At 32.9% G+C, this 72,089-nt stretch overlaps 4 protein-coding genes, 1 long non-coding RNA gene and 4 pseudogenes across 5 annotated transcripts in view; 2 read left to right on the top strand and 7 right to left on the bottom strand.

The window, feature by feature from the left end:
• The first annotated feature begins 328 nt into the window (after positions 1–328).
• Positions 329–2,715, top strand: LOC123224471 (protein HAIKU1-like). Its single transcript, XM_044648145.1, has one exon. The coding sequence runs from the start codon at positions 1,303–1,305 to the stop codon at positions 2,287–2,289; it is 987 nt and encodes a 328-aa protein (XP_044504080.1). The 5' UTR covers positions 329–1,302; the 3' UTR covers positions 2,290–2,715.
• Positions 2,716–20,794: 18,079 nt separating this feature from the next.
• Positions 20,795–21,810, bottom strand: LOC123223080 (abscisic acid receptor PYR1-like). The gene has a single exon (XM_044646146.1). It carries the CDS (start codon positions 21,769–21,771, stop codon positions 21,112–21,114), a length of 660 nt encoding a protein of 219 aa, XP_044502081.1. The 5' UTR covers positions 21,772–21,810; the 3' UTR covers positions 20,795–21,111.
• Positions 21,811–35,542: 13,732 nt separating this feature from the next.
• Positions 35,543–42,760, top strand: LOC123223984 (annotated as a pseudogene).
• Positions 42,761–43,592: 832 nt separating this feature from the next.
• Positions 43,593–45,939, bottom strand: LOC123223072 (probable aldo-keto reductase 2). Its single transcript, XM_044646141.1, has 5 exons — positions 45,625–45,939; positions 45,060–45,260; positions 44,394–44,566; positions 44,211–44,313; positions 43,593–44,105 (listed from the first exon to the last, which is right to left on the bottom strand). The coding sequence occupies exons 1-5, from the start codon at positions 45,835–45,837 to the stop codon at positions 43,767–43,769; spliced, it is 1,029 nt and encodes a 342-aa protein (XP_044502076.1). The 5' UTR covers positions 45,838–45,939; the 3' UTR covers positions 43,593–43,766.
• Positions 45,940–47,689: 1,750 nt separating this feature from the next.
• On the bottom strand, positions 47,690–50,395 carry LOC123223071 (annotated as a pseudogene).
• Positions 50,396–54,365: 3,970 nt separating this feature from the next.
• Positions 54,366–56,862, bottom strand: LOC123223074 (annotated as a pseudogene).
• A 2,226-nt stretch (positions 56,863–59,088) lies between these two features.
• On the bottom strand, positions 59,089–59,699 carry LOC123223985 (annotated as a pseudogene).
• Positions 59,700–67,276: 7,577 nt separating this feature from the next.
• Positions 67,277–69,832, bottom strand: LOC123223073 (probable aldo-keto reductase 2). Its single transcript, XM_044646142.1, has 6 exons — positions 69,573–69,832; positions 68,890–69,090; positions 68,455–68,627; positions 68,268–68,370; positions 67,574–67,630; positions 67,277–67,504 (listed from the first exon to the last, which is right to left on the bottom strand). Exons 1-6 carry the CDS (start codon positions 69,783–69,785, stop codon positions 67,292–67,294), a joined length of 960 nt encoding a protein of 319 aa, XP_044502077.1. The 5' UTR covers positions 69,786–69,832; the 3' UTR covers positions 67,277–67,291.
• Positions 69,833–69,945: 113 nt separating this feature from the next.
• Positions 69,946–72,089, bottom strand: part of LOC123223075 — a 5,051-nt gene continuing 2,907 nt past the window's right edge. Inside the window, exon 2 of the long non-coding RNA XR_006503748.1 lies at positions 69,946–70,225. This is a non-coding gene — a long non-coding RNA (uncharacterized LOC123223075). The remainder of the gene's footprint in view (positions 70,226–72,089) is intronic.

Here is a 72,089-nt window from a genome sequence, read left to right on the forward strand (position 1 = left end):
CAATATTATCTTAATATCAATTTGGTTATATTGATTATGTATTGGTAATTTTAGATTAAGATATATATCTTAGTTTTATTCAATATAACATATTTTTAATAAGATATTAGATGATAAGGAATGGGTTGTTAGAAAGTATATTATTTATTATTTTAGAAAAAAAAAATATTATTATTATTATTATTATTGTCTCCATATTTTACAAAAAAAAATATAAAGTCGAATTGGACTAAAAGTGAATAACACTTGTCAGCAGGTCAGCCCACCTCTCTGGAATCACGCAACTTAACTTCCCCTCTCCTCTGCTCTTGTCTTCTCTGGGGTCCTTTCTACACCAACACAAACACCAAAAGCCACCTACTTCTGCTTTTTATTTCAATTTTGACCTTCTCAACTCAACATCCCACTTTCGCTCACTCAATTAGAGTTTCTCCTTTGTCATTTCAATTTAATTTAACTTTGCCGTTATCTTCAACGTATTAGACTGTGAAGAAGATCTGTAGGGTCTGTTTCTATATTGGCGTTTTCTTTGTATTTTACTCCCTCTAGTCAGACCCTTTCATTTTTTTCTCTTTTAATTTTCTTCTTCTTATGTATGTGAAACCGAAGAATAAAGTTTCTTTTACTGGCGGCGTTCGTTGAATTTTCTCTCGGGAATATTTTAGGATTTGGGCTTTATCGGAGAAATATTTTGAACCGCTAGTTTCATTGCTAGATTCTGAGCTTGAGATTTGAGGTTGATTCAGTTTGGAACTTGGGAATTTGAGAAGACTTGGAAAAAGGGTATGTTCTTTTTGCTGCTTATACATCTTGTCTAGGGCTTGATTTCTGTTGGTTTTGGTGAAAATTTTGTGAAGTTTGATCTGTTCAAGCTTGAATTCTTCTTAACGTTTGGCTTGGGGTTGCTTAAAGCTTCAATTTGGAGGTTGAGTACTTTTATGTTCTAGTTTTGCAGTTTCTTGACTTGTTGGCGTTGAGAGGGAATTTGATATTGGGCTGTGGGAGAGAATTATTCAGTTTTCTCATAGGATTACTGATTCTGTTTGAGACGGAATTTGTAGAGTTGTGGGACTTGTTGTGAAGGTTTTGGGTGGTCTAAGTTGGTGGAAATGAGAAGCAAATCAATACTTGATTTGTTAAAGCTAGTACTTTGGGTTTTTGGTCGTGGGGAGATCGGTTATATTTTGGCTTGAATTTGGAGTTATGGTGTTCTATTTAAAGCTTTTTAGTGGTTTGATTTTGTGATTATTTGATAAATTTGTGTAAAGCTGTTGGAGTACTGTTAGAATTGAGATTCTCAAAATGGATAACTCAAAAAATAGGCATAATAATGATCATTTGGGTGTGAATAAGATGGGTAAGAATATAAGGAAGAGTCCTTTGCACCAACCAAATTTTACTGCCAATAACAATGCTAATAGGCAACAACCCCAGCCTCAGGTTTACAACATAAGCAAGAATGATTTCAGGAACATTGTGCAGCAGCTCACTGGTTCACCTTCACAAGAACCTTTACCTAGACCTTCCCAAAATCCACCTAAAACCCAGAGTATGCGGTTGCAGAAGATACGACCACCCCCATTAACACCCATTAATCGACCTCATATCCCCCCTATGGTCCCTGCTCCTGCTCCTGCTCCTGCTCGGCTTCCACCCCCTGTTCCTTACAATAATAACCTTGGGAGGCCTCCTGCTCCTTATAGACAACCAATGCCACAATATGGACAACTACAACCAGTGGCACCATGGGACAACTCTGCTTGGCCAAATATAGCTGAGTCTCCTATTTCAGCTTTCATGCGTGACCTTCAAAATGTTATCGGAGATTCTGGTCCTGGGGGAAACCAAGCTCCACCTAATCCACATGCACAATTACATCCACCACCTCAAGTTCACCCTCCACTGCCGCCATCTGGTTTGCTTCCAAACCCACCTATGCCTGGTCTTCCCTCACCTAGAGTAAATGGTCCAGGTCCAGTCCCATTGATGCCTAATTTCCCTTCCCCACGAATGAATGGTCCTCCACTCTTACCGTCACCAACCTCTCAGTTCCTGTTGCCATCTCCTACTGGTTACGTGAACTTGTTCTCACCACATTCGCCTTATCCATTGCTGTCTCCAGGGGCTCAGTTTCCTCCACCACTGACACCTAATTTTGCATTTTCTCCAATGGCTCAGTCTGGGATTTTAGGTCCAGGGCCTCAACCGCCACTGTCTCCTGGTGCTTTTTTTCCATTATCACCTTCAGGATTTTTCCCTAGCGCAAGTCCAAGATGGAGAGATCAATAACCAAGGCAGAACTGTTATCAATGGGAAATTCATTTGTGAAAATGTAATGTACAATTGTGTGATAGGTCCTATGAAAAGTTTGTAGTCTTCTTTTCTTCTGTCTATTCTTGTAAGTTTATTGTCCTTTTTTATTGATACCCATGCTGCAGCTTCTTTTAGAATTGAGTTTGCTGCATCTGTAATGCTTTTTTGTTCTTGGGAAGGTTTGCATAAGGTGCAATAGTGAAGATCTTACAACTCAACTGGTTACACGGACAGGACAGCTTTAGCTTGAAAGGAATTAGGAATACAGAAATCAAATTTTATGTGTAGGCAACCTAGTGGAAAAATTCTTGTGTCCCTCTAATATTCAAAGCCCTGATCTTTTGTTTATTGTACCATTTCTTGTTCAATAAATTGTTGAATCATTTCAAAATTTTAGGTTTACTTGAACTGTTGTATGAGCGAATGGACTTGGTGAACCCAGTTTTGAATTGAGTTTTCCCCTGTTCATTTAAGATTGTTTTGTGATTTTATTCTTTTTTATTTTTTATTTTTTTAGTTTCAAATATGAATGAGGATCTAGATGCTTTCCTGTCAAAAACTTAATTTAAAAAGATAGGCTGCCTGCCCCAGTATTTAAGTATCAATATTGAATCTGGTCCTCTGGACCCTCTAAAACTTTTCAATGTAAAACTAAAACCTTTATTTGTTGAACACAAGGAAGTCATATTAAAATGCATTTATAAAGAGTCTGGTGAAATGGGCAGTAGCAGCTATGAAGTAAAATCCTACATGGGTTTTAATGGAATTTAAGTTTGCTTTCTGTGTGCACAAATCAATTCCAGGTCTGTTAACGCTTGCTTCAACTTATTGAACTAGAGATTACTGATCAATCCTCTGCCTATGCGGGTATTTACATACAATTCAATCGGAAGTGTTTTGAAAAGTATTAAATTACGAGTAGAAAAAACGTCAAAATCCAACTTGGTTTGGTTCAACATAGAGAGTTGCGTTGCGTTGCGTTGCGTTGGAGGGAAGTTAAGTCGAAAGGAACAGATATTGTAACCCAGAATGCACGGCTAATTTCAAACTCAGGCTCTGGCCCATATCAACCTGTATTTCACTCGCTTCATTGCATTCAATTCACAAACAGCAGTCTTAGATTGGAAGTCTTTTCTTTGACTTTGGGCACAAACTGAGCCTCTAGTCCAATTTTACAAGGACAATGATGGAGATACATTCGTTGACAATGATATTTTAGTGAAAAATTATAAAATTAATCTTACATTAAATTGGACATAAAGACTAAAAGTTGAAATTATATGCATATGTAAAATTAATTTTAGTTTCCAGATGAACCCTCCGCAAATTTTTATTTATTACAAGGCTTAACCTTACCTACGACTCAAGTATTACCCATATAGACTTGATATAAATAGCATGATTAGATTGATTGAAGTATTTTCAGTTTTATTGATTACAGTTTAGAATGTAATTTCAACAGTTGCATTGCATGTCTATTTATACACTGATATTGTGGCTGTCTATACCATAAATGCCCTGTCTCGATCACTTTATATCAATTTGCAGGGGCTACTTATATGCTTGGACCTCAAATGTGATGTGCGATATTAAGCAGGAAATCAGATAACACCCCATGCTACTTTATTTTTTAATATTTCAGTATAAAAGAAATCAATTTGTTTAAATTATTTTCTCAAGGCTTCAGTTATTTATATCATCACAATGTTTGGAAATACCATGTGATAAATAGTATACATGTGTTTTTCATATTCCAAAAATACTAATATGAATAGAATAATGTTATGTGTATATATTTTATATATATAATTTAGGCACATAGATGATGTGTTATCATATGAGTGAATGTTACTTTATTTTTAATTCAAATCATCCAATCACATAACACATCATCTATATACTCAAATTGCATACTAAAAGTGTGTAAGTATAATTTTTATTGATATGAACATGAAGTGAATAAGATTTTTCCACCTAAGGTTAGCTTAAAAATACTTTTCAACTTCTAGTTGGTATATTAAGCCCAATTTAAAAAAAAAAAAAAAAAAATTAACAATATAAGGGTAAAATGATAATTTTATCATCTATTAGTTTTGAAATCAACCCAAATATTTTCTATATGACAATTTAACCTTTAAAAAGATTTATAAACCAAAAAAATCATTCTTTAAAATCTTTTCAAACCTTTATATATTTTGAAACAACTATTTAGCCCTTATAGTTGTAATATGACATTTACTCTTATTATTTGTTGCTTTATGTTTAATTATTTGAGGGTACAACTATCATTTTAAACTAATGAATAATCTTTAAAGACCCCCCAAACTTTTCCAAATTTTCAATTACACCACGATTTTGAATCAGAAGAGAGATTTCAAGAAATGACAGATCTATTCACTCTATCAATAATCGAACCGGATCTGGTGTATTATAAGGGATTTGTCTTTTCTATTGATTCCTACAGATTGGATTAAAAACAATTATTGAATGAGGTATTCAACTCCAAGGATGAATCCCTAAAAATTTCAAAAAAGACCAAATACTTTCAAAATGATAGTTTACCCCCAATTTATGATTATACAACAATATGTATGGGAACAGAGGAAGAAGAGATGAGGGTGAAAGAAAAGAAAAATAAGAGACTTCTTATATAATTTGGATATATAAAATGTTATTTTTAATTTTTATAAATTTAGGGTTATATGATAATTTTGAAAAATAAAATAATGGGGATAAAATGGTAATCTCACTTCCTTTTTTTTGTTTTTATGAATACAGTTTAATTTTGGGTAAAAATGCTTGATTTTGGATACTAAAAGAATTATTTATGGCAATTAGGGGTGAAAAAATGTTCCAAGGCCAAACTTTGGGGGTGGGAAAGTGTTATTCACTCTACATCGTTGTATGTATGCAGAGACGTCGGTGTGACGGGTCAAGCCTAAGGTCTGTACAGTAATAAGCTAGGCTGGCCCATTACAAATGTAAGGCCCGGGGCAGGGCCATAAATGTGCTATCCTATTTATATTAATTAATAATATTTTTTTTTTTAAGAACTATTTAAAGTAACTAGTAAAAATTTCCTTCCAAATTAATATAAACGGAGATCATAAATTGTAAATCAATCCTCTAAATCACATTTTCAAATGACGTTAAATCATTTTGTACAAATAATTGTCTTATTTAATTAAACGAAACTTTTTATTTTATTGATGGTGTCGTAATAGATTTGTTTTATTTAACTACGTCTTCTTAACTTATCAGACACTTAAGTCAAGACAATTATTTTTCAGACGTTCAACCACTAAGATAAACCAAATAACTCGCGTGAGTGGTCATCCAATAGTATCTCTAGCATTTTTTTCTATACTCACTACTATCATTGTTCCATTAATGTCTATTAACAACTTATTTTCTATTTTGCTTTTACAATTTTGTTAATTATTATTATTTTTTAAATATTTTAATAATTAAAATAGTTAATATATTATAAATGAAAAAGGTGTTTAAATGATTTGAATAACTTCACTTTTATAAAATCAATTGATCAAAAATAGGTACAATGTAAATACTGTAACAAAGAGCTTACTCAATCTATGTTATAATGTTTACATTGCACCCATTCTCAATCAATTGAGTCTACAAAAGTTAATTAAGTCATTTCAATCGTTTACACAGTTTTTTTTCCGTTTAGAACAAATTAAGTTTTTTAATTATAATAAAATTTTACTGAAAAATAATAATTAATAATATTGTAAAAACAAAAAAGAAATTATACTATTAATAAACATTAAAAGAATGGTGGTGGTAATAGGTATAACAAAAATGGCAAGTGACACTGTTTGAAGAGGTTATTCAATTCATCTTGGTAGTTGAATGTATGAAAAATAGTTGTCTCGACTCAAGTATCCTATAAGTCAAAAAGATATAGTTAAAAAAAACAAGTTTATTACAACGCCACCAATAAAATAAAAAATTTTGTTTAATTAGATTGGATAATTAATAATACAAAATAATTTAACATCATTTGAAAATATAAATAAAATGTGATTTAGAGGATCAACTCACAATTTAAGATCTTTGGTTATATTAATTTGGAAGAAGATTTTTATTAAGTAATTAAATATTTATTTAAAAATGTTTTTGAAGCTAAGACAAAAAAAATTTATATAAAAATTGAATAAATAGAATGTAAGGAGAAATTGAAATAGAAATATTAAAATTAAATTAAAAAATTGTTGAATATAAAAGAGATTGAAAAAAGGGAATGTAGAGACAAAGTTGACGACAGAAAATAAAATTAGAGTAATGGAAGACAGAAAGAAATGTGGAAAAGAGAAAGGGTGGGTTTAAGTTTATATAGAAAAATAAAAAAAAAATAAAAAACAGAACCATGGAATGGCTACCTGCTGTGTGGCAGCATTAAAAAGGGCAGAAGCCGTCTTGGCTTTTGCCCTATAAATAATTTTTTATTTTAATTATAAAGGAACAGTATTGAATTGTGTTGGATTAGGTTAAATTGGGCCAGTCCACAGGTTTTCTGTCCCCACTAATGACTCGGCCTGATACAGTAGCAAATAAGCTCATTTATGTCGAGCTTTTTTTGTCATGCTTTGAGCCAGGTAAAAGATCAATCCAGCTCGATTGACTACTCTGTATGTATACATACATGAAAGTGTTATTGTTTGCTATCCATATTTCTTTGTTGGTGATCATCTCCTCTTTACAACCACAATGTTTCTTCGCAGTCCGTAGCATCATGTTTGCATGTCAATGATAAATGTTATTAATATTATTTTTCCTTTCAATTGTAATTATAAATATTTAGGATTATATGAAAATCTATCTAAAATGTTGAAATTATTTCTTAAAAGAGAGAGGGAAAACAAACCTTAACGTTTGGATTTGGAGTAATGGTCTAACTTTATAATTCATAAATTAGCAGTATAGTTAAACCACAAGGGAAAAAAAAAACCTTTAAAGAAGAAATATACATAAATCTGTCTTTAGATACTGCAAATTGAATTTTTTATTTATATTTTACACAACTGGATTGATAAGGGTAATTAATAAAATACCATATCCGAGGAGATGAAGACAAAATTAGTCATAACTTTAGGGGTTAAATAGATATATCCACAATCCTAAATCAAATATCAAAAAATAGTCTCAACCTTTCAATAAAAACCATTATTAAAAAAGAAAACTATCATGCGTGATTAAAGCCCAGTATGTGAAACATGCATTTTGTGTTCCAACAAAAATCTAGTTTGTGTTATGTGGAAGGGCTTTTTGATAGTTTTTCGTATGTAATGTACATGAGCCTTGTTGAAATTGTACCATGCGTGGCAAGCGGGGCCTATTGATATTGTCTATGTGTAATGCATGTGGGTTTATGAATATTTTATGTTTAACAGGCTTATTGATATTGTTCACCATGCAAACTGTACACAATCCGCGTGAAATCCCATGTGAAATTAAAAATTTTAACACAATTTTGTTCTTCAATTATTAAATAATTCATCTATATTTTATATTACCATTATAAGATGGATCAAAATGTCAAATGTTATTATTTTATTTGTATATAGAGGACAATGACTAAGGACACGGAGTAACATGATAGATTACATTGGTGATATATAAAAAATAGTAAAAATTTAGTAAAATATTAAAATATTTATTTTGCATAAAATAAATAAAACTAATCAATCTTAAACCATATGATCTACACACATATCATAAAATACTAAATTAAATTATTTATGATTATTAGAATATTTGAAACATCATATATTTGAATTTAAAGAACATTTGAAAATAACCTAAAAGTTGAAGATATATTATGATTACTCTTCCGTACTATATCCCTCTCTTTATGACAACTTTTAATTGAAAAAATTGTAACAGTTACACTTTAAAGGGAACATACCCAATTTATAAAAAAGATTACTTGGACCATCTCATCAAAGGTTTAATAACCCAAAGACCCATACTAAATCATTTATCCAAATATGTAATTTATGAAGTGTATTAGATCCTTTTTTATTGATCATTTAAACTCATCTGTAAATTAACATTAGGTTATTAAATTATTTGATTTTATTAAATACAAAATATAATTATTGTTAATCTACATAAAAAAATTTTCTAACAAACATGACTTACTAGGAATTAGTTGGATTATTCAATAAACCTAAAAGTGTATAGCTGGTAATTGGTATTGAAGGACATAAATGATGGGGTAAAAATAACTTGCAGACCAAGACAATAAATACACCTAGTGAATCTTTTAATCTATTAATAAAGGAACATTATCGTTTTCCTTAAGGATCAACATTAAGGTTCAACAGCCACAAAATGATGTCAAAGAGAATGATGATTTCCAAGGGGATCAACATGAAGAGAGTAATACCCATCATCATGTAGATAAGGAAAATCTTGCGTATGTGTTCAAGATTGAGTTATTATCTATTATAAAGAATTGGGTACATAGAAATAAAAAAAAGTTTATACCTTTAATAACCGTGATGATAAAAGACAAACTACAAGATGATTCATGAGGCATGCTTTTAAGGAATGAGTTTTACAAGACAAAAATGCATTCGGGTTCACAAAGCCGTGGGTGATATTTCCAATTTTCTATAACTGTAGTTTATGGAACTTCGTGCTAAAAGCAAATACATGTAGTTTCATATTATATGTTTGTTTTTGTTGATTTTAATATATTATCTTAATAAATGATTGTTATTTAATCCATGGAAATTTACAAGTGTTAAATGATATGTTCATAAATGAATATATGAATGATACATAGTATAATACAATAACCCTATGATGCTACATTGACAAAATTATGTAACACAAATATAATCAATCAAGATAGCCAACAATATTATCAATGGATATTTACAAGTAATTTTGGACAATATTTTTAATTTAAAGTTTGATTGGACCTCGATCTAGTAAAATAATGATTTAATCTAATCGATAATCTGATAGATGAATTGTTTAAATAAATGTTAAAATATTTAAAATAATTTTATAAAATTAATTATTAAATATATAATCTAAATTGTTTTAAATTAAAAATAAATTAATTGATGATTGATCACTTACTCTAGTTTAATGGGTGAAGTGTTTTGTTCTTGTCCCAACTATGAAACATTTTTACATATTTCTTTTATAAAATATAAAAGATAGGTTAAATATAAAAAATAATGATAAAACAAACTTTCATGTGGTTTGATAGTTCTTCCCACCTTATGTAAATGTTGATACTCAAGTTTAAGTCTCAACTTTTTTTAAATGAATTTTTCTTATTGACATTAGCAATCGAATTTGACTTAGAATTATATTTTATCAAACTACAAATAGGGGTGATTTGTGATTCAATCGTTAAAACGATTTTTACAATACGTTTTTATTTTACATAGAAGGGAACTGTCTGACCGGTTAAGCCAACCAATTTTATTTGATTTATAAAACCATGATCTTAGATATTTACAAGTAATTATTGATATTATCATGTTTTAACCCATATAATAATCACAATACATAATGCAATACAACAACATTGTCAGTCAACATCCCTAAAATATATGTAATGGATATAAATAACAATACAGTAATAAATACTATCAATCAAGATGGTCAAAAAAACAATTGAATGGTCATTTGCATCCTAATATATTTGGAGTCCTCATTTTGAAAATTGAAGGGTGTCAACCCAATGAAAGACACTCGATAAACTTCAAAGTGAAGACTCCACAATAATCCGATTTGACAATCTATTGTCGCATATCATCCTATTATAATTATAAAACGTTGTCATAGAAATCACACATATTTAAAACTTTCTTTTGATAATCGCTAAGGTTTGCACAAATCTTCTTTATTATGTCTTTGTGGCCATATGGTTATATCTCTCAGATCAAGTTATAAAATATCATACAATTTGATCGATTCTTATAATAATTGCACATAATCCAACTTATATATAAAATAAATAAATAAATAAAAACCTGATCAAGCATACCCATTTATGTGTTAATTCTCATTCAACCAAATAGTTCACACATCATGCATAGGCCACTCATACTCAACAATGTGTGTTATATGTGCATGACAAATTTAAATAAACAATATTACATATACATATTTTTGAGTATATAAATAAATATATATATGATATATTATTATTTGATTAAGTATTATTTTATTTTTAATTTAAAATTATTTAATTACATAATAATACATAATTTTATTTAATTTATAATACCCTTCCATTACCCCTCCTCTTATTAAGTATCCTGCGTATGGATGACAAAATTTTAAATGCCCCTTACTATTCGTGACACGCGTCTTATAACTACTAGGACGTAAAATTTTAATTACCCCCACTTGCGAAAAATTTTAATGGCCTCCAACCATGCATTTCACATTTAACGCATGAGAAGTCTCAATTACCCCTACCGTGTATGAGTACCATACTTATATATATATTTATCTTAGATACATAAATTTATATATATTTATACATATCATCAAATAAGTATTTATTAATTTTTATTTTAATTTAAAATTATTTAATTATATAATAACACGTATAAATATATATATATTTATGTATTTAAAAAATATATATATATATAATTTTATTAATAAATATATATATATTTATTAATAAAATTTTCAAAAACACCCTCAAGTTTTTTTGAAATTTTTATAAACCTTCCTAAAAATTTCTAATCATAGTTTGCTCACAAAATTTTGGAAAAGAAAAATAGAAAAATAATAAGAGAAAAGAAAAATAAGAATATAAAAGGAAAAGAGAATAAAAGAATAAAAATAAAAAAATAGAAAAATTTATATAAAATAACCTTTTTACATTTTCACTAAACCGAATCCACCAATAAAAGTTAAAGAATAAAAATTTACAATTTTAACAAACCTTGGATGGGAAATATAGTCTTTTTACTTTTTTTTGTTCAAACAAAAAAATAAAAAAAGGAAATAAAAGAAAAAAATAATAAAAAATAGTAAATTTGTGCAAAATAACATTTTAACCGTTTTACTTAATAAAATTTATTAATGAAAAAATAAATATTGTTATAGAAGGTGGATTTTTCCACCACAGGAGAAGAAAGTTTGGCCAAAATGTAGTGTGAACACATTAATGGCCTTGGAAAATTTGCTTTGAAAATAGTCTTTATGCTGCTTATATATTGTAAATATAGATATCCCAGTTATGATGTTCTAGTTATCTTTTAATTTTTGTTATTATTCTATTTCATGTTTCATTTATAATTATATCCTATTTACAACCCAAAGTTTACAAATTTGTAAATTTAAACCTGAAGTCCTAAAACTCTTAAATCTAGACCTAAAGTTTGAAATATCATAAATCTAGATCCGAAGTCCTAAATATCATTTATAACCTGAAGTTTACAACATTATGAATCTAAACCTGAAGTTTTGATTATCATGAATCTGAATCTGAAATCTTTTGTAACCCGAAGTTTATAAAATTATGAATTTAGACCTAAAGTCATAAATATTGTTTGTAATTTGAAGTTTACAAAAACCATGAATTTGGGCCAGAAGTCGTGAATATTATTTGAATATTTGTTTTTATTATAGTAATTGTATTCCATTTGTTTGAATATTTATTTATTTGAATATTTTTTTTTTATTATCATAATTATATCTGATTTGCAACTTAAAGTTTGTAAAATCGTGAGAATATATATATGGGTCTGAAGTCTTAAGTTTTATCAAAATCTATATTATATACTAACTATATCATATTTGCAACTTGAAGCTTGCATAAATTGTGAAAAATATGAATTTGAAGTCTAAAATATAATCAGAATGCATATTATAATATTATGAATACTAATTACAAAACCAAAAGTTTTGTAAATATGAGATAATATATGAACCTGAAGCTTCCAAAAATTAATCTTAATATTTCTCTTACAAAATCAGCTATTTTGTAAATATGAAATAATATTTGAACCTGAAGTTTCAAAGATTAACTCATATATTGTCTACAAAACCAGAAATTTTTTTAATATAACAATATTTGGACCTAAAGTTCCTAAAATTGGATGGATAATATGTAATGAGTTTTTTACAACTCTCTACCTTGAATGTATGAGCTTTGAAAAATTGATTAAATAAAATGTCCAAGAAGGATAAATACAAGATTATTATTTTTCGACGTCATATCCCTAAATGATTGCAAACTGAAATATGGATATAATAATAAATCCAGTAAATTTGCGGAGAAATTTGAAAGATAGAATTAAACATCAGATTCAATAATACTCCCAATGACTCTGTAATTTAGTATAACTTTGTGATGTTTAAAATCTTTTCTTGAATGTGGAAAATAAAATATTCTTCATATTTTATTTTTAATATGCTCTTGTTGTAGTAATATCAGGAAAAAAAATTCTGAATTAATATTTTCACCTTAAGGAAAAACCATCAAACTCTCCCTATAAGTATTGTAGCGTTTTTTGAAGTAAACGCAACTACCAGAAGTAGTTATCATAGGTGTGAAAAATAATTTTTTTATTCAAAGATGAGTATAATAAAAAATCTCAGTCATACCATCAGAAGTGAACTAAGATTGAAACGAAATAAATTGTAATGTAGAGTAAACCACAAAATGATAGATGTGGTAAAAAATGTCATTGGTTATGTACTTGTAGTATACACAAACATTAGGCGGATCTTTACTAAACACTCATAAGAATTTACTTTTTAATAAGTTAGATCTTGTCGATCTAATAAATCTTGATGTTTTAAATCATCTTTCAAAGAATAAAAATATGGATCACTTAAATAGTGACAAGGATGCCCAAAATTTTTATAATTAAATCCATCATATATTTTTATTTTGGAGTCGTAAATATTATTTTGTATTTTATTATCATATTATTTTTCTTTCAATATTTTGTATACGTTATGACTAAAGTAATTTTTAAATAAAAGGAAATGAACTCTAAAATTGAAGCGTTGACATCAAACGTTGATGAAGGAGGCATGTATTTGGTGAATAGTACAACAATGCATACAATTCTCAAGGAAAAGAAATTTTTCTTAATTTTAGCATTGATTGAAGCTAAGGTAAATGTTATATCATGATTAATAAATTTGATTGAAGACTCTAGAAGAGCCATAATTATGTTAAAAAATGAGACCAAATTAAGCATCAATGATATATTATATTCAAATAGATCCAAAATAAATCTACTTAGTTTTAAAAATATAAAAAAAAAAGTTATTATCTTGAAACCATAAGTGAAAATGATGTAAAATTCATTTGTATAACTAGTAATGTCTCCGGAAGAAGGTTTATATTAGAAAAATTACATGTTTTATCATCTAGATTGTATTATACAATTATAAAGGCAATTGAAACCTATGAAGTATCGAACCAGAAGTTTTTTTTATTCAAAAGCATTTATGTTTTGATATGATCATTTCGGCCACTTAAGATTTACAATGATGCATAGAATTATTGAAAATTCACATGGACACACATTAAAGAATAATAAAATTTTATTATCCAGTGAAAAATTCTGAATCGCCTATTCTCAAGGAAAATTAGTAATAAGATCATCCCCCTCCAAAATTGGAGTTAAATCCCCATCATTCCTACAAATGATTCAAGGGCACATATGTGGATCCATTTATCTACTAAGTGGGTCATTTTGTTATTTTATGGTCATAATTGATGCATCTGCACGATGATCTCATGTTTGTTTATTACCTACTCAAAATATTGCATTTGCTAAACTGTTAGCATAAATTATAAAATTAAACACACATTTCGCAGATTATTCAATAAAGTCAATACGGCTAAATAATACTAATGAATTTACATCCAAAACATTTGATGATTATTGCATGTTTATGAGGATTAAGGTTGAACATCCAGTCTTACATGTTTACACACAAAATGGATTAGTTGAGTTTCTTATCAAACGACTCTAGGTAATTGCATGTACCTTATTACTAAAAAGTCAATTACTTACTTCTATGTAGGGATATGTTATATTACATGCTATAACGTTATTTCGCTTGCGACCTTCTTTTTATCATCAATATTCTCCCCTACAATTAGTTATTGGTCACCAATCTGGTCTATCTTATTTAAGAATATTTGATTGTGTTGTATATGTCTCTATTGCATCTCTTCAACGCATAAAAATAGGACCCTAACGTCGTTTGAGAATTTATGTTGGATATAATTCACCATCTATTATCAGGTATTTAGAACTATTAACAAGTGATTTTTTTATTGCACCATTTGCAGATTGTCACTTTAATGAGGTAACATTCCTATCTTTAGGGGAAAAGAAAACACCTCTTGAAGTTAGACATGAACTTACTTGGTATGTATCTATCATGTCTTATTTAGATCCTCACACATCCAAAAGTGAAAATGAAGTACAAAGGATAATGCGTTTACAAATTATTGTCAACCAAATGTCTGATGCATTTATAGATACAACAAAAGTGACAAGATCACATGTTCCAACTATTAATGCACTAGCAAGAACTGTTGAATAGTCCATTCGAGCTGTGACTGATTAATTTATTACACGCCAGAAGTATAGTAGACTTGTTGGATCGAATGACACTATTCCTCAAAAAAGAAAGCAAATAATCAAACAGATACCAATCATGATAATCCTAAAATGAATGAAAAATTCACACTTTCTAACATTTCTCTAGAAGAGGTTATAACCCCTAAAGTGGCACAAATCTCTGAAGTGGTACAAAATCTTGAAGAGCAAGAAAATGAGAATACCAAAATATCTTTAAATTATGCTTATACATGAGAGATGTGGAATCGTGAAACAGTTACAATTGATGATATATTTCCATTTGTTGTAGCTACTGAAACTATGAATGATGATGATTTTGAACCACGTACCATGGGTGAGTACAAACAAAGACATGATTGACCTAAATGGGAAGAAGCAATTCGAGCAGAATTAGCTTCTCTAACAAAACGTCAAGTATTTGGGTCTGTAATTCTAACACCTTAAGATGTACAATCTGTTGGATATAAATGAGTATTTGTGAGAAAAAGAAATGAGAAAAATGAAATTGCTAGATATAAAGTTAGACTTATAGCCCAAGGCTTTTCCCAAAGGCCCGATATAGACTTTGATGAAACATATGCACCTATAATAAGTATAATCATATTCAGATATTTAATTAGTTCAACAGTCTTTGAAGGACATGATATGCGTCTAATGTACATAGTTACTGTTTATTTGTATAAAAATTTGGACACTGAAATTTATATGAAACTCCCTGAAGGATATAAATTGTTTGAAATAAAAAAAGTCAATTTAAGAAGCATGTACTCAATTAAATTACAAAATTCATTGTACAGATTAAAATAATCCAGACGTATGTGATACAATCACCTCGGTGAATATTTGAAAAAAAAGAGTTATGTGAATGACCCTATATGCCTATGTATCTTTATCACAAGGTTAGAATCGGGATTTGCTATTGTAGCAGTTTATGTCAATGACATAAATTTAATTAAGACTTCTGAAGAGCTCTAAAAAACTATTAAATACCTGAAAAAAGAGTTTGAGATGAAGGATTTGGGAAAAATAAAATATTCTCTCGGCCTACAGATTGAGTACAATTCAAATGAAATGTTTATTCATCAATCAGCGTTTATTGAAAAATTATTAAAATGTTTTAATATGGATAAGACTCATCTTTTGAGCACCCCAATGGTTGTTCAGTCTTTTAATCTGAAAAATGATCTATTTCGTTCTAAAGAAGAAGATGAAAAGATACTTAGTCCTGAAGTACCGTATCTTAATGCTATTAGACCCTTATTTTATTTGGCTCAATGTACTAGATCAGATATATCCTTTGTAGTTAATTTATTGGTTAGATTTAGCTCTGCATCGACTCGTCACCACTGAAACGGAATCAAATATATACTTCGTTACTTGTGTGAAACTAGAGATTTGAGATTATTTTATTCTATCAAATCCCCTAAAAATCATAGTTTATTTGGATGTGCAGATGCTGGTTATCTTCTGACCTTCATAAAGCCCGTTCTCTAATGGAATATGTTTTTACTTATAATGACACAACAATATTCTAACGCTCTACCAAATAGACTTTAGTTGCAACATTTTCAAATCATTCAAAAATTCTAGTTTTCCATGAAGCTAGTTGAGAATGCATATGGTTATGATCTGTCATCTATCATATCTGAAATGCATGCAATCTTCCTTCTATAACAGACACTCTTTCTATATTATATGAAGACAATATAACATGTATTATTCAAATTAGAGATGGATACATCAAAGGAGACATAACCAAACATATCTCACTGAAGTTCTTTTACGCTCATAAGCTCCAACAGAGCAAAAAGATTGATGTCAAACAAATAAGATCCAGTGAGAATCTTGCAAATTTATTCACCAAGACACTACCAACATCAACATTTGAGAAGTTAGTATATAATATCAGTATGCGGTGGCTCAACAAATAACCAAATTAATCCCACTACAAAGAGGGGGAGCATTCATCAATGGAGCATTTATCAGATAAATTTTTGAAGTTTATCACATATTAGACAAAAAGTGCATTGTACTATCTTTTCCTTCACTAGGTTTTATCCTATTGGGTTTTGTTCTTTTGGGTTTTCTTAGTAAAGTTTTTAATAAGACAGTTTAAACACGTCAAACACCAACTTATAGGATATTAAATAATTATATTCTTTTATTTTGATTTTTTAGTAAAGTTAATATAATTATCTGTAAGTGATAGAAATACAATAAGAAGTGTCATAGAAGGTGGATTTTTCCACCACGTGAGAAGAAAGTTTGGTCAAAATGTAATGTGAACATATTAATAGCCTTAGAAAATTTGCTTTGAAAATGGTCATATGTTTGTCTAGAGGAACGGCCATGATTTGTATAAATACCCCCCTCATCACTTCATTTGTAACATTTGTAACATATATACCTAATATGCTTTTCATCCAAATCTCTCAAGTTCTCGTTCTTCAGTTTTCTTCTTCTGCTTTTCATTTTATTTTACTTGCATATACTTCATCTATCTTCTTCTTTTACTTAAAAGTTTCATATCCTTGACTCATAATTTTTATCATATTTATAACAAATATAATTTCTTTAACTTAAAAGGTAAGGAATTGCCATTGTAGCAATCCTTGGTGGGACCTCGTCTTTCGGCTTTAATTTTATCCAGAAACTAAACTTGATTGGCTATTATTAGTTGTTTCTAGTTGTCTCGCTGGCCACTACTTATGTGAGAGAAAAAAAACAATAAATTAATAATAATAAGGCAAAGATTCTTCCGACAAATCAATCATATTAAATTAATTAATTAATTAATTAATAGGTCAAGTTGGCAAGTAGCAGAGTAAGTGAATTGGCCTTTTCGTCTTCACAAAGAAGCTAGTCCCATTCCAGCTTCCATAAACTTTATGTTATCATCAAGAAGTTAGTGCTTTTCCCGTGGTCTCGCTAAGCTGTAGTTTTCCACCAAATTTGTGAATGAGAGTGATTAACAGTTTCTGCCTAAGATTTGGGTTGAAAATACGAATATATATATATATATATATATATATATATATATATATATATATATATATATATATATATAATATGATACAGATAAAAAATGATACATATTATAAAATTTATTAAATTAATATAATATGATATATATATTATATGATATTATACATATTCTCTTATATGATTATATATGATTATATAAATTAATATATTTTTAAAAAAATAATGATATAATAAAATATATATAAAAAATTTAAAACTTTTAAGAACGTTTATAATTTTTTTTAAATAGATGCTGTGATAATTAATTTTTTTTTTATTTTTTAAAAGATATTCTCTTTGTATTGTTGGGTGAGGAGGTGGTTGAAATAGCTTTGTTGGTGACTGTTGGGAATACTCGCGAGGGAGATGTATGCGGTGGGGCCGATGGGGAAGGGAACATTGGGTGGATTCTATGGTGACCTAGCTAGGGACATGGTGGACAAGGAGGAAATTAATTGGTTTCATAGACCAATGGTTGCAATTGCATCAATTAGCATAAGTACGTATAATTTGATTTAAACTATAAAATCAGATTGAATTATTTAAAAATTATAATTTAGTTTATTTTAGTTTATAAAATTGTTTAATTTGAGTTAATAAATTTTTGAAAAATAATTTTTAGTATTAAACTATATTTTTTCAGTTTAATTTTATTTAAAATTTTTTTAAATTTGATTTTAAAAATCTCTCAAATCACATTAGATTGAATCATACACATCCCTGTTTATAAAAATCATAACAAAACCAAAAATCACAGCCAGCTATCAATTATGTTGTCGGGTTGGCTCGTGAAGCATCAGGTTCATTACCCAATATTGGGCCAACCCAGGCAGCTCCTAACCTCCCTAACAGTTATGCCACGACAATCCATTATGCACCTAGTTCGGTTAGAGTGGGTAGAAGGTATTGAAAACTTAGAGAGAACGAAGATGATAATGAAGGATAGGACAAAGGGTATGATCGATGAGAATAAAAAATTCAATGAATTTGAAAGAAATGATATGGGATTGTTTGTGAATTTTAAGATGAAGATGACGAAAAAGTTGATGGTGTTTAAGAAGCAATTGATAAAAGTAGAAGCAAGAGTGACCTTTGAGAATGACTACGAGAGGAGTAAATCGAGAAAATGAACTGGTGGAAAACTGAAGAGAAAGAGGAGGATGGAAAAGAGAGAGGTTTAACATCAATAAAATTCAATGTATTTATTTTAAGTATATAAATATATAATTATATAATAATTTATATAAATATATTTTTATTTATGTATTTAAATTAAATACACATAATATCATTAATTTAATAAGGAGTAATAAGATTTTTGGATTAAAAAATGTTTTATCGAATAAAAATGAAAAGAAAATGCTTTTGCCCAATTCTTGAGTCGAAATTGTTGATTACCCTTTCCCTTTCTCTCGTACTAATTGTTTTCATGATCATCGAGTTAGAGACACACGAGAAATATTATATATCTCTAATTTTAAGTATTTAATTGATTATAAATATGTTATTATATGATTAGATATTATTTTATTTTTAATTAAAATTATTTAATACACATTATTTGAGTATCAAATTAAATATTTAAAACTGAATGAGTAATATTATATACATAAATAATGTACATAAATAATAATATATTATCATATAATTATATAATTTTAAATTAAAAATAAAATAATATCTAATTATTTAATTAAATTAATTGAATCATAAATTAATAAGATAATTTATTCAATTATCTATCTGGCTTAAAAACACGGTATAAAACGCCAACATCGGCTTATTCTCGATCTTTGGTTTTTGCAATAATATAGAGAAAGAACTGGCTAAATCTCATCCTTACGAATTTTTGTTTTTTATATATGTATATAATATTAATATGAAATATTGCATTGTGCCAAACGCATTCTTGCCTATACTTTCAGTCTCATCTGTCAATTTGAAAGCTCAACAACCTAACATGGAGATGCGACACTCTATCCCTATTCATCATCATCTTCTTCATCACCCTCCATCTTATAATCAGCGAGAGAGAGAGAGAGAGAGAGAGAGAGAGAGAGAGAGATATCCCGCTGCCTCATGAGGTCTGATGGTAGCCAGAAATATAAGCGGCCCACACCGCAAAATTCGCCAATCAAAATCATGGGTTTGACCTCAATCATGCATAATTATGATCTGACAGTCCGGGATGTGTACACTTATAATGTTTTATTGATCTGTGAAACAAAGTCTGGGGGAAATAATTAGCTATGACGATCTCTTTTAACCTTATTACTGAAAAGGGATACTTGGTGGGCGGCAACGAGTTACCAGAAATGGGGCCTGTTCGTTTGCACTATTTTTCAGTGGAGCCTCCCCAGAAATTCCACTCTTAATTTTTTTATCTTTTCTCTTTCTCTTTCTGTAGATTCTTCTGCCTGCAGCCCCCACTTCCCCCTAAGATCTAGGCCTTGAATTTCCACCATTTCGAATAGTGAAAAATGAGGGAACTTTTGAAATGAAAGTGACATATATAATAATTTCCACAAAAGGCCATTGGTGATATGAAATGCCTTTCGCTGTCAAAGGGCAGTAACAAGGGATCAAATCATCCAAGTTTAACTACATTGGTGAAAGAAATAAAAGCCTCGTTTAGTGCAATCAGATTTTAGCACAAAAGTCAAAAGCATAGATTCCGCTAAAACAATATTGGATGGAGCTGACTCATATTATACTTCTTTCTCTAGTTTACTGTACAAGCTATGAAATTAGATTAATTGTCAATTGAAAAAAACCCACTAACAAATCATTAATAATAGCAATAATAATAATAAAGCACTTAATTAGCTAATTAATTGCAAGAATTTCTCTATTATTGACAAAACTGTAAAGCTGAATTAAACATAAACATTTCTGTACACGCATTGCCCATTGACTGAAATGCCATTTCATTATTATGGTAATTCCAACATTACCCATATGAAATCACGAGCAAGATCAGTCAATACTATTGATAAGAAGGATATTTCCGGTGGTTCACAACAGCTTAATTTTTTTTTTTTTTTCAAAAGAAGAAACAAAATACTCCCAGAACATAAGAGAAAAATAAAAGCGGCATCATCTTTTGGGTTTTGAGTTTCTTTTTGTCGTTTCTTCTTTTTCTTTTGTTTTTTCATGTCACCTGGCCCTCCCGTGCCAACCCTTCAGCGACTGATGCCAGCTTCTGCAAGTTTAATTTCACCACTGTATCCGCAAAGAGACGCGTGTCCTCTTCTGTGTTCCCTTCAGGCACGTCAACGACGTACGATTCTAAAACAATGGTCCAGATCCTGCCGTCACGATTGAAACCATGCACCGTTGTCACGGACCTGTAATTCCTCAATCTATGTTCTCCTCCAATGATACTGAACCCAGTCACCCGTCTCTCATCGTCTAGAATGTCAAGTCTCTCCGTGCTGGTCGCCGCCGGTAAGCCTGAAATGACGTTGACGTCCCTTGTGGACCCTACAACCATTTGGAAGTTGTCTGCCATGGAACAGCTTTTGATGAAGTGTTTGTAAGCCTGAGGCTTGTCGAAACGCCTCACTATCGACCACACGACGTCGTCCGGGGCGTTTATTCGCTGCACTAGTAGAGACGAGCATCGGTTTTGGCTTAGTTGGTACGTGTGAAATTCTACCACGTATCCTTTTAACTCTTCGAACTCGTCCTGGGCTAACCCAGGCGGAGTTGTTAAGTGATGAAGCGTGTATGTGGGTTTAGTTTCTGGGTTAGGGTTAGGGTTCGCGATTGAAGAGGAGGATTCAGTTTCAGTCTCACGTTTGTTGTCCATTGAGGAGAGAGGTAAGGGGGGGGGGGGGGTGTTTAATGCTGGGGATATACGAATTGTGAAGGGTAAAAGAGGGGAAAGAGTGGTGATTTAGTTTTTTATTTAATAAAATACTGAGTTAGTGATATTTAAATAATAATAAAAAGAAAAAAAAAGGGTGATGTAGGAAAGGTGTCAAGTGGATGAAGAGGACAGGTGGGTTAGGGTTGAGTGGCTTTGATATTGTTAGCTCGACAGATCAGTTTGTCTTTAAAGACCCAAGCTAAGACTTGTCCATATTTTTTTAGGCCTAAAACTTTGATTAATTTTATGTTTAACTATCAAGTTTGAAAATTTTGTTTTTCTACCCATCATCCAATTTTTTCAATTGAGTTTTGTTAGCCTTTAACTATAGAGTTGCTTAAAAATCCAAAATATCCTTCAGTAGTTGATGAAAAGTCTATATTATCCCGTCAATAATTTGAAAAGTCCAACCCTTTCTCCTACTTTTCTTTTCCTTCACTCTCTGTCCTTTGAGCTCTCACTCCTCTTTCTAACCTAACCCAACTTTAGAACTCAATTTGAAAACCTGAACCCAAGTTTCCATCATAGATGAATGGAGCAAAAAATAATATGACGATGACAGAAGGTTGTGGTATGTCTTGGTATGACAGTAAAGGATGAGGGGTGAGTATTTGTGTGATGGCGGGAGGGGAGAAGTGGATTGTTTATACCATGAGGTAGGCAACACAAAACGGGTTGGGTTGCATCTAAGGAAGGGGGATGAGAAGCTAGGTTACAATAGGGCTCATGTCTCTCTTGTTAGTTGTCTTGTAATATGGCTAAGTGGCTAAGTCCATAGACATAATATTATAAAAGGAAATAGGTTCTCACTCCTTAATGGAAGGCGGTTCCTTCAACTAGTCAAATGCCAGGCCTTGGTAGCTTTCCATTGTATCTTCCTCCGTTTCATTTTAGTTGGTGAAATAGACCTAAGGTCACCCATAATCAAGATGTGGGGACTGAAGTTCATCATTCTTTTTATTTTTGTGTCAGTTATTTTCTTATAGTTGGAGAGTACAGTGTAGTTGCTATCGGTGTAGAATCATAAAAAATCATAATCTCCTACACTTGGATTAAAGAATTCACTTCAATTGCAAAAGTGGTCTAAACTAGTCTAGAAGTCTATTACTGCTTTCCATTAGCAATTACAGTTTTTAAATAGTCCAATATGTCCATTACGTAATACTTCCTTAAGGATTTTAATCTTTCCAGTTCATCTTAGCTTTCAATTCATATGATAGGTGGTAGCTTTCACGGTGGGTGTATGACAGTGGAGGACAAGAGTTGAGTTTATGTGCGATGGTGGAAGGGGGAGGACTGCGATGTTTGTGTGTTTGGGTGGATCTAATATAATATACACGGTTGGCCTTTCACCTTCTTTCATGCACAAAACAGTTTCTGAAGGTGGAGTAAGGTCACAAATGGATCCTTTAATTATACATATATTTTATAAAGTCAATCTATAAAATAAATTTATTTGGACTTGTATATTATAACACTACCAATACCAACCCACCACACTCTATTCTATTTAGACTAGTTCTAATTCAAGAAGACAGTTCTGATCTCTAAAACATGTCCACTCTCTACATCCATATCTAACTAATTATTCAAATTTAAAACCACATTTGCATAATTCTAATATAAAATCAAGAAATCAAAAACACTGAAATATCTCAGGAAATTTAGTTAAATTATGATTTCGAATAACATTATTAGTATGTAGGCATTCACTTGTTATAATCACATAATCAATTTTAATTGGACTTAAGATAGATAAACAACTTAAATTTTATGGGTCATTTCCAGAGGTAAGTCTAAATATATTATGCATTTTACTCTAAATTAATTATTTGCTCTTTGTTCTTAGTTTCAGCATTACTCAGTGTGTTTTGTTCATTAAGGCTGTTTTATTATCATTTTTGGAATATCTGTTTTTTACATCAAAAATTAAGGAAAACCTTATTTTTTCAGATTAATTGTTTTGTAATTGTAAGAATATACTAAAAATCTTACAAAATATATAGTTGAAAATAACCTAACATTTTTTGCGTTTTTAGTGTTCTGAGAACTAATTCCACAGTTTAAAAGTCAAACATGTTTTAATTGTTTTATTCAGATCATTTCTTGTGTTTCTCTTTTCAAATTCAATTTTCCCCTAAAAAATGTATCCTTCTTTCCTCAAAATTTAAATCTAAATTATTTATTAGAGAACTTGTTTCTTTTTTTTTAATTAAATATAGTAAATAAGACAATAATTTAATTACCTATCTACACAATTAGCTCTTCATTTTAATGCCAATTAGGGACTAAGAATAATTAATATTTAGCTAGAGCTTGAAATAGTCGTTGGCATCATTCCATGGCAGCCAACCATTCACTTTTTCTATATAAAAATTATAATCCTACATATATTTTTTCAACTTAAAATGTGCATATTAAGAGATATAAATAAATAATAAATAAAAATACTTGGCAACAGGAACTACTTGAATAAGTATGTCTTCATGAGTTTGTGCTAGTTCCCTTTCACATTTATTTGCATTTAAGCAGGCTCAGTGCGATTCACGTCCATAAGATGCCCCATTGATAAGACATGAAGTTGAATTTTCAATATTGATTCCAAATTAAATTAGGTTGCCAATCAATTAATAATGGCTTGACTTCCATTCTGAGTAAGAGGTGGGTGGTTTTTCTTAATATTAATAATATTGTATTAATTTTAAGTAGACTTTGGTTCAGAATGAGTTTAAACCTAGAGAGTGTTCTACTAGTAAGCTATAATCTAAGCTTGAATTTAGAGGTATTTGACTTGTTAAGTTTGATATTCTAGAGGTGTGATTTGAAACAATCAAAATGATATCATTTTATTATTTTAGTCAATTATATGCGGTACCAAGTTAAAATAAGTTTAGATTTGACTTGATATTATAGTAAAGCTTGAGTTTAGTTTCCCTCGAATCAAGCTAAACTCAAGCTCGATTTAGAGAGAGCTCATTGAGCTGAAGTCATTTTAATCGAGTTAAAGTTAAATTGGCCTAAATTTAAACTTAATTTGATTTGAATCCAACTTTAATTTCAAAATTAAATTATGCCATTTATGAAAGTTGTTTTAGGAAGAATTTTATGATAATTAAAAGGACTATAAATTGGAATGGATGCTGGATGCATACTTCGATACTATTGATCCTATCTTGCTGTGTTTGTGATTTATTAAAGATCATACCTCTTTTTTCTCTATATGTTAAGAATTTAGAAAAACATAATGGTTTTGTCTTGTGCTCATGTAATGGTTGTACTTTTTTTTAATTTATTTTTATCCCCATGTTATAAAGCTAGGAACACTCTAGATCTAATAGTACGGTGTACTCTACTCCAAAAATCTTACCCACCAAAGGAAAATGTTATTCATTTTGATCATACATACAATAAATAGGTATTGATGATACACAATTAATCAAAATTACATAAATATTTTTATCTTAAATTGCGGAATTAATACTAGGTATCAAAAACACAATAAATGAATCATTATCCAAAGTGTGTGTACAAAACAAAACATGAATAGAATCACAAAAAAACATGGAATCATCTGAGGGTCCCATCATGCCTTGAACCAAGTTGAACCACCTCTATGCAACCATCAACTTATCTCTCGCTTGCAAATTCAAATAGAAAATGGTAAGTAATAAGAAGCTCATAAAGTAGGAGTATCTATCTTATAATTAATCAAATCTCATTTTTCTCCTTTCAAAATTTCTATCACGTATTCCAAATCTTATTCTCTTTCATCATTCATGGTTTATCTCTACTTGTAACACTCATTTTCAGACATATACCCTTATACGAAATAAGGTTTAAAGAGACGTGCCAATTTAACTATTTAACTTAATACAATGGAAAATAACATATGATAAAACACTTAACTAACATGTGTGTGCAAAAAGGTGCAACAAATAAAAGCTTAAAGTCATAACATCTATGCCAACATTAATAACAATAATAAACTCCTTAATACATGTGTTTGAAATACTCAACCATAAAATTAAGTGCATAGACTCCATAAAAGCATGTAATAAGAACAAATATCTTTAAAAATAGACAAATACCTCTCTAGCCCCTCTGTCTCATGCAATGAACTAAGCTGGATCACTAACTCCCCCATATGTCTTACTACTTACCTCTACCTATAAAACCACAAAAGAGAACGCGTGAATAAAAAATACTGAGTAAATAGATGACCTTTTGGAACCTAGCAACATGCGTAAATTGAAAACTCACATTCTATCACTAAGTTGGCACCCTCATGCCTTATCATAGGCCATACATATAGTCTACTAGGCTTAAGCTGAACTTGACATATTTAATACCTAGTGAAAGCAACTGATACCTTGTATGTCTATTAATTAACTGTGATGATACTTTAATCACACAAGAAATTGATCGCAGTCTCTTCTTTACAACATACGTATAGTTATGAGATTGCTAATTAAAAACCACCTTTGAGTGGCCCCCTACCACAAGCACGTATGTGATGTATCCTGCTGACCATGTAAGAAACTAACTAAAAGCCTTTACCATGGACCTTTGAACTAAACTAAATACTCCTCAACATTGAGTGCATGATGCATCTTATGGGTATTTATCTCTTATATAACTCTGTTGCTTTTTTGTAGCTAACCACTTATGCACACAACTGGTGGCTAACTAGGTATACCCCTTATTCTAGATTTTTACTATTTTCTATTCGAATTTGACTCAAATAGAGTCAGGTACTATATTCCATAAAATTGGACATCTTATTGTGTTTATCTATTTTTTTTCAGTCTTTACCAGTGTTAAACACTTTTGTAATGGGTAATGTGAACTTAGAGGGGGGGGGGGGGGGGGGTGTGAATAGGTTCTTAACAATAAATTAAAAGATACACTATAGCAAATTCCACAACTAACTTTACAAACCACACAACAGAAACACTAACAATAAATTCAACAGTAATAGACTTCAAAGCATAAATAAACAACAATAATAACCGAGATAAATAACAAACAAATCACAACAATAAATACCAATATTAACAACCACAATTACAATAATAAATAATAGTAATAACATATAATATTTAAGGAGTTTGAGTTGTAGAAATGCTCATTTAGAGTGGTTCGAAGCTTTCTCTTACAAGTCTTCTATGTCCACTTCTCCAAGCAAACCACCTTGGAGTTTCACTACATCTTGAAGAATTTTCTACAAGTAGTATATCAGTGATTTTGTCTACTACACTAGTTGATACGAGATCACATCTACAGTATTTGATTACAAGATATGAATAAGTTTAAGTGAACAAAACTCTCAAAGAATTAAAGTTTGAAGCTCACGGAGAGTTATAGAGAAATCAAAGTAATAATATTTTTAGTTTTTCTTTTTGGCTTCTTTTGATTTTTCTTCTTTTTTTTTTCATCACATTTGCTCTTCAATTTGAAACCAAATTTATAGAGATATTTGATTCCTGTTGGGTTGAGTTTTCGTTGACAGTCTTCTAAAAAAATTCAACGAAGAAAAAAGACCTCGATTAGAGTTGCAACAGATAGGTTTAAATGCTTCAATGGATAACTTGCAGCACGGGCAACAAAATTGTGTCACGGGCAGCTTGCTTGATTTTTGTGTTTAAAAAACAATCCAGAAGCTTGAATGGGTATATGTCGACTCGCACATGGTTAAAGTATGAGTTTGATTTTAAGAACAACAAGGTTGGAAAGTTTTGAGAAATTGCATGGGAGGGACAAACTTTACACACGTCACACTTATATTAGATTTTGTGTCATGATTGGGATAATTTTTAGTATGGACTGATTAGGACAATAAATATTTTGACATGTGGTAATGACGCATTGGACAACTGGAAGACGACATATAACAACAATTCAGATGAAAAATGTCATGATTGGGAAGTTTTTCAAATGTCCCAGCTAGGACATTTAATGAAATTAGACACATGGTAATAAACAATGAATTTGAAGCTTTCTTAGACACATGGCAACAAGACATTGGTTAGAGGTGACATTTGGCAACGTTATATGAGAAGAGATGTCATGGGTAGGACAATTTTCAAATGTCCTAACTAGGACATTTAATGCTTAAGGTTAAAAGAAATTAACATTAGTTGATTTGGGTTAACTAAATTAATATTTAATTTGGGTCATGGTTGGACTATGTCATTTTATTTTCAAAAGGTTGAACGGTTGATGCATAGTTTGATCACAATTTGGTCATAGGTAAGTACGACCAATTTTCACCAATATTTTCTTGATCTAGATTTATCTATAAATTTCATATTTTGTCCATCTTGTAATATATTTTAACATTCTTTGGACATATTAATAAATTAAATTTAGATTTTTATCATCATCAAAACATTGAGATTCAACAACTAAGCTTTCCTAACTAAATCCCCTTAAATACACATGGCCTAAGGGCAAAAATGTAAATTTTGCTTATTGAAACGGTCACTAAGTGCCATTCTCCTTCATTCTTTATTCTGACCCTATAACAGGTGATACTTCTTCTTTAGAATGGTAGGTACTCCTTTTGAGTACACTGCTACTTATTAATGCCTATTCTTCATGCTTGTTCCCTTTTACACTATCACAATCAACCGTTCATCCCATACCGAACGATTGTTCTCACTTAAATTCCTTCATCAAATATTCATGCCATGAGTGAATGATTTGCTACTTTTCAAAGACAAATGCACATTAACCTTTATAGGCAACAATCACTTATGTCATCCTTGAGAGAACAGACCTTACTGGTTCCTACAAAATCTAGGCACACACACAACATTTAAGTCTCTAAAATATCAGTATTAATCTCTTAACATGATTCTGTCATAATAAGTTCATTAAATATGCATTAGATCATTGATCATAATAGCCCATGATTGGTCTCACATAAATCACTTCAAAATCCTTTAACTTCAATTATTCAAACCACCATTATCATCATCATACTTATCATTCATTGTGAGAATAATCAATACAAGCATGCATAATTATTGGATAATAGTTCAATGACCAATTACTAATCCATTAAATAAGAGGGAGAGAAAAAGAACCATATTACTTACCTTGCCTCTGACAATAGCTAGTTCTTCCTGTGGCTTTGGTGGTTTCAATGATCCAAATGTCTCTCTTGCACCTCTGGAAGCTTTAGTTGTTGCCTTTTTCTTTATAAACCTTGCTTTGGTTTTCAAAATAAAATGAAATATTTTTAACCCAATGTAACACCTCTTTTATATTTGTCAAAAACATGACCAATGGGTGATACGTCAACACTCGAACAATTAGTACTAACATCGTTAATGAACAGACGTTACCTTTGTGGTGCACGTTCATTCCTACTTATAAAAATTAAAAAATTCTTACTTAAATTTATCCAATATAAAGGTAAAAATAAAGATGCCCTTAGGGCTTACTTGTGGGTATTATACTATCCCATCAGATAACACAAAATGCATTGCCTATATGTCTTTCAATCTCAATGGTAAAAGCACTAATATCCATTCTTTTGTTTTCTCATCTCTATGCTGATTTGACTAGGCTAAAACAAGTATTTGATACCTTGGTCATGTGACTTAATCTCTTAGCTCATTGTAGTTTACAATATATATGAACTTGTTCTAAAATCTCTCTATCAATGCTAATATATGGATTCTCTCTCATAACACCTTTCTCTAGGTGTATACGATAAATGATACGTCTTCTCTATAGGTATAACACCTTGCAATGGTTGCATAACTTATGTCAAGATGCCCCCTTACAATAGTCTTCTAGAACATATCTCAAAATTTGAGAGAAACACAATCTTTTGGGTGACATTTAAATCTCTCAATGTCAAGTTCTTTTATCACACCCGCAGGTATGCCCAAGGTTTTTTTTTTTTGTCTTTTACATGATGTATGTAATTATGTGTAAGAATTGATTGTGTGAAAAATGGGAAACATGATCGTGTGAGTGAGACTATATGCCTGGTGTGTAATGATAAAAGGTATAATGGTCTTTTTTGTATGACACATTTTATTTAACCAAGTCTGGATGAGATACATGCCCATGCATCATCAGTAGATTTGAATTTGAGATAAAGATGCATTTCGCAGAAATTTCAAAATGTGGCTTTAATCACGTAATGAGACACACGCTTGTATATCTTAAGTGCACACTTGTGTATGATTACCTGGAATAAAAATAAAAAGATCACATTGTATTGGATAAGGCATGTTTTACCCTAATTTTTATAGAAATTTGAGAAAACCAAGGTGAGGTTTTTCAATGCTTAAGAGCAAGGATCAAGTAGGGGTGATCTAAAAAGAAGACTGAAGGCCACAAAGGGTTAGATTGCTTAGTCAAAGAGAGGTAAGTAACATATCACTTTCTTGACATTTTGGTGATCCATAATCTGATTCTAGATGATGAAAGATTGTGTGAATGGATTTGGCAAAGTGAAATATTAGTTTCTGTGATTGAAAGAATCTTAGGATATAATTCTTATGCCAAAGGGTAAATTATAAGTATGTGTATTTAACCTAAGGCTTTGAAACATGCTTTCTGTATGATATGTATGATTTATGTGTTTTGAGGACTGGGGATTGCATGGTTGTTTATATATGTGTATGTGGATACCTTGAATCTTTAGCATGAAGCATGAACAAATTTTAATGATGAGATGGATATAGATTAAGGCTATATATATATATATATATATATATATATATATATATATATATATATTATTACTCTGCTGTTGATTTCTTGATGACTATGAGTGCATGATAACTAAATTTCAATACATTATATGTCTGATAAGAGTGCTAGGGTGTAGAGTATTAGTTCCTCCATGTCATATGCTAAAGAACTATTATAGGTAATGTAGGTACTTGTGTTTGCGGTACCTGCTAAGATGATCGACTGTAAGTTGTAATAGAGTTTACAAAGGTATGCACATGGAAGTCGAGAACATGTTTAGTTTTAAAGGGTTGCGCTTGTTAAACTAGATGATGAAGTTATAGAGTTAGGAGAGTTATACTTGGAGAATGTTAGGTTGAATGTAAAGGAAAATATATTTGATTAGCATGGGGATTGTAACAACGTTGGCAAAGATGTGTGTAGCTTTCGAATAGGGAGTAATGATAATTGGAGTGTCAGATGTGGGATTTGGATTGCTAGAAGTTATGATTTTGGTGTCTATTAAACCTTGGAAAGAATACGCTACAGGCTCGTATATAGGGGATACATGGTTGTGCATATTGAAAAGATTTTGTCTGTGTTAGTGCAAACAATGGGTGTGTGGATTTGGAGTAATATACGCTCATGTGATATGAGACATATGGTTGTGTGTCCAATCCTAAAGATACACACCCGTGTGCTCAGGTTTTAGGCTTTATAAGTTTGAGATATACATAATTGTGTATATCTGAGAAAAAAATTGGGAAGAAAGGCAAAAAGGTTAGTAGTAAGTTTATAAGGTTTTGAGGTTAAATTACAAACTTATAAATGATAATTTTACCCTTACAAAGGAAGGGAAGTTCATAAGAAGATGAGATATACGACCCTAACACAAGCTAATCTGGGTGTGTCTGACTATGTAAATAATGGTATGAACCTAACTCTAAGTCGAATCCTAAAAATAATGTATCATCTATCCATAACCACGGAGTTATGTATAGTGTGGTAGTGAAAGCATTAGGACGAGTCTATCTAACAGTGATATTCTTTTGGGATAATTCTACATCGATGACAAGAGGCGAAACATTTGGGATACATGTGCAATAGCAAGAGAGGCTCAGGGTCTTATTACACTAATGATATGATATCTTTAGCCCTAAGCCTAGTCGACACGTGCAATATGTGCATTTTATGATTGACATTTAGGATGTCTATTGCTTTCACCGAACGTATGAGATATCAATATGCATCGTATGACAATAGTCATCTAGGATAACACTACCATTGTGAATTAGGCATTGGTTGTCGTGATCTTCTGGATAACTATTAGAGATGTTGGATAAGCATTCATATTGACATGAGATTAATAAATACAGAACACATGATATGGTATGGTTATTCAAATATACACCCTAAGGTATTATGGGATTGTTTACTTATTGAGTGTGTTTCATTCACATGTTTTGTTTATGTGATTTTGCAGGTAGAGTCATAGAGTAGCGAGGTAGCAGCGAAATAGCTAATGAGTTAGCTTGTGGAAGTGTATGAGGGCAAGGGGCATGATCATCATTGTACCATGATGTTAAGGATCTTCGTATCATGAGTTCATTAAATCTGTTTATGCACATTTTTATGAATAGACTTTAATTCACATTGCATTGTATTAATTTACCATGCACATGGATTTTATAAATGTTACTTAGACTTTGTTATTTTTGCTAATTAAATAACACTTTTGAGATTGTGGGGTTTTATTTAATGAGACAAATTTGATAATTGTTTTCTGTATATAAGAGTTTTACTAAGACACATACTTTTGGATGCATATTTTGTCTAGGAGTATGTGTCTAGAGAAGGGTGTTATACTTTTGTATCCCACATATGTACTCTAGGAATATTTGGGTCCAACATGTCTTTAACCTTACTCTTAGACAACTTGCATAGTGTTTTTCTCATGTTAAATCTCTAATCATGTCTCTATGACATGTTCCCTAAGATTACATCCTTGAGCCCATGTAAATCTCATCTTGGGGCTCTGTTAGCTTTCACCCATCCTGTACATGATTATGATATTCATTTTATTTCTATTCTCTTTCTAAGGCATGTCTCATTACTTCATCATACCTTTATTGTCCCTATATATATATCCCCAAATATCTTTATGAATGATTGTCTATTAGCCTTGAACATGCGCTCATTTTCTCTCTTATGCATAATTATGCAAATCCCATGAATAAATGTTCATTTCAACTTAAAATGAACTTTTTGGACTTCCTTTTTCACGATTGTTCATGCACAACTTATCATGTATGACCTTTCATCCTTTATGAATGATTGTATGCATCTTCATCATGAACGGTTCATTCTCTTACATTCACAACTGTACATAAACCTTAGGATAATTTTGTTATTTAAATTATGTGAATGATCATACATTATTCTGTACATGCATTTTTCGCAACCTTGCTAACATCGTGAATGATCACATGTGTCATATGCACGATTAACCGCTAACTACAGTGTATTTATCCTAATTTATGAATGATCATGCATGTCTTATACAAGATTGTTCACTCATGAGTACTTTTATTATTTCTGTTGGTGCATGATCATTCTTGTCCTTAGGATGATCATACATCACTTCTGAAATTTTAATTTCAAGCCATGTTTCTCTAACCTAATTATACCAGTTAAATTAAAAAATGCTTATACCATGTCTCAATATTCTTTTAGTGACAAAAATGTCAAAACATATTAGGTTAGTCTCATACATCAATGTGATATATTCAAAATATGACTATTTTAAACATGATATCTCTATTCTTTATGCATCATTCAACTTTAAGATGTTTCTAGAGTATCATATGACTTTAACCTTTCATAAGTTACCAAATCTTATCTAATCAAAACATCACATATCTAAGAATCATGGTTAGTGCAATATTCTCATATGATAATGGCAACATGTTTCTACCTTCCAACTTAACAACAAATTAAGAATAATTTATTCTTAACATGCATACAATTCAAAAACATTTCATCTACCAATCTAGAAGACTACAACCTTATCATTCATACCCATCTATCAATATGAGAACAAGTAGTAGATTTTTGATGTACTTGTTCATGAAAAAAATTCTTCAAACTAGTAAAAAAACAATCACAAGTTTAAGACTTTTCAAATTGGAAGTTATCAAACAAAGAATAAGCTTAAAACATGTTGATCATGTGTAACATTCCACCCTAAAAGTTTTATTTGTCGGTGTAAAGTGCTACTAAATCAATATCATGTATGTATGCTAAATCTCTAAATGCAATTAAGCAATACTAGAATCAACATGCATAACTCATTAAATTTGAAATTCCTTCAAGTCTTTGTAACATCCATAGGTACGTTCAAGGTTAATTTGGTCAGTTGCCTCTTCAATTATGATTGTATAATGTGTATGTGTGATTTATGGGGAACACAGTCATGTGAAGAGGTTACACACCTGTGTGTCTGTTAACAAGGGTAAAATGGTCTTTAATGTAATGTGCATAAAAATGGCTAAGTTTGGAAGACACACATATTCATGTATGTTATGGTACACGCCTATGTGTGGTTAAAGTAATTTGAACTTGGATAAAGTACGGTTTCGCAATGATTTCAGAAACTGTCATTAGTGGGTAACAATTTACACTCCTGTGTATATAGAGTACATGACAGTGCAAAATATTATTTCTGGAAAATAAAAAGAAAATTAGATGGTTTATTTGATGCATTCATTATATTTTTCCAATAACCAAAGAAAGAGATTAAAAGGGATTTTGTGATCTTGGGAGCCTTGGATGTAGAGGGAATCATTGGTGATCATTCTTTGCCACGTGAAGATCAAGTGCTTCACAGAAAGATTGGTAAGTAGGTGACTCCTTTCATTATTGGTTGTAACTTGATGCTTTGTAATGAGATGATAAAGTTTGTGTTTGTGTATATTTAGAATCCTAAGATTGTGTTTGAGACATTAAGAATTGATAATGATAAATTCATGAATGTAGTTTTATTGTATATTATGATAATGATTTCATTTATTAAATTGTCTATATGTATTCTAATGTAGCCGAAGTGATTGTTGATGTTGTGTTGACTATAATACTTAATGATTTGTTGTTGGTTTGATTGCTTGTGGTTGGTGATCTATGTGATTTCAGAAAAGGGTTGAGAATAAATATTCAATGTAATGGACAAGAGAATCATTTATTTGTTGCTATGTTGTTTAATGTTTTAAGATTGTTGTTATTGAGTATTATGAAGTAGAAGCATTTGGTAGGATTTTAGTATTGTTATAAGATTGCTTAGGGTGTTGTATGTGATGTTTGGAAGGCTTAAAAGCACAGCGAAAGCTCATACTGTAGTTCTATAAGAAACACAATACATGTATGTGTATGAATAAGAACTTAGTCATGTTTAATTAGGTAAATTAGTTCCCCATGTATTAAATAACTCACAAGCTTGTTAATTTAAGATTAGACACATGCTCGTGTGGTATGAGACACATAGTCATGTGTGAGGCCTTAAGTTGTATGCTTGTATATATGTATTGGAAATAGACATACACCTCTGTGTATGAAAGATATACCCCTGTGTATGAAAAATACATCCCTGTGTAAATTTGGGAAATTTAGAAATAAGTATGCATGAAGTTAGTCATGCTTGTATATAGTTAGAAAAATGACTATTTACCCTAATGAGTGATGAATGTGAGGAATGATAATAATAAAGCCCTAACAAAGACAAATGTGAATATTATGGCTCTAACAAAGACAATATGAAATAGAGATTATATATGGGATACCTGATTATGTAATGATAGGAAAGAGCCAAATCAGAGTAATTTCGAGTAAAACAATGAGAGACTATGTATTATCTCATTTTAGCCACTGAGCTATATACAGTGTGATTGTAAAAGCATTAAGACTAGTCTAAGTGACCTTGATACCTGTTTGATTACTTTGCCCCGACGCGAAGTGCCTTAGCATCATGGATGCTTGTGCATGCACTTACGTTAAACATCTTTCTGTTCAAGATGCTTGTGCGATATTGAGAGAGGCCCAAGGTCTGACTCCTCTTGTGATAGGTATCCTTAGCTTGAAGTCTAACTGGTAAGTGTACTGGGTACACTTTATGATTGACATTTAGGATGTCTCATGCTTTCACTTGACATTTGGGAGGCTGATATACATCGTTTAACATTAGTCATCCAAGATGACATCGTCATTAGAGAATTGGGTACTAGGTGTCAAAATTTTTGGATGGATTTAGAAATGGAACACTTGAGAATTATGGTTTATGTTTTATGTTATGTGTCAAGTGTCAAAAGGTTATATACTTGTTGAATGCGTTTCACTCATTGTGTTTTTTTTATGGCTTTGCAAGTAGGTTCTTAGACTAGCAAGGTGGTAGAAGAGCCAACAAGTTAGTTTGAGATGTTGCATGAGCGGAAGACATTTTCATCATTTAGTGTGTTCTTTACGTATTGTTTGTGGTTGTACTTATGCACTATGTTTGTTTTGGATTTTTAGACATGTGGATTTGACGTAAATTGTGATGCTTATTAATTATATTAATGTTGCCTTTTGGGTATATGAGAATTTATTTATTGTCATGCATTTATTATCTATTCTAAGAATTGGAGAAAAGTTTTAAGTTAACACGTCTCTTTGAGTGCATATTTTGGGTATGGCTATACATCTAAAGAGAGGTATTACAGTCTTTATTAATTAAAAAAAACCATGTCTCATAATCATCCCAAACATAATGAAATATAGTCAAATCTTAACAGTAATATGTGTACGATAATAAATCAAGTTTATCAGTAAAATCATAAATCTAAAGGTCATTCATCGAGCCTAAGAATCCATCCATCGCATGCTGCTCTATCACTATCTAGTCGTCTTGCCGTTGTTACCTCTAACTCTATCACTTGCAAAATACAAAGGAAAGAGGTGAGTAAAAAACACTCAGTAAGTAGGAATGATCTACCTTACAATCTCTCAATCAATTGTATCCATTTTCTTTACTAACATAGGTTATTTCTATCTCAACTCAGGCTCTCAAATTTCAACTGAATCTTTGGAAATATCTCTAAGGCTAAGGCTTTCTGGTCTTGGTTATTCTATTTTTTTGCTAATCAACAGACTCACAATCTTGACTTATCAATCTATAGACCGTCGTTATCAAACTCTTTATGTCTTGGTAAGTCTATGTTGATCGACAAACATAAGGTCTTGGGAATTATCTTTCTACCAATCAAAAGATTATACCTTATCTATTAGTATGCCTAGGTCACATGTACTCACTAAATCAACCTGTAATCTCTTCTTTTATGTCTAATAGGTATTGTCTTATCTCATATCTCATTAGGATGCTTAAATCTCTATCGATACCTAATCACTTGGAACTTTCTCAAACTTCACTCTAGTCCAATCTAGTTCTAATTGGGTTCTTAATCACATCTAGGTATCCTTTCATGTTTTTACCCTTTAGACACATCTCGATACCGTAACAGGCCTTAACTCATCATAAAAATCATATCAATCGTTTTTTGGTATGACATGTACATAACCAAATCACAATAGTACTTTTTCTTCTATGTAAAAGCTTACGCTTGGCCATGCATAGGCGTACATAGGGTTATATAGACATACGATCACTCCCAAGGTTATCCCAAGCATACATCCTTTAATTCTATTAAGGTACAGATGTGACCTTTACAAATGCACGGGTATACCTATTCATTAATTAGCATGTATGGTCACTCCTTATTCTCACATGCGTACATGCATATAAGGGGGATGCATGTATCAGGTGCACAAGCATACATCTCCCTTTCACTATTCATCTTCTCTAACAAACCCTAAGGTATTCTACAATTCTAACCTACCATGCATGGTCATATGAGTTTAATCTATGGGCGTACATGATATCGATATCTTCTTTTTTACACCATGGATAGTTGTGCTAAATCACCACATGTTCATCCACTAGTGAAATCAATTTTCCACAAATTGTCGCGCACAGGCATACGCCTTTAATAATTTTGCTATTTTAGCTATGTATGCCTACGACTCTTTAAGTTTCAATCGTACATGACATCTTGGAAATAGATTTCTTGTCATTCTTGGTTGGATTCATTTGTTTTCAAGGCTCTAACTTCCTAGCAACCATTCCACAATTATATGTTTAAAAAACATTCGTCAATTATTACCTTCTTGCCAATTCAGGAAAGTCTGTGCTGGTGATGCTAAATTGGTAACCATTTTTTGTGTGAAGGGTTCATAAGTAAACTTTCGTACTAGTCTAGATAAGTCTCTTGTTTTTATAAATATTTAGATAAGCATACTGTTATTAAATCTGAGGTGTGGGATTATGGCATTTTGAAAGCTTGCTAACCTCTATCTTTGCTAGTTTGTTGGTTCTTCAGTCTTAGATTATTGGGCTGCGTCATAAACATTTTCTAGCTGTAATATGCTTGTGTCCTTAATGGTTTATGGCCAAATTTGTCAATCTGAGACCAAGCAAGAACATATGAATTGAGTGTGATTGGAGAACAATGTTCAAAATTTAGGATAACATACGGGATTTTTAGATACAAGCTAACAGAAACAACTTAGAATTATAACTGATTCTGAACTGGTTTATGAAAATAGTTGGAAGGCAAATGCGTTTTCTTCAGATCTGTTGTGTCCATTGTTTTATAAATGAAGAACTGTATACAAATTGCAAATCAAACCTCTCTAAATGTAAAATTCTTTTTCCCAGGTCAATATTGCCATAACAATACAATAATCTCTTTTCCATTCCCAAAATTTTCCAAGCTGTACCATTGCAAGAATCTAAGCAAGTGTTTGACGGAGATATAATCATTCATCTTACATACTATTGTATGGTTTTTCTTTTTCTATGGTGCAGCTGAGCAAATTTTTTATTATATTTTCTCTATCTACAAGCTATTACATTTTCCCTGTATTTTCACTTGTAAGATATAGTGTTTGGTCTTCCTTAGGGATTGGTACAATTTGGAGAAATCCAAACGTGTCAAGGCATTTCGATGTGGTGAATTTGCTGATTGTATTGAAAGGGCTGAAGCCTGCCGGGGCATACCTGCCAGGAAAAGAGAGAAATATGCACGTCGTGAAGATGCTATTCTTCATGCACTTGATCTGGAGAAGGACTTGCTGAGGAAACAAGGAAAATTAGATTCAACTTTGGATCATGTAAGAAGTAAATCATCTGGTTCTTTGAAAAAGAATATAGTTTCACCTTCAGGAGCTTCAGATGGTCATGGTGGAAAATCTGGGAATTCCAAATCAAATCAAAGTTCGAAGATAATTGGAACATCTCCCAAGGATGAGGCTACAGACACATCTTTAAATTTGCAAAAAACCAAAGATGAAAGTCAACCGAGCTTCGAAGATGAGCATTCTGAAGTCACACCTAGGATGAGAGGTTTGCAGGACTTGGGGCTTAGAATTGTGGCACCAAAGCCGAAGCTTTCTTCTCCTGATGCTTCAGATGGTCCAGAGAAACCTACAGTTGACAATAATTTGCAGACCTCTTCTACTGGCGACCCTAGCGCAGGAAGAATTAACCTTGCAAATGGTAAAATTCTCTACAGTAAAAAAGGGCATTGTATGAGGGGTTGACTAATGAAAATATTGTTCAAAGTAATCTCTCATTTCTTACACATGACTCTAATACTGGTTGTACTTATTTTCAGGAGGGGCACAAATGGGAGGTAATTTCCGGTCAAAGAGGAGTAAATGTGCTTACTTGCCATCTGATTCTAATGACACCTTGGATTGTAAAGAAATTACTCCTAGCCAGACTGAGATGTCAACTTTGCCGGTTGAAGATAGTGAATGTGGTCCTCGGATTCATGTTGAAGAAAACTCTTCAGGGTTTGTGGAAGATGATGAATCTCATTCTTCTGAGTCAGAGTCAGAGTCTGAGTCAGAGGCTGATTCATCTGAGACTGAACCTGATATTGATAAAGAGATGACTATACTTTCAGGTTGAGTTTTTCTAATTCTATCTCTTGTCAATAGATGTTATTTTCTCCATTACGAAAGTGATTGTCTTCTGTTGTTTAATTTTACAGTCAAAGATCAGTTGTTCATTTACTTTCTGGTATTTTCTGTTCAACAATTTAAATTAGTATATATTTTTACAGAGCTTATATGAGATCTAGGCATGCTTATTTTGTCTTGACAGTTGCTTTGAGAAATGCTCCACTTGGATGCGTTCCCATGATATATCATGTTCTACTAGTGTCATTTTTGTGTATAATACTTCCAACTAGCACTATTGTTTTTAAGTTAGTGTTCGTTTAACCCAGAGCAGTAGTTCTTGGTGGTTTACTTGTGTTTCTTATAGAAAAATTCTCTATCTCTATCACCCCTCACTTTCTTGGTGAAAAAACTTTGGCATTTTCTTTCCTCTCTCGTTTCTTCTCCTCCGGTAAACCACTTTAGGGCCGTCTTCTAATAGAGAAGTATTCTATCTCTATCACCCCTCACTTTCTTTTTACAAAAATCTTTGGCATTCTCTTTCCCCTTATTTCTCTTACTCCAGTAGTAGCACTTGGATTTCGGGGAGAAATTGTTTAGAGATAAACCACTTTAAAGTTCTTGGAACTTCTTTTGGTTCCATAAATTATGCTTGAGGTGTGTGTTAGTACATATACTTTTTCAAATGCAATATGATTTAAATGTTTGGAAGGTTTTTGAAACAGTCAGTATATTGAATGAAAATGGGTTACAAGTGCATGACACTTTGGAAGTATCAATTGCCTAACATAAAGACACTTTTATAATTGCTTTTAACTATTTAACAATATTCTTTTTTTCCACTTTAATATTTTTTATGTTCCTTAATGGTTTTCTTCACTTTGGCCTTCGTAAAATTCAATATTTGGTAATAGTTTTGTAATTGGAATTTGTCTGTATAGTGCTTCACCCTGTGTTTAGGTGTCTGAGAGATATGCTTCAGTGTTGAAGTCTTGTCAAATTTGAATATTTTCTCTGTGGCCATTGTGAAACACATTCATTTAGTTTTTTCTTCTTGAGGCAGAGTATCTCATGTTCTTTTGTGAAACATATTATGAACCATGTTTCCGCTTGAAGATTTTAATCTGTTGCATGGATAAGTTTTACTTGGCTTATTATGCATACAGTAGTTAGCATTGTGCTTTTAAGATTCCAATAACTGCCTGGACGCTAGCAAGTCATCCCAATTTTAGTATACAATCTCTGTAAGAAAACCTATTTTACTTTAGGTACTTTAACAAAGGTCTTGGAATCTGATCAATTCAGTTTACTTTTGTTGTCTTATTGCTCATGCCTTCTGGGTTTGGTGACCAAGTTTTGCTCATTTGCTCCAATTTCTTGACAATTCAGGTGCTGCTGAACCTCGGAAAGTTGAATATAGATCTCCAACTCTAGGAGAACAGGAACATGCAAGTGTGAGCAGTGAAGAGCATGATCACTCAGCACTATCTGGTGATATATCTCACGTCCATCCTCAAAATCCTTTTTCTGCTAATGAAGCAGTTTCTAAGTGGCAGTTGAAAGGCAAAAGAAATATCCGCAATATTACTAAAAGTTTGGCAGAGGCAGCTGACAGAAGAGATTTTAATGGATCCACTTGCAGAACTTATCGGGAAGAAAAGATTGCTGCTTTCACCCCCAGAGCATTGGGGGGAAGTATGAATTTCCGGAGAAAGGATTATTTCAGTGACCCCCTTGATGAGGTGGATTTTGATGATAGGGATTTCTTTTCCCCTATGGTGGGGTTGGATGGAGGATATGGAAATTTGCCCAGGGCTGCAACAAGAGGTCAAAATAACTTCAGCCGTAATATCCTTGATTGGGATGACATGGCATGGGAAGATCAGCCCACCTTCAGAGGACACTGTGGGCGCCATGTGGAGCATTTTAGTCCGAGATTTTTTGGCCGCTACGGTTTTGTTGGCAGGCCACGAACTATGTTGGTTGATGTAGATCTGAAGGTCCAAGCAAGCTATCCAAAAGAGCGTGTTCCGATAGTTTCTCTGTTGAGCAAATTAAATGGGAAGGCAATAATTGGGCACGCACTCCAAATTGACAAACTAGAAGATGGTTCATCTGATTGTCTTATTCCTGCAAATGAATATTATGGCAGTGAAGCAATTGATCATGATAGAACACTTTCACCAGCTTGGAGGACTGCAAGGAGGACTAATCTTCGGGTCCCACGATCTCACTTATCATCATCACCCAATGGTGACATGGCTGCTGAAACTCATTCTTTTTTTGATGATGACAGAAGAGTGTTCAAGAAACAAAATATGGGAAATTTTAATCATAAGGAAAGTTTGGTTAAGAAGAGCTAGTCACACAGTCCCCAGTCTGCCATGGATAAAAAGTTTCCTAAAAAGCAGCCAAAGAAAGTTAGCTTATCCGCTAGCCAAAAAACAAGAACTTTGTCATCAATTGCTATTGACCAGAGTCTCAGTTCTAGGACCTTATATGATACGAAAATTAGTCAAATGAATGGATTGCTCAAACCGGCGTCATCTGGGCCGACAACAGTAGCTTGCATACCAGTGAAATTAGTATTCAGTAGGTTACTCGAGAAGATCAATAGGCCACCTTCAAGAGTATCTAGTAAAGCGGTTCAGTCAACTAGTGGTGCAGAAAGGAATCCATCATAGATTACATGTACATTATTATATGGGAAAACACTAATACATCCTGTGCAACATTTCTTGCTGCTTTCCTCTTTCTGACAAAGGCAAGCTGTTTACATTATTGGCAACACGGTGTGTAGATTCGTCATGAATAATCAGATAAAGCAGGTAATTTGGAAGAAACTACTATATATACTGAATATGTTGGATGATGAGGTTGTTTAGACTTTATCATTAGTACCAAAAATTCGTTGGTTGGAAGAAGAAAAGTAGCTTTATCTAGGCAGGAACAGAATAATTAGAAATTATAGTGGTTAAAATTAGATAGTTCTGAAACCATATAGATGATTGTATATTTATTTTTCATAAAAAGCCTATTTATTTTTCAAACTTCTTTTTCTCTTTTTTATCAATTAGCTTAGATATAAAGCAGCTTATGAAGTGACTCTCTGCTACCACTTAACATTGTGAGACAGATTCTTACTATCTTGAATGCCATGAGATCTAAATAGCAGAAACCTGAAATGTTTTAAGTTGAAATCTAGTTATTGTTGCTTATGTAATCCCATTTGTATCATATTATTTTGTCTCAGAAAGTTTGTTGTTCTCAAGGCATCGTTCTCAAAGAGTAATATTAACTTTATGAGTGAAATCTGAAATTTCACTGTTTCATTAACAATAAAACTATTTTTACTAACAATGAATAATAATTTATGTATTAATAATAATGTATTAGTATGTGCTTTGGTGATTTTAATTTAGGAATGAGTAACATTTTTTTTTATTTAGATTGAATGAAGTTGATTGTCATGGAGTTTGTCACTAATGGAGGTTAGGCCATGCAATTAATCTTCCACTTCAAAAGGTTGATATCTAGCTATCTAATTAACATACAAGAATTAGGGTTGAATTTGATCCAAACTAATCTATTTTGAATTTGAGTTAGGATTAAATAAATCGAGTTTAAGTAAATGATTGAGTTCTTTTTTTTTAAATGAGTTGAGTTTAATTTAGTTTTGTATGGATCGAATATAAAATTAAATTAATTTTGAATCAAGATAGAGTTTTAACTCTCTGGTCTTAAGTTGACTTGTTTTAGACTCAACTCTAGTTTAAATTAAATCTTGCTTGGGTTTGGTGTGGATTAGATGGGATTATTTCAATCATCCTACAAGTTAAGAAATTTTGAGAGGTATGATTTGTGATCGAAAGGGAGTTAAACACTAGAGGCCCCTTGGTTAAAACCAAAAAAGGGGTTGACCATAGGGCGAATCAGCCGAATATTACTTGACGACTTTAGCTCGATTGAGTTTATGTAAGGATTGAGCTCGAGTCAGCTACTGAACTACTGGGACTTGACCATAACACTATTAAGAGATCTTGCATCTTTATTTAATTTCCAGCAAACACATCGCAGAGTCTGCTTTTATCCATACCAAACACGGTAATTTCTCACCACACTTATCCTCACAACAAAATAAAGTGAAATCACACTAGTAGGCTTGCAGAAAGTGGATGAAAGTGTTGATTAGGCCTTTAAGATGCTTTCCATGAAGATAGCGGTGGAGTTTCGGAGTCCTTGTAGGTGGTGACGTCTCTGGTATATCTATCGCCCTTTACAGCATCTGCTGAAGCAATGGATTCAAGTTCAGTCATTTCTTCTGGAGTTAGTTTCACAGACAACGCTTTGATATTTTCGTTGAAGTTTTCAATCTTGGTGGTTCCAGGAATCGGACATACATCATCTCCCTGGTGATGAACCCAGGCAAGCGCAAGCTGTGATGTGGTGCATCCTTTCTTCACTGCCATTTCATTAACACGGTCGAATAACTTTTTGTTATGATCCAGATTTTCAGGTTGCAACCTGGGCAAATGCTGCAAAAGTTGAAATATAATGTTTGCACTGCACAAAGTGAGGTCATGCTGCAACACTTGTTGAATACAATACAAACACTAAAAGTTGTATTATTGTCTACAAACCCGTCTAAAATCATCTTTCGAAATGTTTTCAAGCAATTTAGCCCCTGATGAAAAGAATCCTCGTCCGAGAGGACTGTATGCAACAATCCCAATGCCAAGCTCCCTGAGAAATCCGTAGGATTGCATTAGAAATCATTTGTTTTTTTATTTTTTATATATTACCTAGTCTCATTAAAGCCTTACCTGCAAGTAGGAACTATCTCTTCCTCCACATCTCGCGACCATAAGGACCATTCCAACTGCACAGTTGTTATTGGATAAACAGCATGAGCTCGTCTAATTGTTGAAGCAGATGCTTCAGATAGACCTATATACTTTATTTTGCCCTCTTCAACAAGTTTTTTGAGTTCCCCAATCTTTGAACATGCAGAAGAAAGGAAGCAAAAAATTAGTGTATAAGCTTGCTGTTTTAGCTGATGTGAGACATACAAGGAACAAAGCAAAATTTATGTAAAATGCAGCGTATTGCAATGCAGGGAACTCAAACTGTTGGTGTAAACAAACAACAGTTTCATAAAAAATTCAGCCTAATTCAACCATTGATGCTCACAGTCCGACAAAAATTACACTCTGATTACAGATGCTACCAGTAACGACCCTGAGCCCCTCTTGAATCGAGGAGTGAAAACCTAAACAACATAAACATCTCCGTTGTCTTACCCAAAAACAGATATAAAAGGTATTGTTTGCTGCAGACCAGAACTCTACCGTATTGACACTAGCCTAAAAAGAGTACTAGTATTCTCCAGTACACACAACACGGATGCGTGCCATATAACAATCTAAACACGAATTTCAGACTAATAACACTAATCAAAAAGCAGAAGAAAGGTCTTGCAAGGAGCAAACCGTGACTTCAATGGGAACTTTACTGTCAATCCTATGTTGGTAGTAAAGATCAATACAATCAACATCTAGCCGCTTCAAGCTGGCCTCACAGGCAGCCCTCACATAAACTGGATCGCCGCGTATTTCCCTCTTGCCATCTGCAAAGTTGATACCAAATTTAGTGGCCAATTCAACTCTTTCTCTCATCCCTTCCTTCAAAGCCTGCCCAAATTCACATCAAATGACATAACAGTTAAGTTTCAAACCCTATACAAGACCACAATGAAAACATGAACCAAATTAAGATTTCAGTAACTTCCCTAGAATTGTTATATGTGGCTTAAAAATTCATCAAGAACCTCATCTAAATTATGAGATCATCCTATACATCTCCCCAAAATCCACCTTTTTGTACTTCATTTTAAAACCAGATGGATTCATGGATAAATATGCGATTTGAACAAAATAAAAACATAAACTTTATAAAATTCTCTGTTCATTATTCACATCAGTTCGAGCCTGTAGAAACTCAAAAAAAAAAAAAAAAACCCACAAGAAAGTAAAGAAAGAGAGAAAAATATTGAACCTTTCCGAGAAGAATTTCGTTGGTGTGAGGTCCATACACATCGGAAGTGTCAAGAAAAGTGATGCCACTGTTGATGGCATGGTGAATCAAAGCGATCATTTCAGGCTCAGGTTTTGGAGGGCCGTAGAAGGCTGACATCCCCATGCAGCCTAATCCTTGAGCAGAAACTTCCAGGCCTTGTGAACCAAGCTTGATTCTATTCACTGTGGCCATTGATTCCTGTGAGTTTCTGGGTTGAATTTTGAAGTTAAAGGGTAAAAGAATTTGAGATATTTCTGCGAAATGCGGCTGTGTTGTATGGACTGCTTCGTCTCTGCATTGCAGGGCACCTTTTATAGTGTTTGAGTGAATTGGGAGGGTGACGATATGCTTAGGTATGCTCTGACGGATAGCATAGGGACGAAAGTGAAAAAACAAAGACTTAGGGGTGTTTTGGAAATATCGGGTCAATGTTTCTTGCATTGCCCATCGTACTTCGTACAATTGGATCCTTAGTGTAACCGAAGATTTATTAATAATATTTCTATCTGTTAGCAAGGATTTAAATTAAAAATAAAATAAAACTAAAATATATAAGAAGGGGTAAATAGTTACATTTATTATTAATTTATGTAATATTATTCAAAGTTTGTTGTATAAACAATAATACTTGGTTTAATAATTGAAAAGTATTATCAAGATAATGTATTATTATATAATTAAATTATTTTAAATTAAAGTTAAATAAATAATTAAATTACATAATCTTGTGATGATATGTTAAATATTAGTATCCTTATACGATGTTTTATTGGGATAGATAAAAATTATTTTAATAATCTATTTTTTATTACTTATATAAGTAATAAAAAATTTCGATAATCTTATATTACCAATAATTATATGACATGTAATATAAATAGTTATCTTAACTATGGTTGGATTCGAATCAAATTTATTCGAGCTCGAGTTTAGTTCAAATGAAGCCAAAACGAGTTTGAACTTAAAAATTCAACATTTTTGAACCCGAGCTTTGGGGTATTTAGCTTGTCAAGTCTGCGAGTTAAAAATTTTGATACATAATTATGTTATTTTGATTAATATGTATTAAAATAATGTCGTTTTAACAACAAACTAATTAAAAGTTTGATTTGAGCTCAAGTTAGAACGAAACTCGAGCTCAACCCTAATCTTAACATTTGAATATATAATAGTGTTTATATTTATTATTAGTTTATGTAGCATTATTCAAAATTTATTGTATAAAATAATAATACTTCATTTGATAATAGATAAGTATTAACACATTAACATATTATTATGTAATTAAATTATTTTGAATTACAAATAAAATAATTAATTAAATTACACAATCTCATGATAACATGTCAAATATCAATACCCATATGGGGTGTTTGGTTGAGGTAAATAAAAATTACTCAATTTATTTTTTATTACTTATATTACTATAATTTATAATTATTAAAAGATTTTAATAATCTTCTACCACCAATTCACATATAACAGATAATATAAGTAGTACTCTTATTATTATGTTTACCTTAGGTATTAAAAGTTAAAATATTACTATAGTAATCTTAATTTTATTATAATTATATTATTATTTATTAATTTTTATAATAAAAATAACTTCATTTTCAATTAATATAATAAGTAACATAAAAAATGATTTTGCATAATTTAACCTAAGGATATTTAATTAAAATAATATATTATTATTTTTTTATTACCTCTAACAAAATACAATAATTATTTATATCTATCAAAATTTGATATTATTAATTGTTTAGATAATATATCTTCAACACAATATTTTAATTTTGGTAATAAAACATTATTCAAATCAAACACTCTTTTAATATAAATTCGTAAGTATATATAATATTTAGAGTCTTCAACGCTCTATGTCGAACCGATTTAGGATATAGTAAAATATCTGTTATCTATATAAGAGATTTTTTTCCTATAACATATTTGATGTAATCAAGTGTATTTTAAAGTAATATTTGAATGGTGTTAACCATGGAGAACTCAACAAAACATGATTGAGAGATCACCAAAACAATTCTTAAAACTTGCATCAATCCTCCTTTATTTAGTTTGAAACAATAACATCCCATTCAACCTTTTCTTTTTCTTCATATTAAACATAATAATTTAACGGACAAAGTGCAGAAAGTCGATAAGTCCATGGCTTTAAAAAGCTTTCCATGAAGATAGCGGTGGAGTTTCCGAGTTCTTGTAGGTAGCGAAGCCACTCATATATTGGTCACCCTTTACAGCATCTGCTGCAGCAATGGATTCAAGTTCAGCCATTTCTTCTGGAGTTAGTTTCACAGACAACGCTTTGATATTCTGATTAAAGTTCTCAATCTTCGTGGTTCCAGGAATCGGACAAACATCATCTCGCTGGTGATGAACCCAGGCTAGCGCAAGCTGTGATGTCGTGCACCCTTTCTTCGCTGCCATTTCATTAACACGCTCGAATAATATTTTATTATGATCCAGATTCTCGGGCTGTAACCTGGGATAATTCTGCAAAAGTTGAAATACAAAATCTGTTGTGTTAGAGGACAGGTTACATGATAACAACAATAGTATTACAGCCTTTTCCCCACTAGCCCGGCCGTGCACAAACTGTGGTGCTGTGTGTTTAATGTAAAACTGAGTTTTTATTTACAATTCGTCTATTGTCATCTTTCGATATGTTTTCAAGCAATTTAGGCCCTGATGAAAAGAATCCTCGTCCGAGAGGGCTATACGCAACAATCCCAATCTCAAGTTCTCTGAGAAATCAGCAAGAGTGCATTAGAAATCATATGGTAATTTTTCATATCTTTTTTTTTTTTAAACTCTCAGCAAATAATTTGCCCCATTAATGCTTTACCTGCAAGTAGGAACTATCTCTTCCTCCACATCTCGCGGCCATAAGGATCATTCCAACTGCATAGCTGTTATCGGATGAATAGCATGAGCTCGTCTTATTGTTGAAGCAGATGCTTCAGATAGACCTATATACTTTATTTTGCCCTCTTCAACTAGTTTTTTGAGTTCCCTGATCTTTGAACACACAGAAGAAATAGAAGCAAAAAATTAGTGAATAAGCTATTAAGCTTCTTTAGAAGATGTGATCCACATAAGAAACAAATCAAAATGTAGGGAAAAGGCAAAGCATTGTTGTGCAGGGCACTCAGACTGTTGATGTAAACAAACAGCTAGTGTCATTAAAAAATACGACCAAATTTGACACAGATTGATGCCCACAGTCCAACAAATACCACACTCTGAGTGCCCTTAGAATGGATAGTTTACTCCTAATGACAGTTACAGTTGTAATTATTATATCATCTCCCTTGTCTTACTAACAAAACAGACATAAAAGGCATTCTTCACTGCAGGGCAGATCTCTACCATATTGACACTCGCCTAAACAGACACAAGGCTTGGGTATGTGCCGTAAATTTCAATATAAAACAAGAGAAAGAGGAAGAAAACCCTTTCAGTGTCACTACTCTCATTCATTCATTCAATCAATTTGTAAGAAACTAAAAAGTAACCACTGTTAGCTGCTGGCTGTTCAATTAGTTGAATTGATATAACAGCATCATAATGTGCACATATAACAATCTAGACATGAATTTCGGTCTAACAACACTACAGAGTAAAAATTTTGTAAGGCACAAACCGTGACTTCAATGGGAACTTTAGTGTCAATCCGATGCTGATAGTAAAGATCAATACAATCAACATCTAGCCGCTTCAAACTCGCCTCACAGGCAGCCCTCACATAAGCCGGATCACCTCGTATTTCCATCTTGCCATCTGTATAGATGATACCAAATTTAGTGGCCAATTCAACTCTCTCTCATACCTCCCTTCAAAGCCTGCCCAAATTCACATCAAAGGACAAATCAATTAATTTTTAAATTCTATACAAGGCCACAGTGAAAACATAAACCAAATTAAGCTTTCGCTGAGCTCCCCAGAATTGTAATATATATGCCTTAAAAATTCATCAAAAATATACCAATTCTTCATGGACAAAGTACAAAAGAGATGATTGGTATAAATGGGCATCCCGAATCACTTGAGATTTTGAACTGTCAAGATGTGTGTCCAAAGACAAAGAAGCTCATCTAAATTAAGAATTCATCATAAAAATCACCACATCATCTACCCTTTTGTACTTCCTTTTCAAACCACATGGATTCACGGATAAATACGCGATTAGACCAAAATAAAAGCATAAACTTCATAAATTCTCTGTGCATTATCCATATCCAGTTGGTGTATGATCAAGTCAAGCCTGAAGAAATTCAGGAAAACGCACAAGAAAGTAAAGAAGGAGAGAGAAAAATTGAACCTTTCCCAGAAGAATTTCGTTGGTGTGAGGTCCATACACATCAGAAGTGTCAAGAAATGTGATTCCACTGTTGATGGCATGGTGAATCAAAGCGATCATTTCAGGCTCAGGTTTTGGAGGGCCGTAGAAGGCTGACATCCCCATGCAGCCTAAGCCTTGAGCAGAAACTTCCAAGCCTTGTGAGCCAAGCTTAATTCTCTTCACTGTCGCCATTGATTCCTGTGAGTTTCTGGGTTGGATTTTGATGCTAAAGTGTAAATGAGTTCGGGATTTTTTTTGGTTTTTGTGAAGCGGAGCTCTGCTGTGTGGATCGTTTTGCCATCGCATGTCAGGGCCCTATTTATAGTCTTGGAGAGAGTTGGGAGGGTGACGATATGCTTAGATAAGCTCTTACGGATAATGTGGTGAGTAAAGTGGAAGAAACAAAGACTTTGCGTTGGTTGGCATGAAAAGATTGCCACTTACTAAACACCATTACTAACCACGAAAAAGAAAGAGAAAAGCAAAAAGAAAATAGGATTCTTACAAAGTTAGGGCGTATAGAGGTGATTGGTATCTAAATTTAGGAAATGCAAATATTAAAGGTGAATTTTCAAGAGTAGCAAAATCAGACATTCGAGTGAATCCAATAGTTAGGATTCTACTTGCTAATTAGTCTAATCAAACAAGGTAAGTGTGATTTATGAACTCAAGTGATCTATTTTAACGTATTTATCACTTCTGATGAACATGGGATAAATTAGAATACGTAACAAATATCTTTTAACTAAAGTTTGTATACAAAAATTATGTTACAAGTGAATATAAAATGAGTGATTGTATGTCACAAGATTAGAGTGAGCTACACTTATGAGATTTGACCAAAAAGAAACATTTTGTAATCTTTTTCGTATGCAATGAAATTTTCTCCATCCTCTGCCTATGGATTTTTTGTGTTGGGCAAGTATTTGTGCTTTATTGTTGTTTGTTTTTATGGGTTTCAAAACAAATTATTTCTCTTAAATTTTTTTGGCATTACTAATCCAAATTAGTTGCATCACCAAAGGGTTGTTGAAGTTCTTCCTTCTAGTATTTAACCTAAAAGACTTGTCATTCAGCTTGAGTGATTTTATCTTTGTAAAATCGATTGTTTTACTATTATCATTTTATTTTATTTCTTTCTTATTTATTTGATTTTCAAGTTATTCAAACTTCTACTTAGAAAAATTTGTAAAATTTTCTTTTGGGAAGTTCATGTTCTGGATTCAGTGTTTTTCTTAAGAATTCAAAAAAGCCTCTAATTCTATGCCTAAATGTCCACGTATAGTTAAGAAAAATGTTATATTACTTTTCGATTATTTAGTTCTGTTAGTAATTTTGGTTAGTTTAATTATAAAAGTTTAATTTACCTTTTTAATATAATAAAAAAATATCTTTATAAATTAATATAATTTTAATTATTAATTAAAATTAATAGTCCAATCTTTTACTTATCCTCCACTCAACTCAAGCTTCAAAGATTTGACAGTTCCAGGTAAATGACAAGTTCAAAGAGGTGGCAGTCGTCAGATGCTCTCCCGCGTACCAACCATGTACCAGCTGATTCGTCGACAGCCCAACGAGCTTGTGGGCTATTACGCTTATCATCCCGTCCACACCCACGTCACCGTTCAGCGGCTTCAATGACTGCAGCCCACCTCCACCCATGTAGCCCCAACACCGGGCATTGCGTCGCGGAGTTGCAGATCCAGGTTTACGGCAAAGTATAGCACAACATCGACGAAACGTGAAGTAACAGAACCTGCAAACGGCTCCGCAAAAATCTTGCATTATAACGTCCGATGCCATCGGTATTAGGTAGATTCCGTTCCTGTAGTCGACGGGAAAAGACATCTACTTTACTGCCGAGGCGATCACCAGACTGAAAGGAATACGTGGGTAGTGGCTGTGATGGTCAAGCATCAAATGCATTTGGTCAACATTAAATTTGTTAAGACAAGTGTCATCTATTAATTTGTCAATTGAAATTAACTTTTTTATCCCACAATTTATTACTGGGCCCCACATGTTCGAACAAACACATTATAACATACATTTGGTATAAACAGCGTAATCGATATTGTCCGCTTTGGGCTTTAGGCCCGTACGATTTTATTTCTCTATTTTGGGAAAAGGCCTCAACTAGGTTAAGGGCTTTTGGCCCCTGCCTCATGCTCAGTGGATTGCACAGGAGTGATGTGAGACTTCAGGTCACAACACATCCTCCCATCACGAATCGTGCTGATAACGTGTTATAAACAGTCCAGTCGATATTGTCCGCTTTAGGCTTCAGGCCCGCACGGTTTTATTTCTCCACTTTGGAAAAAGGCCTCAACTGGGTTAAGGGCTTTTGACCCCTGTTTATATACATGCTCAATGGACTGCACGGGAGCGATGTGAGACTTCAAGTCACAACATATTTATTTATTTCTAATACTGAAAAAGCCTTTTTTTACCACGAATGAATATGATTGAATAGACTAGTAGTATGGGTATTTAAATTTTTTAAGATTAATTGGTATAAATTTGACAACATACTGAGTTTTGGGTGGAAGTAAGTTTTTTTTGACCTATTAATAATGGTATATGTTTATTAACCTATTAATGTATGGAGCACCTGAGAGAGAGAAATATACGATGGCATCATAAAGTTTTGCTGGTACGTAGGAAGGCCTCAGTTAAACAATCTTTTGTGATACCATTGGTTTGGGATTTTTGGTAGACATCATATTTTTATGGGAAAAAAATTATTTCTGACCTAATTTTTAGTTTAAATTCAAAAATATATCAATGATAGTTAAAAAATATAAACTTCTATCTATGACTTAATTTCGGTTAATTTTTTCTGTTAAAAATAAGAGTAAAATAATTATTTTACTATTTATATTAAAAAGATATAAAATTTATTATAATTTCCTCTCAAGTTTTAGAAACTAATAATTTCACTTTTACCTAAAATTTTTAAATTTTGAAAAATAACATTTTCATCTCCAAACCAAGGGTTTCCATATTTTTTAAACTAAACCACCCCTAAAACTTTCAAAAATGACATTTTACCCCAACTCTTCAACTTCAGCTTTCAACATATTCTTCGGCCTCCTCTTTCTCTTGAGTTGAAGGTAGGTGATACGACGAAGAGGCAAATCGATGAATCATGCAACGTTGTCTTCGCTTCTTTTGCTCAATTCGTCTCCTTGACGTTGTCTGAGCGTCTGTCATCATCGCCTCAACATCTCTCATAATCGTTTAACGTCATCCCATCATCATCATTGTTGAATCGAGCATTGTGAGTGAGATTGATGAATCACACAACATGGTCCGAGTGTCGTCTGATTGTGACAAATGGGTGGTCATTCGAGCGTCGAATGAAAGATGGGCAGTCGCCCTTCCTTCTTCTTCGATTGTCGACAAAAGATGGGTGGGGAAAGTCGGCTCCGATCACTGGAGAAAAAACTTTAGAAATTCCAAACCTTATAGAAGAAATGGTAACTTTTCAAAGTTGTTGTATGGGGTGAAAGTTAATTTTCAAAACTTTGGGGGGGAATGAGGTAACATTATATATTTTTTAATATAAACAGTAAAATGATCATTTTGCATTTACTTTTAATAAAAAAAGTTAACAGAAATTGGGTGATTGGTGGGAGTTTAGGTTTTTGCAATGTATTTTAACAAGACCATATCCGAATGTTTGTGTAAACATGATAGATAATACTAATCAACAAGCAAAGTAATTAAGAGTTGATTAAAGGGGCAAACAGTAACTTCAATGGGGACTGGAGTGTCAATCCGATGAATGTAATAAAGATCAATACAATCAATACCTAGCCTATGCAAGCTCCCCTCACAGGCAGCCCTCACATAAGTTGGATCGCCCCGAATCACGTAAGCCGAATAAATAGAGTTTGAGTCAATGATCGAGTACATGTTTTTCAAATAAGTTGAGTTTAATTTAATTTTGTTTGGATTGAATATAAAATTAAATTGATTTTTAATCAAGATGAAGTTTCAACCCTTTGATCTTGAGTTGACTTTTTCTATATTCAACTCTAGTTCAAATTAAATCTTGCTTGGGTTTGGTGTGGATTAGATACAGACCAAGCAAGAACAACTATCAAGAATTCAAAATCATTCCATAATTTTCATTTGGGGTTATTTCGACCATCTTACAAGTCAAGAAATTTTGAGAGGTCTGATATGTGAACCAAAAGGAGTTGGAACGTTTGAGGCCGCTTGGCTAAATCAATAAATGGGGTTGACCATAGGGTGAACCAGCCACATATTGCTTGACATAAGTTTGACTCGATTGAGTTTATGCAAGGCTCCAGCTCGAGCCAGCTATCTAACCAGTGGGACTTGACCATAACACTATTAAGAGATCTTGCATCTTTATTTAATTTCCAACAATCACATTGCACAGTATCCACACCAAACACAGTAATTTCTCGCCGCACTTATCCTCACAACAAAATAAAGTGAAATCACACTAGTAGGCTTGCAGAAAGTGGATGAAAGTGGAGATTTGGCCTTTAAGAAGCTTTCCATGAAGATAGCGGTTGAGTTTCGGAGTTCTTGTAGGTGGTGACACCGCTGATATATCTATCGCCCTTTACAGCATCTGCTGCAGCAATGGATTCAAGTTCAGTCATTTCTTCTGGAGTTAGTTTCACAGACAATGCTTTGATATTTTCGTTGAAGTTTCCGATCTTGGTGGTTCCAGGAATCGGACATACATCATCTCCTTGGTGATGAACCCAGGCTAGCGCAAGCTGTGATGTGGTGCATCCTTTCTTCGCTGCCATTTCATTAACAAGGTCGAATAACATTTTGTTATGATCCAGATTTTCAGGTTGCAACTTGGAAAATGCTGCAAAAGTTGAAATATAAAGTTTTCACTGCACAAAGTTAGATCATGCTACAACATGTGTTGAATACAATACAAATAATAAAAATTGAATTGTTGTCTACGAACCACCCGTCTAACATCATCTGTCGAAATGTTTTCAAGCAACTTAGGCCCTGATGAAAAGAATCCTCGTCCGAGAGGACTATATGCAACAATCCCAATGTTAAGTTCCCTGAGAAATCTACAGGACTGCATTAGAAATCATTTATTTTTTTATTTTTTATTTATTATTATCTCATTTTTGTTTGACCCAGTCCCATTAAAGCCTTACCTGCAAGTAGGAACTATCTCTTCCTTCACATCTCGCGACTATAAGGACCATTCCAACTGCACAGCTGTTATTGGATGAATAGCATGAACTCGTCTAATTGTTGAAGTAGATGCTTCAGATAGACCTATATACTTTATTTTGCCCTCTTCAACTAGTTTTTTGAGTTCCCCAATCTATGAACATGCAGAAGACAGGAAGCAAAAAATTAGTGTATAAGCTTGCTTTTTCAGCTGATGTGAGCCATACAAAGAACAAAGCAAAATGTATGAAAAATACAGAGCATTGCAATGCAGGGAACTCAGACTGTTAGTGTAAACAAACAACAGTTTCATAAAAAATTCAGCCTAATTCAACCACTCATGCTCACAGTCTGACAAAAATTACACTGTGATTTCAGATGCTACCAGTAACGACTCGGAGCCCCTCTTGAATCGAGGAGTGAAAACCTAAACAATATAAATATCTCCGTTGTCTTACCGAAAAACAGACATGAAAGGTATTCTTTGCTGCAGACCAGATCTCTACCGTATTGACACTAGCCTAAAAAGAGTACTACTATTCTCCGGTACACAGGACACGGATGCATGCCACACATTTTCAATATTGAGCACGAGAAAGGGGAAGAACCCCCTGTCTGTGTTACTACTCTCATTCATTCAATCAATTTGAAAGCAACTTGAAAGCTGCAGGCCGTTCAATAGGTTAAATTGATTTAACAGCTACATAATGTGCACATATAACAATCTAAACATGAATTTCAGACTAATAACACTAGTCAACAAGCAGAAGAAAGGTCTTGCAAGGAGCAAACCGTGACTTCGATGGGAACTTTACTGTCAATCCTATGTTGGTAGTAAAGATCAATACAATCAACATCTAGGCGGCTAGCCTCACAAGCAGCCCTCACATAAGCTGGATCGCCGTGTATTTCGGTCTTGCCATCTGCAAAGTTGATACCAAATTTAGTGGCCAATTCAACTCTTTCTCTTATCCCTTCCTCCAAAGCCTGCCCAAATTCACATCAAAGGACTTAACAGTTAAGTTTTAAACACTACACAAGACCACAATGAAAACATGAACCAAATTAAAATTTCAGTAACTTTCCCGGAATTGTTATATATGGCTTAAAAATTCATCAAGAACCTCATCTAGATTATGAAATCATCGTATACATCTCCCCAAAATCCACCTTTTTGTACTTCATTTTAAAACCAGATGGATTCATGCATAAACATGCGATTCGAACAAAATAAAACATAAACTTTATAAAATTCTGTGTTCATTATTCACACGCAGTTGGTGTATGATCAATTCAAGCCAGAAGAAACTCAAAAAAACTCACAAGAAAGTAAGGGAAGAGAGAAAAATATTGAACCTTTCCGAGAAGAATTTCGTTGGTGTGAGGTCCATACACATCAGAAGTGTCAAGAAAAGTGATGCCACTGTTGATGGCGTGGTGGATCAAAGCGATCATTTCAGGCTCAGGTTTTGGAGGGCCGTAGAAGGCTGACATCCCCATGCAGCCTAAGCCTTGAGCAGAAACTTCCAGGCCTTGTGAACCAAGCTTGATTCTCTTCACTGGAGCCATTGATTCCTGTGAGTTTCTGGGTTTGAAGTTAAAGGTTAAAAGAGTTTGAGATATTTTTGCGAGAAGGGGCTGTATTGTGTGGATTGCTTTGTCTGTGTATCGTAGAACCCCTTTTATAGTGCTTGGGTTGGGAGGGTGACGATATGCTTAGATATGCTCTGACGGATAGCACAGGGACGAAAGAGATGGAAACAGACTTATTGTCCATCCTAATTTGGAAAATTGGATTCTCAGTGTAACCGAAAATTGTGAATCATATAATAAAATGTTAACCATTATATTTATTAGCAGTTTATATAGTATTACTCAATTTTTTTTCATAAAACAATAATACTTTATTTAATAATAGGTCAGAATTAATATTTTAAATTACAAATAAAATAAATAATAAAATTATATACTCTCATGATGATATGTCAATTATCATTTATATCTACTCTTTTTTATCAAATAAAATAAATAATAAAATTATATATAAAATATTTTAGAATAACTAAACCTAAAGGTATTTATGTAAAATAATATACTAATATTATTTTATTACATCTAACCAAATATAATAATCATTTATATCTACTCTGTTTTATCAAATTTTATTAAACATAGTAATAATTTATATTCAATAATTTATCTTGAAGGAAATCTTCTAATTTTGATAATAAAATATTACTCAAACCAAACACCCTCATAGTACTATGGGTTATAAGTAATAAAAGATTCTAATAATTTTATACTATTAATAATTATGTGATAAGTAATATAAGTGGTACTCTTACTTTTACCTTAAGTATTAAAAGTTAGAAGATTACTAAAATAGTCTTAATTTTATTTTAATTATTTTCTTATTTATTAATTTTTTGGACAAAAATAACTTAATTTTTAATTAATATAATAAGTAATATAAAAAATAATTTTGAATACTTAAACCTAAAGAAATTTAAATAAAATAATAAATTAGTATTATTTTATTATTTCTAATCAAAACATAATAATTATTTATTTATATCAAAATTTGATATCAATAATCGTTCAAATAATTTATTTTTAATTTTGATAATAAAATATTATCCAAACAAAATATACTCTTAGTATAAATTCATTAGTATATGTAATATTTAGAGTCGACAACATTTTGTGTCAAACCTATGTTGAATATAATAAGATCAATTCATAATAATTATTTATATTTAACCAAATTTTGTGAGTTCGGGATTTTTTTGGGTTTTTGGGAAGTGGAGCTCTGCTGTGTGGATTGCTTTGCCTTCGCATGTTAGGGCCCTATTTATGGTGTTGGAGAGAGTTGGGAGGGTGACGATATGCCTAGATAAGCTCTTACGGATAATGTGGCGACTAAGTGAAAGAAACAAAGACTTTGAATTGGTTGGAATTTATTGATTGCCACTTACTAAACACCACTACTAACAACAAAAAAAGAAAGAGAAAGCCAAAAAAAATTAGGACTCTTATGAAGTTAGGATGTATAGAGGTGATTCGTATCCAAATTTAAAAAGTGCAAACTCCAAAGGTGAATTTTCAAGAGTAACAAAATTAGACACTTGAGTGAATACAATGGTTAGGATCCTGTTTGTTGGTTAGTCTAATCAAAAACAGTGAGTTCGACTTATGAATTCAAGTGCTTATTGTAGCACATGTATTACTTCTCATATATAATGAAATTTTCTCTAATCTCTGCCGTGGATTTTTTGTATTGGGTTTTCTATGTAATATATCAAGTACGTGTGCTTCCCACTAGTATTTAACCTAAAAGAGTTGTCATTCAGCTTGATTGATTTTATCTTTGTAAAATCAATTTATTTCTTCTTTATTTATTTGATTTTCTTGTTTGATTGGAATTATTACATAAAAAGTTTGCCATATTTCAAGTTATTCAAACTTTTAATTAGTAAAATTTTCTTTTGGGAAGTTCGTTTTCTGGGTTCAGTATTTTTCTTAAGAATTCAAAAAAGCCTCTAATGTATTCAAGAGTTGTTGTTAATGGGTTCAGATAGTTTTTAATTCGAGATCAAAATTTTTCACCTATCGTCCACTTCTAACTTCAGAGATTTCAAGTTTCGAGTATAAGACAAAATTTACCTCTTCTATTCCTCATTGTTTCTTCAGAACTCAGAGTTCCTCGCAGAACCAGAAGATTGAGCATAAATAAAATCCCCAATCTATAGTAAATATGAATAGATTATGACAGTAAACACTGTAAAAATGCCCTCTTTCATACATCTAAATGTACTAATAATATACCATACAAAATAAAATAAAATAAAAAGTCTCCAAAAATCAAGGTTCAATTTTTAAGTTTCCAGATCCTAATCGAGAGCATTAGGACCAGCACAACCCTTCAACACAAGACTTCAAATCCACTGAACCAAAAACTTCCTGCCTCTCCTCCCATTCATATTGAAAGTCCGTCCTTCTCTATCTTTCATCACTTGACCGATATACCCTCCACCGCCACCTATCCCGTATGACCCTTCAGACAAGTATCCTATCTCCGTTGGAGTCGTCGGATCCTCTCCAGCGTACCATGCATGCACCAGCGGATTCGTCGACAGCTCAACGAGCTCGTGGGCTATTACGCTTATCATCCCGTCCACACCCACGTCACAGTTCAGCGGCTTCAATGACTGCAGCCCACCTCCACCCATGCAGCCCAACACCGGGCATTGCGTCTTGGAGTTGTGGATCCAGGCGTACGGCAAACTGTAGCCCACCATCGACCAAACGTGAAGTAACAGAACCCGCAAACGGCTCCGCAAAAATCTTGCATTGTAACGTCCGATGCCGTCGGTGTTAGGTAGATTCCGTTCCTGTGGTCGACGGGAAAAGGCGTCGACTTTACTGCCAAGGCGATCACCAGATTAAAAGGATTACGTGGGTGGTGGTGATGGTCAAGCACCAAATGCATTTGGTCAAGCATGCTATTAAGGGAAATTTTAAAAGTTAGGCAAAATTAAAGGGGTCTAAGCGAAATTACCCAAAAAATTCAGGTTTAAGCAAAAATGCCCAGATTTTGTGAAATGACGAAAATGCCCCCATATATAAACACAGCAAATTTTTACTGTACAATTCAAAGAAAATTTGAATTTTTAACGCATCTCACGGCAATCCCAAGGCGAACGTCATTTTCGCCGATTTGCTTGCTTTCCGGCAACTGAAAATGGAAAATAATGTTATCACATCTCTCGTAATCTTGTTTGAATCAAGTTATTGCTCGTATTGTTGAGATTTGATTGAGAATTTTCGGTTTGAAATTTTAGGGTTTACGGTTTGAACAATGCTTAAAATGTTTTGATTATTGGTTGTTTTTGTTGAATTAATTGAGGGGTTTTGTGTTATACAACGTGTAGATTCGATTTATGTAAAAATCGATGGCTAAAACGACCAAAATTTGGCCGGAAATGATGCCGAAGAGATCGGCAGTCCGACTGTGAACAATGTCTCCCACGTCAAAATCAATAATCTCACGTTCAACCTAATTTAGGGGGGTAATTTAGCTTTTTAAAACAATTGGGGTGATGTGGGAAATTCCTTGCCCACGTGGGGTTTTTTCAAAATTTACCAAGTCAACGCGAGTTTTGCGAAATTACGAAAATGTCCATATATATAACACAGGAAAAAATTACTATTTCCCACGTTAATATTAGCGAATTTACTGTGCATTTCTCTAAAATTTCAAAACATTTTTCACATCCCACGTTCATCCCACGGGCGATCTGATTTCCGTCGATTTCCGTCGATTTTCTTGATTTCCGGCACCCACAAATGGCAAAGAAGGTTAGTATATCTCCCTTAATCTTGTTTGGATCAAATTATTGCTCATATTATTGAGATTTGAATGAGAATTTTCGGTTTAAAATTTTAGGGTTTACGGTTTGAATAATGCTTAAAATGTTTTGATTCTTGGTTGTTTTTGTTGAATTGATTGAGGGGTTTTGTGTTAGACAACGTGTATATTTGATTTATGTGAAAATCGGAGGTTGAAACGACCAAAATTTGGCCGAAAATGATTGCCGAAGAGATCGGCAGTCCGACGTGGGAACAGTGTTTCCCACGTCAAAATCGTGCATCCCACGTTCAGCCAAGATTAGCTGTTTTTGGGGGGGAAAAGTAGTTTTTTTAAAATATTGGGAAGCTGGAGAAATTCCGTAGAACACAGTGGACCTTTAATAATTTCAGTTTTCATGAGGGGGTAAATTGAGATTTTTCTTATCTAGGGTTTTTGATTGTGTACTTTTCGAATTTTATATCCGTTTTTTCTGTTATAGGGTTTTTCAACTTTTAGAATTCGAATTTCAATTCCGTTTTTTCGAATTTCATCGTTTTACGAGATATGAACTCGTATTTTTCAGATTTCCGAAGGATTTTTCGATTGTTCCCATTCTAGGGTTTTTCAACGTTTAGAATTCGAATTTCAATTCCGTTTTTTCGGATTTCATCGTTTTACGAGATATGGACTCGTATTTTTCAGATTTCTGAAGGATTTTTCGATTGTTCCCATTCTAGGGTTTTTCAACGTTTAGAATTCGAATTTCAATTCCGTTTTTTCGGATTTCATCGTTTTACGAGATATGGACTCGTATTTTTCAGATTTCTGAAGGATTTTTCGATTGTTCCCATTCCAGGGTTTTTCAACTTTTAGAATTCGAATTTTAATTCTGTTTTTTCGAATTTTATCGTTTTACGAGATATGGACTCGTATTTTTCAGATTTCTAAAGGATTTTTCGATTGTTCCCATTCTAGGGTTTTTCAACTTTTAGAATTCGAATTTCAATTCTGTTTTTTCGAATTTCGTCGTTTTACGAGATATGGACGCGTATTTTTCAGATTTCGGAAGGATTTTTCGATTGTTCCCATTCTAGGGTTTTTCAACTTTTAGAATTCGAATTTCAATTCCGTTTTTTCGAATTTCATCGTTTTACGAGATATAGACTCGTATTTTTCAGATTTCCGAAAGATTTTTCGATTGTTCCCATTCTAGGGTTTTTCAACTTTTAGAATTCGAATTTCAATTCCGTTTTTTCGAATTTCATCGTTTTACGAGATATAGACTCGTATTTTTCAGATTTCTGAAGGATTTTTTGATTGTTCCCATTCTAGGGTTTTTCAACTTTTAGAATTCGAATTTCAATTTCGTTTTTTCGAATTTCATCGTTTTACGAGATATAGACTCGTATTTTTCAGATTTCTGAAGGATTTTTCGATTGTTCCCATTCTAGGGTTTTTGAACTTTTAGAATTCGAATTTCAATTCTGTTTTTTTGAATTTCATCGTTTTACGAGATATAGACTCGTATTTTTCAGATTTCCGAAGGATTTTTCGATTGTTCCCATTCTAGGGTTTTTCAATTTTTAGAATTCGAATTTCAATTCCGTTTTTTCGAATTTCATCGTTTTACGAGATATAGACTCGTATTTTTCAGATTTCTGAAGGATTTTTCGATTGTTCCCATTCTAGGGTTTTTCAACTTTTAGAATTCGAATTTCAATTCCGTTTTTTCGAATTTTATCGTTTTACAAGATATGGACTCTTATTTTTCATCTTTTTATGTTTTTTTCACGTATACATTTGTTTACATATTTGTTTTTACTCATATCTAACAAATTTTTTACATTGTCTCAGGATATTTCTCGCAAAAGAAGACGGATTGACAGTGAGCTGCGAATCCCCGACCAGACCAGACACTTCCGTGCAGAGGCGATATGTCGTGCACAGCGTGCCGCATTATCTCGGATTACGGCTACATTGACCCCAGATCAGCTACGACTATTTGAGAGGACATGTTTCGGGTATCTCCTTCGTTTACCCGAAACCAAATTCTCTGGGATGTTGGTTCATGCGTTTCTACTCCGACAGCTACATCGACCCTCTGCTAGAGACGAGTTTTGGTTCAGGGTTAGTGGGGTTGATGTTAGATTTAGTCCGTTCGAGTTTGCACTAGTGACAGGTCTATCGTTTAGTCGACGGACTGATGTCTCTTCATATATGTCTCGCTCTTCCGGACATAGGATCAGAGATACTTACTTTCGAGGTTTTTCGACGGTGCAGTATCACGACTTAGAGCGTATTTTCTTGTCGAGGCCATGGGGGGATGACGATATTGACGCTGTCAAGATGGCCTTGTTATATATTCTTCATATTGAGATGGCCTAGAAGAGTTGGCAGACCACACCGATTGGAGAGTTTGAGTTTTCGGGGCTCTTCACAAGGATGGTTGATGCATCGTACACCCCGGGATTGTTGTACAAACCATGGGGGATGGTCGATCAGGTAGAGTTTATATATATTTCTATTATATTCAATTGGTTAACGACAACGAATTGTAACTAAAATGTCTCATTGTTTATAGGTTTTCATCCCTATAAACTTTGAGAACGCACATTGGGTCGCCGGAGTTATAGATTTCTGTTAGTGGTCGATTACGGTGTATGATTCAGATGTTTCATATTCGGGGAATATAGGGACTCTGGAGCAGCGCATGCGATTGTACATGACCTTTATTCCCGCGTTATTAGAGGCGACGACTTTTTGGATAGCTTCTAGGAGGACTCCACGACGTGATCCCCTTACTTTACATCGAGCATCGGATGTCCCTCAGCAGGGGTTGGGCTCCGGTGACTGTGGCGTTTTTATGTTGCGATTTTTTGAGTGTTTGGCGTTGGCACGGAGCTACGTTTTTCCCCGAGAGTCGTCTACCTCTATGCGTCGACGATTAGCGACACAGTTGTATTTTCATTGTATCGAGTAGCTCACGGATGTATATTTATCATTATTTCTATGTTTAGATGTATATATTTATTGTATTTTCATATGTATATGATATACTTTATTTGTGGTTATATATGAATGTGTATCGTATTTGAGTTCATTTTTTAAATAATCTTGTCATGAAAAAACAATAAAATCCTTATCTAAAAGTTAAAATTCGAATTCTAAAAGTTGAAATACCCTAGAACGGAAACAATCAGAAAATCCTTCAGAAATCTGAAAAATACGAGTCGATATCTCGTAAAACGGTGAAATCTGAAAAAACGGAACTGAAATTCAAATTCTAAAAGTTGAAAAACCCTAGAATGACAACAATCGGAAAATCCTTCAGAAATCTGAAAAATACGAGTCGATATCTCATCAAACGGTGAAATTTGAAAAAATTGAATTAAAATTCAAATTCTAAAAGTTGAAAAACCCTAGAATGGCAACAATCGAAAAATCCTTCAGAAATCTGAAATATACGGGTCGATATCTCGTAAAACGGTGAAATCCGAAAAAACGAAACTGAAATTCAAATTCTAAAAGTTGAAAAACCCTAGAATGGCAACAAACAGAAAATCCTTCGGAAATCTGAAAAATACGAATCGATATCTCGTCAAACGGTAAAATTTGAAAAAACTGAATTAAAATTTGAATTCTAAAAGTTGAAAAACCCTAGAATGGTAACAATCGAAAAATCCTTCAGAAATTTGAAATATACGGGTCGATATCTCATAAAATGGTGAAATCCGAAAAAACGAAACTGAAATTCAAATTCTAAAAGTTGAAAAACCCTAGAATGACAACAAACGAAAAATCCTTCGGAAATCTGAAAAATACGAATCGATATCTCGTCAAACGGTGAAATTCGAAAAAACTGAATTAAAATTCGAATTCTAAAAGTTGAAAAACCCTAGAATGGCAACAATCGAAAAATCTTTCAGAAATCTGAAAAATACGGGTCGATATCTCGTAAAACGGTGAAATTTAAAAAAACGAAACTGAAATTTAAATTCTAAAAGTTGAAAAACCCTAGAATGGCAACAAACAGAAAATCCTTCGGAAATCTAAAAAATACGAGTCGATATCTCGTCAAACGGTGAAATTCGAAAAAACTGAATTAAAATTCGAATTCTAAAAGTTGAAAAACCCTAGAATGGCAACAATCGAAAAATCCTTCAGAAATCTGAAAAATACGAGTCGATATCTCGTAAAACGTGTGAAATTTGAAAAAACGGAACTGAAATTCAAATTCTAAAAGTTGAAAAACCCTATAATGGCAACAAACAGAAAATCCTTCGGAAATCTGAAAAATACGAGTCGATATCTCGTCAAACGGTGAAATTCAAAAAAACTGAACTAAAATTCGAATTCTAAAAGTTGAAAAACCCTAGAATGGCAACAATCGAAAAATCCTTCAGAAATCTGAAAAATACGAGTCGATATTTCGTAAAACGGTGAAATCCGAAAAAACGAAACTGAAATTCGAATTCTAAAAGTTGAAAAACCCTAGAATGGCAACAAACAAAAAATCCTTCGAAAATCTGAAAAATATGAGTCGATATCTCGTAAAACGATGAAATCCGAAAAAACGGAACTGAAATTCGAATTGTAAAAGTTGAAAAACCCTAGAATGACAACAAACAGAAAATCCTTCAGAAATCTGAAAAATACGAATCGATATATCGTAAAACGGTGAAATTCGAAAAGACGGAACTGAAATTCGAATTCTAAAAGTTGAAAAATGAAAATGCCTTTACAATGTAAAATATCCAAAAACCCCTCATATTTATCTAAAATTATTTTAACCCCCATAATGAGTGAGGGGAGTTATATAAATGAAGGGAAAGGTAATTTTGACATTTTAGAAAAAGTTTGAAATAAATAAATAAATATCAAAATGCCTTTATAATATAAAATATCCAAAAACCTCTCATATTTATCCAAAATTACATTAAAACCCCATAGTAAGTGGGAGAGTTATATAAATATGAGGGAAAGGGTAGTTTTGGTATTAAAAAAAAGTCATAGGCTTTTTTTTTTTTGAAACAGTGATTTTGGGCATTTTGGCTTGAAAATAGTGATTTTGGCTATTTTTGCTTAATGGGAGGGCATTTTGGCCATTTTTTAAAATTTCCCTATTAAATTTGTCATGACAGGTGTCATCTGTTAATTCGTCAATTGAAATTAATTTTTTTGTCTCACAATTTATTATCGGTCCCTTATCTTTGAAAAAGCACATTATAATTTATTAAAAATATAATAAATATAACTTTTCTTAATCCCACAAAGAAAATCTAACTGAATAAATTTTTGGATTTCCTAAAATTAGCTACAATACGTTTGACAACATAGTAAACTTTGGGTGTAACTAAGTCTTTTGGACTATTAATTACGGTTAGATTCAAACTGAGTCGAGCCGAATTTGAATTTGTTTGAGCTCGAGCTCGACTCGATTTATATATAAAAAAGCTCGAACTTGGTTTGAATTCGGTTCAACTCGTTTTAAATTTGAGTTTTTAACTATTTCGTTATTAAAACGACGTTATTTTAATATATATTAGTCAAAACGATATCGTTTTATATTAAAATTTTTAATTAAAAAATTTGGCAAATAGCTCGAGTTTGAGTTTAAACTCGATCGAGCTTGTATAGGGTTGACTCGTTTCGAGCTTGTTCAAGTTGAGAGCGAGCTCGAGCTCAAACGAACTCGGTTTGAATCCAACCTTACTATTTATAATTGTACATCTCTATTAGCGTATAAATATAGGACTTGAGAATGAGTGAGCTCCCATGGAAGAGAAATATGTGAGGATCTCACAAAGTTTTGTTGTTATATTGAAAGGTTTTGGTTAAAGATAAAATTAGATGTATATATTTTGAGTATATAAATAGTATATATTTATGTGTATTATTATATAATTGAGTGATTTTAAATTAAAAATAAAATAACAATTAATCATATGAGTATACATATAAGTATGTACTTATTTGTGTATTTAAAGTGAATACGTATAATATTGCTATTCAGTTAAAAATCTTTTGTGATACCATCGGTTTTGGATTTTTGGTAGACATTATATTTTTGTTCGCTTTGACTTATAGTATAAAAATTAACACCCAATCATATAACACATCATACTTAAATTAATATTCATTATAACTGTATATAGTATCATTCTTGTTTTAAATACATTATTTGTACAATTAAGATTGTGACTTCAATTAGAGGTGATCTGATTTGAGTTGACTTAGTTTGAATTTATCATTCGATTTAAATAAGCAAATCTCAAGGTAGAATTCCAACTTAATTGTTTGAATTGAAATAAATTTGTGTGTCTATTCAATAACATTATTTCTTGTCTATAACACTAATAATCTTTTTGACAATATTATTCATTCTGTCGATAATTTATCAATGATACTAACTTGGATGAGCTTAAACTCTAATTTGAACCAAACTTTATAGATTTAATTTGAACTTAATTCCCCCAAACATCAATTGTTACAAAGTTCAAAATAATTTAGGAGTAATCAACACGCAAAGATATTTACAGTTAACCATTGAGAACTCAACCACAACATCAATGAGAGATCACCAAAACTACTATTATAACTTGCATTGATCTTCCTTTATTTAATTTGAAGCAATAGCATCACATTTTTCTTCTTTTTTCGTATCAATCATAGTAATTTAACATACAAATACACTTCCTCACAACAAAATAAAAGTCCAGAAAGGACTGTGTAAGTCCATGGCTCTAAGAAGCTTTCCATGAAGATAGCGGTGGGGTTTCGGAGTTGTTGTAAGTAGCAAAGCTATACATATCTCTATCACCCCTTACAGCATCCGCCGAAGCAATGGATTCAAGTTCAGCCATTTCTTCAGGAGTCAATATCACAGACAACGCTTTAATGTTCTGATTAAAGTTGCCAATCTTTGTGGTTCCAGGAATCGGACAAACATCATCTCCCTGGTGATGAACCTAGGCTAAAGCAAGCTGTGATGTGGTACATCCTTTCTTTTCTGCCATTTCATTAACACGCTCAAACAACTTCTTGTTGTGCTCAAGATTTTCAGGTTGCAACCTGGGTAAGTTCTGCAAAATTTGGGTTATAAAAGTTTATTAATTAACTTTTACTAATAACTTAGATTTGACTTAAATTATTTTCAGGGTTTAAACATTATATTACACAAAGTTAGCATTGGATTCAATTCAAACTAAAATTGACTTAAACTTGAATTGAATTTATAATATTTAATTCAAATTTATGTACAATATCGTCAAAATGTTATTGACAAGATAAATAATATTATTGATAATATAGATAATACCATCTAGAGGTGACAGTAGATTGGTTGGCTCACAAGCTAGCTAGACCCACAAAATTTGGGTAAATGTCAAGGCGTGCAAATGAAGCAAGCCGTGTTGAGACCTCATGAGATGACCCGCACAAAAATTTATAACTGAAAAAATATATTTTAGGCAAGCTGACTTGCTAAAATGTCTACACAAGCACAACCCTTCATGTTGTTAGTTGTGCCCCAGACCTGGATGACGTAGACCAGTATGACATGACCTATTGTCGGGTTTAGTTATCACTTAACAAACAAACAAATCAAATTGCTAAATTGGAACTCCAAACTGAAGGAGAAATCATTGGAGCCCATATATATTTCCAGCAGTGATATGTGGTGCATTCCAAATACTAGGAATTGAATTGATGGTTATAAACTTGTCTAAAATCAGCCTTTAATATGTTTTCAAGCAACTTAGGCCCTGATGAAAGGAATTCTCGTCCTAGAGGACTATATGCAACAATGCCAATGCCAAGTTCCCTGAGAAATAGGAATCCATTTGGTTAATTTATATTGGATTACAAGCAATCCATTAGCCTTATTGATGTAAGAATATTGTCTTACCTGCAAGTAGGAACTATCTCTTTCTCTGTATCCCGTGACCATAACGACCATTCTAGCTGCACAGTTGTTATAGGATGAACAACATGAGCTCTTCTAATTGTTGAAGCACATGCCTCAGAGAGACCTATGTACTTTACCTTTCCCTCCTCAACTAGCTTTTTAAGTTCTCCCATCTTTCAAAACACACAAGAAAAGATCCAAGAATCATATGTTGGCTATGTGTCAATCTGTTAAGATGCGTTTTGAGTTGTAAAATCAATAAACAAATCATAATGTACAATGTATCTAAAACAAATTATAATTTGCACTGGACTGGGCTGTTAGCTACACAATATTCTAGCAGTACCATATTCGAATGTTTCTGTAAACATGATTAAAGATAATACTAATTAATCAACAAGCAAAGTAATTAAGAGTTAATTAGAAGGGGCAAACCGTGACTTCAATGGGGACTCGAGTGTCAATCCGATGTATGCAATAAAGATCAATACAATCAACACCTAGCCTACACAAGCTCCCCTCACTGGCAGCCCTCACATAAGCCGGATCGCCCGGAATTTCTAGTTTGCTATCCTGAAAGCGGGCGCCAAATTTGGTGGCCAATTCAACCCTTTCTCTCATCCCTCCCTTCAACGCCTGCCCAAATTCACATCAAAGGGCAAACCAATTAAGTTCTAAATTCTATACAAGGCCACAGTGAAAACATAAATCAAATTAAGATTTCACTAACTTCCACAAAATTGTAATTTATATGGCTTAAAAATTAATCAAAACTATATAAATACCATGTCAAAAAAGTACAAAAGAGATGTTTGATATGAATGAGCATCCCAAATCACTTGTGCTTCTAACGTTTCAAGATGCGAGTGTGTCCAAAGACAAAGAACCTCATCTAAATTAAGAATTCATCATAAAAATCACCACACCATCTACCTTTTTGTACTTCCTTTTCATCCCAGATGGATACATGGATAAATATGTGATTAGACCAAAATAAAAACATAAACTTCATAAATTCTCTGTGCATTATCATACCCAGTTGGCGTATGATCAAGTCAAGCCTGATGAAACTCAACTAAACGCACAAGAAAGTAGTGAAAGAGAGAGAAAAATTGAACCTTTCCCAGAAGAGTTTCGTTTGTGTGAGGTCCATACACATCAGAAGTGTCAAGAAATGTGATGCCACTGTTGACGGCATGGTGAATCAAAGCGATCATTTCAGGTTCAGGTTTTGCAGGGCCGTAGAAGGCGGACATCCCCATGCAGCCTAAGCCTTGAGCAGAAACTTCCAAGCCTTGTGAGCCAAGCTTGATCCTCTTCACTGTCGCCATTGATTCCTGTGGGTTTCTGGGTTGGGTTTTGATGCTAAAGTGTAAATGAGTTTTATTGGAAATCAGAATCATATCTACATCCCTGGAAATCATGCAAATCATATCCCAGAAATCAAGCAAATCATCATCCATATCACATCCCAGATTATTAGCTATTACATCCCTAAAATCATGTTTATATTGATGAAGCAGATTGTACAAATATTATGTTGCCGTAGATAGATTATAAATTCTCAGTATATAAAGCTATTACATGTAAAGATCAATACATAAGCAATAAAACAGAATTCTTTTACTCTTCTTGAGCTTCTCTGGTTCGTCGCATTGAACCAACTCTGCTCTCTCAGATTTTGGCATGGTATCAGAGCTTCACGGTTCCGAATTGTTTCTCCTTCAATCATCCGTTCAAAGTTCAAAGTCTCCATAGACCTTCCGATAACCTGCACAAAACAAAATAAAAAACCCGAGATTAGATGGAGCCAATCAAAGCAACAGCCGTCGACCTTTCATCGCCTGAATCCACTACTGAAACACCACAGATGCCAGCGTTTCGCCTGGTCCCTACAAACAAAAATAAACCAGAGCCTGGAGACGTCCTTTATGCGTCACCATCGGATGGACCAGAACTCGTTTTGACAAAACAAGTATTGACTGGAGCCGAGAATTATGCACAGTGGGCTAGAGATTTCAGAAGGGCGCTCATTGCAAAGGACAAGATCGGATTTGTCGATGGCACTGTTCCCATGCCGTCGGAGCCCGATCTTGCCCGTTTTTGGGTACGTTGCAATACGCTTGTCCGCGCCTGGATTAGCAATTGTTTGACCGAAGAGATCGCGGCTGGTCTACCACCTACAGAAGATGCAGGGGAGCTTTGGGGATTCATCAAAGACATGTATGGAGCCTTAGATCTTGCAAAGATCTATAGCATCCGACAAACTCTAGCAGAAATCCGACAAGAGAATCAGACGGTGACGAACTACTTCAACAAGCTTTCTGCTGCTTGGAACGAGTTGGATGCAGTCGAGGAATCGATCACTGCACCACCGGAGATTCTCACGCAGATTCAGCGCGCCAAGGAACGGGAGAGACTGACGCGTTTCCTGATGGGGCTGAATGAAGGATTTGCTGCTTTCAGAACCCAAATATTGACCTTTGCGGAGACACCTTCGTTACGGCGTACTTATCATCTTGCCGTCCAAGATGAAAGCCAGAGGAATATCGTCGGAAATAATGAGGAGAAGGGAACGGCAGCTTTCAGCGTTCATCAGAGGAAGGACGCATCTGGAGAAGCAAATGAATTAGGGCCAGCTCAATTTTTCAATTTATATGGCAAGTTCAACGGTCAAGATGGAGCCAAGAGATCTAACGGTTCTAATTCGCCCACTGCACAAAATCAAGTTGGCACCCAAACTTTCAACAATTTTCGTCAAGTCCCTAGCAGTTTTAATAATTACAATCCACCACCCAAGCAAAGGGGAAAACTATATTGTGATTATTGCAAGCGACGTAATCACACCAAAGACACTTGTTGGAAGCTGCATGGTCGTCCTGGATCTAGCAAGACAAAGGCAGAAGGGCCCACTGCAAATCAAGTGGCTTCAACCAGCTTAGGAGCTACAACTGGACTTTCAGCTGAACAATATGACCAATTGATCCATCTTTTGAATCAGATACCAAAGGGCAATGACGTCTCCACTACTTATGCAGGTACGGTTTCATGTTTTAATACTTTTATTTCTCCGGATGTCTGGATAATAGATTCAGGGGCTAGTGACCATATAATATGTTCCCCAGAATTCTGTACCAACAAAAAATATCTGTCCCCTCCAACACCTGTTAAACTACCAAATGGGACCACAATTCAAGCCACACAAATAGGAGATGTCCAATTAGATAAACTCACACTTAAAAATGCCCTTTGTATACCCACATTCCGTTTTAACCTCATCTCAGTTTCCAAACTATGCACAGACAACAAATGTGTAGTGACCTTTTTACCTACTATATGCGTATTTCAGGACCATTCGACTGGCAATCTGATGGGCTTGGGTAAAGAACAACATGGGCTATACTACTGGACACCGAACCCCAAGACCTTTCCTTTATTCAATAAAAATTGTATTACCTCTTCTCATTGTAATACAAATCAAATTAATAAAGTGTCATTAATTTCCCATCAAAGATTAGGGCATTCGAGTACTATTCCATATCCAAAATGTCCCATTTGCCCTCTTGCCAAGCAAACTCGCATTTCCTTTCCCACAAGCACTACTTCAACCACAAAACCGTTCCAATTAATACATT

This window comes from Mangifera indica, chromosome 8 (assembly GCF_011075055.1).
Source record: "Mangifera indica cultivar Alphonso chromosome 8, CATAS_Mindica_2.1, whole genome shotgun sequence".
NCBI classification, from domain to species: domain Eukaryota; kingdom Viridiplantae; phylum Streptophyta; class Magnoliopsida; order Sapindales; family Anacardiaceae; genus Mangifera; species Mangifera indica.

Excerpts from the sequence above, each read along its gene's own strand:
- LOC123224471 (XM_044648145.1), top strand. The coding sequence starts at position 1,303 with ATGGATAACTCAAAAAATAGGCATAATAATGATCATTTGGGTGTGAAT.
- LOC123223080 (XM_044646146.1), bottom strand. The coding sequence starts at position 21,771 with ATGGACAACAAACGTGAGACTGAAACTGAATCCTCCTCTTCAATCGCG.
- LOC123223072 (XM_044646141.1), bottom strand. The coding sequence starts at position 45,837 with ATGGCCACAGTGAATAGAATCAAGCTTGGTTCACAAGGCCTGGAAGTT. Across the intron at positions 44,567-45,059 it reads AAGTTCCCATTGAAGTCACG|ATTGGGGAACTCAAAAAACT; the intron begins GTTTGCTCCTTG and ends GCATGTTCAAAG. Across the intron at positions 44,106-44,210 it reads CGAAAGATGATTTTAGACGG|CATTTGCCCAGGTTGCAACC; the intron begins GTTTGTAGACAA and ends CAACTTTTGCAG.
- LOC123223073 (XM_044646142.1), bottom strand. The coding sequence starts at position 69,785 with ATGGCGACAGTGAAGAGGATCAAGCTTGGCTCACAAGGCTTGGAAGTT. Across the intron at positions 67,631-68,267 it reads TAAAGGCTGATTTTAGACAA|AACTTACCCAGGTTGCAACC; the intron begins GTTTATAACCAT and ends CAAATTTTGCAG. Across the intron at positions 67,505-67,573 it reads ACAAGAAGTTGTTTGAGCGT|GGAGATGATGTTTGTCCGAT; the intron begins GTTAATGAAATG and ends GTTCATCACCAG.